Source organism: Charadrius vociferus, unplaced genomic scaffold, assembly GCF_000708025.1.
Source record: "Charadrius vociferus isolate BGI_N301 unplaced genomic scaffold, ASM70802v2 scaffold218, whole genome shotgun sequence".
NCBI classification, from domain to species: domain Eukaryota; kingdom Metazoa; phylum Chordata; class Aves; order Charadriiformes; family Charadriidae; genus Charadrius; species Charadrius vociferus.
In genome coordinates, this window is record NW_009650084.1 from 5,317,535 (window position 1) to 5,389,623 (window position 72,089).

Here is a 72,089-nt window from a genome sequence, read left to right on the forward strand (position 1 = left end):
TCTATTTCTTTAGCCCTGGGTGCATTTTTGTTAATGGAGAAAAGTAGCATTCTCACTTTTGTCTGTGTGTCTTAAATTTAAACCATATTGTGTGAAAATTTTATCAACATTGTCACATCTGGTGAGCTTAAAACAGCAGAAGTGCCATCTATTCAAAGCATTAAATGTCCAGTCTTTCAAGAATAGTATGTAGTACAGGATATATGCAATTTTTCTGGGTTTGTTTATCTCATGTGCAGTTAGACAGATGGACTTTCTGTTCAGTGATTCATTTGGTTTTGATAAGCATTGGCAGTTTGATAAGCACAAAATTTGGGATTTCTTAGGAAGTGTATAGGACTTAAAAGCATTTAAACAATAATGTGTATATTATATACTAATATACATTTTTTTCTGACAAATATTGAAATCTATATTCTGCATTGCAGATATTCCCAACAAAACAGAAAGAATGAAAATAAACTAAGGTGACCACAATAAGCATACTACTGGGAAAGATGAATCTCTAGTATTTTACATTTTTAGTGTGCAAACAGAGATGTGACCAGGGTGCAGGTGAAACCCAGCACTATTTTTGTTTGGTTTTGCTAGCCTTTAGAGAGAGAGATATAAATATATTAATTCTATAAACCTTAATAAATTGTAAGAAATATCAGTAACTACCAACTGTACTTGGCATTGTTCTAGATAATACTAAATGTTCTGGTTAGTACAAAGTTTGATACTAAACTTCCTAAATAAGGGCAATAGCTACAGTTTTGGTTCGAAACTTTGGTTTTGTATGACAAGTAGAACTAAATACAACAACAGTTGTGTGTTGCAGCTCGACATTCAAATTCTCATTTATACATTTCCTCTGGGATTTCTTAATCATTCCTTAGTCATAGAATCATCACATCATAGAATGGTTTGGGTTGGAAAGGACCCTCAATCATTTTTAAAGAAACTTTCCAACTTAAACCATTCTGTGTTAGTGCAAAAGTGTAAATGAGCTGTAACCTAGTTTAGCAAATTTAATATCAAATTTTGCACTAACATGGAACATTTTGCACAAACATTTGGGATAGAAATGACCCTTTCAGTTCAAACCATTCTATTATTTGATGATTTTATGATCATCTACTCCAGACACACCTGACATGTGCAGGGACATCTTTCACTAGATCAAGTTCCTCAAAGCTCCATCCAACCTGACCTTGAACACTTCCAGTGATGGGGCATTCACAACTTCTCTGGGTAACCTGTTCCAGTGTCTCACCACACTCATCATAAAAAATTTTCTTCCTTGTGTATAATCTAAATTCACCCTCTTTCAGTTTAAAACCATTGCTCCTTATCCTGTCACTACAGGCCCTGGTAAAAAGTGTCACTCTACCTGTCTTATAATCATAGAATGGTTTAGTTTGGAAGGGAAGTTTTTGAAGATCATCGAGTTCCAAACCCCCTGCCATAGGCATGGAAACTCCCACCCTAGACCAGGTTGCTTGAAGTCCCATCCAGCCTGGCCTTGAACACCTCCAGGGATGGGGCCTCAACAAGTTCTCTGGGGAACCTTTTCCAGCCTCTTACCACCCTCAGAGTGAAAACCTTCTTCCTAATATCTAATCTAAATCTACCTTCTTCCAGCTTGAAACCATTCCCCCTCACCCTATCACTACAGGCCCTAGTAAAAAGTCCTTTCCCAGCTCTCCTGTAGGCCCCCTTTAGGTATTGAAAGGCCATAACAAGTTCTCCCCGGAGCCTTCTCTTCTCCAGGGTAAACCACCCCAGCTCTCTCAGCCTTTCTTCATAGGAGAGGTGCTCCACCCCTGTGATCATTTTCATGGACATCCTCTGGACCTCCTCTACCAAGTCAATGCCTGTCTTGTACTGAGGGCCCCAGAGCTGGACACAGGATTCCAGGTGGTGTCTCACAAGAGTGGAGTAGAGGGGCAGAATCACCTCCCTTGACCTTCTGGCCATCTTTCCTTTTTCTGCAGCCCATGATTGGTTCAGCTTTCTGGGTTGCAAGAACACATTGTCAGCTCATGTCTAATTTTTCATCCACCAGTATCCCCAAGTCCTTTTCGGCAGAGCAGCTCTCAATCCATTCATCCCCTGGTCTGTACTGATACTGGGGATTGCCCAACAGAGGTACAGGACCTCGCACTTGGCCTTGTTCAACTTCATGATGTTCACACAGGCCCACTCCTCAAGCTTGTCAAGGTCCCTCTGGATGGCACCTCTTCTGGCTAGCAATTCCGCTGCACCACTCAGCTTGGTGTCATCTGGAAACTTGCTGAGGGTGCACTCGATCCCACTGTCTATATGGTTGACGAAGATATGAAATAGGACTGGCACCAATACAGACCACTGAGGGACACCACTTGTTACTGGTTTCCACTTGGACATTGAGCCATTGTATGTAACTATTTGGACACAGCCATCCAGACAATAGCTTATCCATCGAATAGTACATCCATCAGAATTATATCTCTCCAATTTAGTGGCAAGAATGGTGTGAGGGACCAGAATTCCTCTTTTTATGTAGTTCAGATAACAGTAATATTACTGTTGTTTTCTCATGGTCTATTTCTTATTTGCCAAAAAAAAAGTGACAATATTTCCTGAGACCTATAGAACTTCCTTCATCATAATTTTATGCCGAGTAAAAAAGGTTAGGTTATTTACCTGAACTCCTTTTTTATTCAGTTGGATGATCCATCCCATATGATACACGATTCTCTATCAGGAGTACACTGGTATTTTCAAAACAGCTGATGATTTTTCCAAAGGTCTCATATTCCGTTTTCTCCCTTATAGAACCAAAACATTATAAAGTGTGGCCAGCAGGTCAAGGGAGATGATTCTGCCCCTCTACTCCACTCTCGTGAGACCCCACCGGCATCCAGCTCTGGAGTCCCCAACATAAGAAGGACATGGACCTGCTGGAGCGCGTCCAGAGGAGGGCCACAAGGATGATCTGAGGGCTGGAGCACCTCTCCTATGAGGAGAGGCTGAGAGAGTTGGGGCTGTTCAGCTTGGACAAGAGAAGGCTCCAGAGAGATCTTATAGTGGCCTTCCAGTCCCTAAAGGGGGCCTACAGGAGAGCTGGGGAAGGACTTTTTACTAGGTCATGTAGTGACAGGACGAGGGGGAATGGTTTTAAACTGGAAGAGGGCAGGTTTAGATTAAACATTAGGAAGAAGTTTTTCACTTTGAGGGTGGTGAGGCACTGGAACAGGTTGCCCAGAGAGGTTGTTGAGGCCCCATCCCTGGGGGTGTTCAAGGAAAGGCTGGACGTGGCCTTGAGCAACCTGGTCTAGTGGGAGGTGTCCCTGCCCATGGCAGGGGGGTTGGAACTCGATGATCTTCAAGGTCCTTTCCAACCTAAACCATTCTATGATTCTATGATTATACTAAAAATTATGAAACCCACATTATTTCTTACTAAAAAAAAATGCTGTTATTTTATTCTAACAGCTCTTGAGGTTCTTCTTTAAACAATGATATTTCCTTTGTCCTTTGCCTGCAGTCAAGTAAAATAAGCAAAATTATTATGATTCAACCCTATTTCACACTTTGGCATGTTCCAATTTTTCATCCTCAAATATATTCAAGATGATATAAAGTAAAGGAAACACTTTGTTTCTGTGTATTTTGCAATTGATTGTAATATGATACTATGCATAAGTAGGTAGTAACTCTATGGGGTTACAGATTGTTAGTTTTCTTTGATAGTGAAAGACTTCAGTAGGCTATAGATTCAGATATTTTTAATTCCTTAGGGACCGATTTGGCTATCCAAGGAAAATGTAAACATTTCTGCCAGTGTTGATGTCTGCTGAAGTGGAACCACCAGTCATATTTGTTTTATGATGTGAACCAATTTGAAAACCTTCCCTGTAATACAGAAGTCTAGCAAAACAGAGATGCTTTGTCCTGAAAAAAAAATCAGCCAAGTTTGAAGGATGGAGAGAAATATTCTTGTGAGAGGTGAAAGCTACAGAAATAGAAAAAGAGAATATTAAGTGTTTGATTATTTTGCAGAGGGTTTTAATCTGATTTATGTTTGTTACTGCTTCCAGTAATTGTAGATTTGTGTTTTAATGACTACAATTAATAACTGAGCTCATGTTTTTCCAAACATGCATGAACTAATTTTTGGTCAGTATCACACTAATTTACTATGTGACCTCTGTCTGCAGAAAGATTTATAATATTTCATTACACTCATGGAGAAAATGCTGATTAAGTCCTCCTAAAGGGAACAGGTTTCACTGACAAAGCACCACGTGACATAAACTATTGTAACAAAGGTTTAAAATGGCTGGTCCAAAATAAAGCACAAAATTGCAGGGTGGACACAAAGTCACTACCCCAATGGGCATGTAGAGGAAGAAAGAAAATAAAAGTATCCAGAAATTTCATTTTGGAATGATAACCTTATTTGGCCTTCAACCCCTTCTGAAAGCTCACACAGATCTGTTCTGAAATGCCTAAAAGGCACGCTTCATACATGAAAAATAAAAGGAAATGTCAAAGAACTATTTCAAGTGTTATTAGTATGATAGAAGAAAAAGAAAGCAAATTAATTGTGGATAATTCTACAGGAAAATGCACTGAACATGACTTGAATAAAAACACCACAAAAAAAAGTCAGTTGTATTATTAAGGATGTGAGTTAACAAATACATTGTGAACTATGAATAGATGAAAAAATGCAAATTATCTGAATAATGAAACAAAAAATATAGTTGGAGGCCAAGTAGGCAGAACCAGATACTAATGTTTCAGAAAGAAATTTTCAAGATAGTCCCCACAACATGGTATCATATAGCATTGTATACCAGAAAGACAGATTGTATGAGTTCATGGAGGTGGAAGGCATCAAAGAACCCTGAAAATATTATTATGAAAACATACTAAAGATAATGAAGGTTAGTATGAGTCGGAGGAGGAAAATGGACGACAGGATGACAAAGGGATTAAGCTTTCCTCCTTGCAAATATACCTATATGATTTCCAAGTAATAACAAGAATTCCCACGAAATCTAGGAAGCTGCAGTTTTTGTTACCTTTAATTAACAAATAACCTAAACTTTTCCTTGATTAGAAATTTACAAAACTATTAGATGAACCTTACATTCTCTTCTATTTGCGGAAGAAAACAAACAAGAAAAAAGGGAGAAATAGCATGGAGAAGAGAAAAAGTGAAGTATGGAAAAGGTTTTGTCAAAGTAAGGTTGTTTTAGAGGCACATTCCTTAATGTTCCTCACAGTCAGCCTGATTTACACGATCTTGACAGCTTGTTAACCTGGACCAACAGTCTGAAAAAGCTATAAGGCAGATGCATATTTGATCCTTACAGCATGGAGCATGTGACAGAGAATTCGGGCCAGTACATTCAGGTTCTGCTACAGGCATCTTAGTGAGACAGCATCACCTAGGCAGTCTGAACAGCAGCTGCGACTGTTGAGGGTGACTAAAGTGTTTAAGTGATAAAATGAAACAAAGATGAATGCGTCCAGGTTAAAGATTTCTTATGGCAAAAGCTTAATATCCTCTTTCACAGACTAAAGGACAGAGGAGACCTCAAGATCTGTAAGAGTATATCTCACCCTTCAAACAGATTGCATTTGCTCAAAGGTGTTCAAATTTTCCAACTGCCAATGAACCAACAGTTTTGAAAACTTCTCATAACCTAATTAACCTTCATAGCTGAAATCTGTTCTCCCACTCTGCCAGTTAGTTCAGTCAAGGATTAGAGTTTTTAGTTCATTAATTCTAATAAAATCTTTTTACAGATTTCAAGAAAGCTTTCGCTGTTGTACACTATGCCAATTGCAAACATTATGTCTCATGGATATCTCGACTTACCTGACTGGACTAGCTGAAAAAAAAAAAAAAAAAAGGCAGCTCTGATAATTAGGTTCAGAAAACCAGAGTGGATATACTGTCTTAATGTTACAGGAAGACTATATATTTCCAATGCTAGAAAACAAGGATATGTATTTTCCCATCGACTTCTTCCCTTGCCCCAAACCAGCTATTCAAGATAATTAGTGCACGGAGTAATTGTAGACTATAAATGTTTATAGCCAGGGAGATAAACTAGCAATTAGTGATAGCACAGGTGTGAAAGGAAGTTAAGTGAACTTACAGGGGAGCTATGCTGAAAATATACAGTCTGTGTTTGCCTTAAAATATGACAGTGTATTTAGAGAGGTCTAGAAGTAAAGTCAAATGTACATGCACAAAAAAAAAAACCAAAAAAAAAAAACTAACAAACAAATAAACAAGACAAGGCTGAAAGAGTAGGGAAGAAATTTACCAATAACACCATTTGTGCCCTTGAGTTGGATTTCAGGTTGTCTGAATGTGCCCTTCAGGAAATGAACTTACGTCTGACACAAAGCAGTATAAATAAAATTAGGGGTGAAGGCTGTCACAGAAACTTAGTCTTGGTTATGTTGATACTTCAGATGCACAAAGACATCAACCATTAATGAAAGTTAACTTATCGAGCCCCTTCATTCCTAAAAGAAGTGTGGCATAGTCTTATAGTGATAATTATTGTTCTCAAACAAGAACCAGGAGTGAATTTTGTTCTGTTCCCTCTTTCTGTCGATAAGACAGGAGCTGCCTAACAGTAAGAGTCTGTTTGGAGGCACAGAAACTGCCTTTTTAAAAAAAAAAAAAGCAAAAAGAGTATATTTTTATTACCCTGCAGGAATTAATGGGTTAGACCTGGATGGCAATCACAACTGGGCAGGGCTTCCTAGAGATCTAGTAGGTCTGGTTCCCTATTGTGTGGAAGGAACACAGAAGATCCCCCTAGTCCCACAGAATTTGCAAACTTTATATTTAACATTATCACAGAAAAAAGTCTGAAAATTAGACCCTTCATACATATCAAGAGTCTCACAGATACATGCCAGACAAATTGCTAAAAGAGCTGTCTATTTTGGTATTAAGCTTGACACAGAAAAGACTGTTTTTTAATTCATAAAGTTAATTCTTCAGTCTTAATTAATTTGTTTTAAAATGTCATGCAATTTACATAGTTTATGTAAAACGCAGAAGGAAACAAAAAAAGACTGCACAGAGCTGTACAATTTACTCTGGCACAAAGGTCACTGTGGCTCAGTCATTACTGGGAAGCCAAAAGTGGTTTTCTACCTACCTTTTTCCTCTAAAACAAAAGATTCAGAGAACCACTTGGGCGGTGGGGTGGGGGGGTGGAGGAAAGAGGGGAAAAAAAAATAAATTATTTTCATCTTTCTAAATAATTAAGATGCATTTATTCAAGGCACTATTCAGATGAACAGTTTTCCTATTAAAAAATTGTATACAGCGATTTCATTTAAAAAATAATATTCTTTTGGACATATATATTTGTAATTGCATCTATTTTTTGCATATATACCAAAATATTCTATTGAATCAATGTCTTCAGTGTTGAGTTGTGATCAATTATCAGATACTGAATTAAAAGTAATTTTCTATACTAGGTTAAAACTTTGATTCTTTTTTTATTACAAGAGAAAACTAAGAATGTTAACTGTTTTTTAATACTGTTTTGCAATTCTCATAAAGTATTTTCTGTAATTATTTATTAAACTGTTAAAAGAAAAAAATATATTAGACATACTTTTATGCCTTCAGGCTGCTCATATTCCAACTGAAATTAAGCATTTAGAAGACGTTTAATTTCTACAACTACTTTATGAGCAGCTTACATTGCAATATATGCTTCACCATGCTGGTCCTGGTAGAATTACAACTTTACTTCAAATGCCCCAGAGGTAGCCTGAGGCAAAACCTCTTGCTTTTCCTTCTACTGTTGTAATCCTTTTTCCTATATATGACCTACTGTGAGCTACTTAAATGTATCTGGCTCCAGGTATTCCAGTTGCTTGTTCACACATCTTTGAGCAATACTGCTGTATTGTCAAACCCAGCTAAATGAAGCTTTATATGGAGAAGATTCATTAGTCTTCTTTATTTTACTAGGTAAATGATTGACTGCATTAAGAGCCTAGAATGAAGCTTTATAGCTTGCAGTACTTGAAGAAAGGAAAAGTGGAACAGCTGTTATAAACAGCCGTGCCAGATTTAGTGCAATGAAATAAAAATCTAGACAGAGAGAGGGGTAAAAAATAAGGTCGCTTTCTCCTTTATTGCAACAGACATTATGTGGTAAAATAACCTCTTTAACTGAATGTGGAATTAGGGAAATTAGAAGCTAGAAATTCCAGAATTTCTAGCTTCTCTTTCTCAAGTAGTCCGCATAGCCAAAGAAACTGAGCAAGAAAGTATAGTAATGAAACAGGAGACCTTTTCCTAGAATATTAAGATGTGGAAAAGAATTAATTTGAAAATAATTAGAACAAAGATGACAGAACATATTAAAATTTAGTGTTATGCAGAAGAAGGGGGGAAAAAAAACCCTATCATTATTATTGTACTTGGAAAAAATCATCATGAATGCTCACATTTAAGATATGCGAAAAAATATGGTAATTTTAATTTAAATATTTGCTTTTTATTTTCTTTAACTCCCTCATCAGCCATGACTTAACACTGAAACAAAAGTATACTAACAGTCAATAAATAACAAAAGGTTTTCCATTTTATTGTATTTTTTCAACAAAATAAAATTCTCTGAGAGTGCCTAATATTTAATGTTTCGTTTTTTTGTTACATGCAGTTGTCGTGATCAGAAAATTCAAATGAAATTGGGTTAGAAAGCACCTTCAGTGCCTTCTGCATTGTTTCTCTGTCTGACATTTTATCAATTAAATAATTCTTAGTGTTTTCTGGAGCTTTTCTTTAAAAGCTACAGGAATGAACATTCAGCAATTTAAGTGATCTATTTTACTGCCACTAAAATCCTTCCACTTACTTTGCTTTTCCTAATACCTAATCTAAATGTCCCTCACTGTTATATATGCCTATTAGTTCTTGTCCTAACCTCATTGGCCCTGAAGAACACATTTCCTCTCTGTTTGCCACAAAGATTTACAAGTTTAAAGGTTAGAATTCTCCCTAAGTGGAGAGAATTAACCCAGCTTTTTCAGTCTTTCCTCATTGGCTAGATATTGAAATCTCAAATCTTTCTTGTTTCTCTGGATTTTATCATTGCAGGCATTACCATGCTTTGGATAAAACATGCCAGAATTAGAAACAAAGTGCTTTTGATGAAAAGGATGTGTGAGATTGTATGAGATTCTGTGAGATTGGCTCAACCCAGGATCTAAGGATTTTGCTAAAGCCGGAGTCCTTATTAGCAAATTTAGCACATCTTGAACTGTTCTGTAGCACTGAGGCCAGCTGATACAGAAGAGACTGTGATGGCAATATTGAACCTTTTTATGTGCAAAACAGTGTGGTCACATGCAAACTGACTTTTGGAAATGGTCCCTGGACTATGGTAAGTGTAGAAACATGTAGATAAATTCTTTAGAAAAGTGATAATTAGCACTGGCCACATCAGTGCCACAATAGCTCTAACAGTTTAACAGTTCAAATGATCATGTTCCAGTAACTGGAAACATTCCCTGCTTAATTTACCAGTATAAGCTTAGTCTGAAATTAAGAAATGATACCAAACATCCCTCATAAAAATGTATGAAAACATAACATTACCATATATACCAAGAAAACAAACCAGTAAAACCTTAACCTAAATGAAAGTGTGATGCTAATAATACGTCTATGCTAATTACTTCTTGAAATCCCTAAGAAACTGTATATATCCTTTTGGCTAGTGTTTAATTAATTATCTGTTTGTCAGTGAATAAGAGTCTGCTTGGGCCAAAAGTTTCCCTCTCTTGGCTCGCAGGGCTTTTTTGGTCTTCCTCTGAAGCATCTGTAGTTAGAAAGGAAACCTTGATTAGTGTGCTGTGACTGTACTGATACTAAAAAAATATCTCAAATGTCTTTTTCTCATATTCTCATGGCTAGACAGTCATTTTATTTATATCAGGGAACACATTTTTCCTTTTTTATATTCATAGGATCTGTTCTTCCTTTTGTTAAGATCAAGCAGAGACATCTTCAGCTCCTGAATTCCCTGAAGTGTCAGAGGCCAAAAGTATTGTTGCTTCCCAATCTAATCTTTAGCATTACCTGCTTTTTCATAGATTCTTGGCCTTCATGTACTAAAGATCCTAAGTACTATGGGGACAGAATTTTGTAACTCTCCATATGTGAAATAGGACAAGAATATGTGATCATGTAGTCTCTTCTGAAGTTCCATCTCATAGATGGGACTGATTTTAATTGTCATGGTTGCCCCTCCTATGTCTGTGTTTCTACATTAGCTGCTTCTTCCAGTGATTCGATAACAAGACTTTATTAAATATCTATTGGGATACCTTTGTCTCACAAGTAAGGATGGGTTTTTATGCCTTTCTTTTCCAATTTTCCAATTACAACATCTAGAGACATGACTTATACAGATCTTACCTCTTGTGCTATCTACACTAACACAGTGCAGAAGCAACATGAAAACAAAACAAAACAGTGGTACAGGGATCCTCCAGGGCTGAGACATGTTGTCTGATTACATAGGACCAATGAGTTTTCTGGGTCTAATCTCTTAAGTATCAAGAATGTGCCTATTCTCATGATGTAGGAAAATATTCACCAAACATCTTCCATACTTGCTTTTGCTTGTCTCCAAGTTAAAATTCTTAAACCTAAAGAAATAACCTTTTTCCCAGGAACATCATGCATTTAAATAGAACATGATGAAACGTTTTTAATAAAAATAGCTTTCTCATGGGACTACTGCTATAAACTCTCACTCTGGTTGTAGAATAATGCTGTCAAAATAAACACGAGTTGCTTTTAAATTCCCCTGTTACGGTTTGTAATATGTAAGTAACTAGATTTTAAAATTTCCACCAGGGCATCTGTTCCTAAACCGCTATGTCTCAGTTTTTTCTATTTTTTTTTACAGACAAGACATTTGCGGCAATAGGGTATTGACAAAATAGAGGGGAATAGGAAGTGTTAAACTAGAGCTTCCTAAAACGAGACAGCTGATGTTTTCAGCAGTTTCTTTTACAAGCAATTTTTAATAAGTAAGTGGCAATGTCAGAGAGTCTGTTTCTGGTCTATTTTAATAACTACAGTCACCTGTCACTTATCTCAATTGAATGCTATCTGGTTCCAATAGGTCAGCTAATTATCCTGATCATTAACCTTTAAGAGTACAGAGGCTATGGTAATCAATGCCACCCTTGGTGTGTGCCACATCATCTAATGAGTCTGTGTCAGAATATGAACTCTTTGACCTCCCAGTGGTGCAGTTTTTCATCATTAACTTTCTTTGTCATTTGGTTTCTTAAAAGAAGATGAGAAAAAGTGGCACCTGGCATGAATCAGCCTATTAAACAGAATGCATAACATAAAACTGATTGCTGAAGATGGAAGCAATAATTTCCAAAAAGCTGTATGAATCATGGTACAATTTGAAAGCATATGAAAGTTTTAATAGTCAAAAAGGTGGCAGAAAGTAGTGATCACTTAAATATGAGAAAAAATCTGCTCTATCTAAATAGTCTGTAATACCTTTTTCATAGAATCATAGAATGCTTTAGGTTGGAAGCGATCTTAAAGATCATCGAGTTCCAACCCCTCTGCCATGGGCAGGGACATCTTCCACTAGACCAGGTTGCTCAAAGCCGCATCCAACATGGCCTTGAACACTTCCAGGGATGGGGCATCCACAACTTCCCTGGGCAACCTGTTCCAGTGCCTCACCACCCTCATTGTGAATTTTTTTTCCTGATATCTATTCTAAACCTACCCTCTTCCAGTTTGAAAATGTTACCCGTCGTCTTATCACTATATGTGCTTGTAAAAGGTCTCTCTCCAGCTTTCTTGTAGGCCCCCTTCAGATACTGAGGGCCACTATAAGATCTCCCCAGAGTATTCTCTTCTCCAGGCTGAACAAACCCAACTCTCTCAGCCTGTCTTCATAGGAGAGGTGCTCCAGCCCTCTGACCATCTTCGTGGCCCTCCTCTGGACCTGCTCCAGCAGGTCCATGTCCTTCTTACATGGAGGTCTCCAGAGCTGGATGCAGTATTCCAGATGGGGTCTCACCAGAGCAGAGTAGAGGGGAACAATCACCTCCCTTTACCTGCTGGCCACACTTCTGATGCAGCCTAGGATGTGGTGGGCTTTCTGGGCTGTGAGCACACATTCCTGGCTCATGTTGAGTTTCTCATCAACCAAAATCCCCAAGTCCTCCTCAAGGCTGCTCTCAATCCATTCTCTGCTCAGCCTGTATTTGTGTTTGGGATTGCCCCACACAGATGTAGGACCTTGCACTTGGCCTTGTTGAACTTTATGAGGTTCTCATTGGCTCAGCTCTCCAGCCTGTTCATGTTCCTCTGGATTGCATCCCTTCCCTCAGGCATGTCTACTGCACCACACAGCTTGGTGTCATCAGCAAACTTGCAAACTTGCAAACTCAATTCCACTGTCCATGTCACCAACAAAGATGTTAAATAGTACCAGTCCCAGTATCAGCCCCTGAGGAACATCATGTGTCACTGCACACCACTTGGACATGGAGCTGTTGACTGCAACTCTGAGTGTGACCATCCAGCCAGTTCCTTATTTACTGACTGGTTCATTGGTCAAATCCATGTCTCTCCAATTTAGAGACCAGGATGTTGTGCGCAACGGTGTCAAATGCTTTGCTCAAGTCCAGGTAGGTGACACCTGTTGCTCTCCCCTTATCCACCGACACTGTAACTCCATTGTAGAAGGTCACCAAATTTGTCAGGCATGATTTGCCTTTAGCGAAGCCACGTTGATTGTCACCAATCACCTCCTTATTTTCCACATGCCTTATCAGAGTTTCCAGGAGGATCTACTCCATGAACTTGCTGTGCACAGAGGTGAGATGGACCAGCCTGTAGTTCCTCAGATCTTCTTTTTTTCCCTTTTTAAAAATGGGGGTTATGTTTCCGCTTTTCCAGTCAGTGGGAACTTCACTGGGCTGCCATGACTTCTCAGTTATGATGGATAGTGGCTTCGCAACTTAATCCGCCAGTTCCCTCAGGACCCGCAGATGAATCTCATTTGTGATCACATGAAGGACACTGTCATAAACAGACTGCTGAGTGGGGATTTAAGAAAAAACACCTTTGATGAATTCACTACAGCAAATTTTTAAATACTGTTTTTGAGTTTCGTGTAAGCCATAAGAGGGTAATATTCTCCCACCCTGAGGAATATGTAAGAATGAGTGTTTAGACTGATGAAAGGCGTAAAACATATGAAGGAGAGCATATGAATCTCACCTAGTAAATAGCTAGAATTAAGCATGTAGTCTCATGTCATAATCTAATAATCAAAGGAGAGAAAGAGATCTCCAGGACACCATTCACCCTCTGTATTTTACATTCAGGCGACTCACTCTCTGGAAATATCTATTTCTTTCAAGGGTCTTTTGATTTTACTCAACTGTCTTACTGTCAATGCCTACTTTTCAGAGGGCTAAAGCCAGGAAGATGAATCCCAGTTACACATGAAGTGATAGTCACTACCACCAAACTGAAACCTTAGCAGGTAATATTTTTCATCAGTTTTTGTAGTGTCAGAGTCCTAAAACTTTTTCCTTTGACATAATGGACTGATACTTGTCATGTAGTAGGACATTGTGACCCTGAAAAACTTGAATCTGGGATCAAAGATGTCCTGGTTCCGGCAGGTATGGGGTTAATTTCCCCAAGAAGCCGGCAGGGGGCAGGTATTCCATCCCATGTGACCCATGCCTGGGCTATAAGAGGAGCTAGCCAGGGCAAGGAGAGCAGTTGCCACTTGAGTGTGGGCTGTGGTGGTGCATGTCTGGTCGGTGCGTGTCTGGTCGGTGTGTGTCTGGTCGGTGTGCTTTGCGGCGGTACTGTAATTGTGTCTTCATATCCCTTTATTGGTGTTATTGTTTTGTTTTCATCTTCCCTTTTGCTGTTCGGTTAAATTGCATTATTTTAACCCACGAGTCTTGCCCTGTCGATTTCTTTTTTCACTGCTGTGGGAGTTGCGCAAGCGGCTGCATGGTTCTTTGTTGCTGGCTGAGGCCAAACCACGACAAAAGAATAAACATTGCACTTTCCAGGGAAAGGCATAGGCTACTGTGCTGTCTTTCCTGCTTCCTGCCCAATTATTTGTCAGCGTTGACATGGAGTCCAAGAGAGTATTGGAAGGCCTATCTGCATTCGGAGGCTGTGCTATGATTGTGACACCATCTTCAAAACTGATGTAATTCTACGTATGCAGAAATATCTCTTATCAGAGGATTCGCCTATGATGAAGACTGGAAGATCAAGAATGCTTCTTTCCCTCACATGAGGAATGAGCGTAGCAAAACCTTTTATTTAGAAAACCTACAGTGAAGGTAAAAGAGTTGACATTAATCTGAATCTCGGTATGCCAAAGTGTACTTGGAGGCAGGGATTATAATGCATTGGTGGTATTGTTACTGAACAGTTGTATCAGTGCTGAAAGAAGTATGATTGACTACAGCAGCTCACCTTGATCTCTGCCTAGACCCTTGACTCCTCTCACTCCCTGTTCCTGTACCACAAAATTACACATTTCAGCAACATTCCAACAACAGCTTTAATTTAAATAAGGAAGCTACCAGCTAGTGAGAGGATATTTCTAAAATTCAAAATCGTTTATAGACAAATGGAGGCTAAGGATTTTCTTGATGCCTTCTGTTTGGTCTTATTCTGATCACATGACTCATGGCCTTTAATCTTGATTCATTAGTTGTGATTTGTCACTCCTGATTGCAGGGATGCAATGCAGAAGGCTAAGACTCACTTGGAATGTAACCTGACAAAGAATGTCTAGAATAGCTTCTTCAAGTACACCTGCAGTAAAAGGAAGACTAGGGAAAACGTAGGCCCACTGCTGAATAAGGTAGGTACCCTGCTGATGGAGGAAGCAGAGAAGGCAGAGTTATTGAATACCTTCTTTGCTTCAGTCTGTACTGCTAAGGCCAGTCCTCAGGAATCCCAGACCCAAGAGGTAAGAGAGAGATTCTGGAGAAACCAAGATTCTCCCGTGGTTGAGGAGGATTGTGTTAAAGATCATTTAGGCAAACTTGACACCTACAAATCCATGGGACCTGATGGGATGCACCCGCAAGTGCTGAGGGAGCTGACAGTTGTTGTGACACCACTCTCCATCATCTTTGAAAGGTTATGGAGAACAGGACAGGTGTCTGAGGACTGCAGGAAAGGTAATGTCATGCCAGTCTTCAAAAAGGGCGAGCAGGAGGACCCCAGAAACTACGGGCCAGTCAGCCTCACCTCCAACCCTGGAAAGATGATGGAACAGCTCATCCTGGATGTCACCTCTAAGCATGTAGAGGAAAAGAAGGTTATCAGAAGTGATCAACATGGATTCACCAAGGGGAAATCATGCTTGACCAATCTGATCTCCTTCTATGATGGCATGACTGGATGGGTGGATGAGGGGAGAGCAGTGGACATTGTCTACCTTGACTTCAGCAAGGGTTTTGACATCCCATAACATCCTCATAGGTAAGCTTAGGAAGTGTGGGTTAGATGAGTAGACAGTGAGGTGGATTGAGAACTAGGTGAATGGCAGAGCTCAGAGGGTTGTGATAGGTGGAGCAGAGTCCAGTTGGAGGCCTGTACCTAGCAGTGTTCCCCAGGGGTCAGTACTGGCTCCAGTCTTGTTCAACATATTCATCAATGACCTGGATGAGGGGACAGAGTGTCAGAACAGCAAGTTCACTGATCACACAAAGCTGGGAGGTCAACACACCAGAAGGCTGTGTTGCCATACAGTGAGACCTAGACAAGCTACAGTGTTGGGCAGAGAAGAACCTAATGAAATTCAACAAGGGCAAGTGTAGGGTCCTGCACACAGGGAGGAATAACCCCGTGCACCACTACCGGTTAGGGGTTGACCTGCTGGAGAGCAGCTCTGTGGAAAGGGACCTGGGAGTCCTGGTGGACAATGAGTTGCCGATGAGGAAGCAATGTGCCCTTGTGACCAAGAAGGCCAACGGTCTCCTGAGGTGCATCAAAAGAAGCATGGTCAGCAGGTCGAGGGAGGTCATCCTCCCCATCTACTCTGCCCTGGTGAGGCCACATCTGGAATACTGTGTCCAATTCTGGGATCCCCAGTTCAAGAAGGATAGGGAACTTCTGGAGAGAGTCCAGCAGAGGGCTACAAAGATGATCAAGGGAATGGAGCACCTCTCTGCTGAGGAAAGGCTGAGAGACCTGTGTCTGTTTAGCCTGGAGAAGAGAAGACTGAGGGGGGAGCTCATCAATGCTTATAAATATCTAAAGAGTGGGTGCAAGAGGATGGGGCCAGACTCTTTTCAGTGGTGCCTGGTGAGAGGACAAGGGACAACAGGGACAAACTGGAACACAGGAAATTCCGTCTCAACCTGAGGAAAAACTTCTTTATAATGAGGGTGACAGAGCATTGGAACAGGCTGCCCAGAGAGGTTATGGAGTGTCCTTCTCTGGAGATATTCAAAACCCATCTGGATGCATTCCTGTCCAACCTGCTTTGAACCTGCTTTGGCACGGGGGCTGGACTAGATGATCTCTGAAGGTCTCTCCTAACCCCTATTGTTCTGAGATTCTGTGTTTTCTGATGTGTGAGCAGATCTATGACTGTGAGGACTTGAAACCAGTCTGTCTTCTGATGATAGGAAGCTCAATAATTATAAAGATATTTTAAAAAAATCATTGCTGTATATGTAAAACACCTGCAAACAGAGAGACCAGGTAAAAATATGTCAATTTCTATTAAAAAAAAAAAATATATACAAACTTCTAGTTACTGTTTTGCAAAGCTAATTATTTACAACTGAAAAAAATTGTGTGAAATTAGTTAAATTAGCAAAATGTTATTAGCTACTAGAAGTGTAAATCAGCAAAAGATGGCCAACAAACTTGAAAAGCCTCTGATGGAAACCTATGCATAAAGCTTTATTTAAAATGTATCATATATGAACAGACTGAGCAAACAAAACCAAGCTGTGAAATATGTTTTTTTAGAGAAGAAAAAAAAAAAGCAACAAACAAACAAAAAATATGGACTTTGGCAAAACTCCAAATGCACCTATTATGGAATTTTATCTAAATATATTTCAGGAGATTAACATGGTAAAAGGTAGTGTAAAGCTTATGAAAAGATGTGTAAAAAATATTACCAGATACCTGTCTGTGAAAATCAGGATCTCTCTTCGAAATTTGACATAAATTTGTGTAATTCCTGTTATGTGAATGCAGATCTTTCACAGAGGTACACTGAAAACTTCATTAGTATGGGAAAGAAAAGGAGATAAAATTAAAAGAATAAAATGAAGCTTTGTAAGAGAAAATCTGGACTGTAAGATAACAACCCATCTGTTATACAAGATAAGACAAACATCCCCACAATCTATTCAATGATCTAATGATAGAATGGGTAAGAAAAAAAAAAAAATCCCGATCAGTGTAAACAAAATACTTTAAAGTATCCTTTTACAATCCTTAGATGCGTACTAACAAAACAGAAGGGTTTTTTTTTATTTTTCAGTTATTAGCCCATGTCTGTCAGAGTTGAAACATTTTGATGAATCCAGTGATATATTTTTAGCAGTGACTTCAGCTAAAAAGACATTTAAACTTTTTTAGACACAAAGCTGAATGTTAGTGTTGGAGTTACCTTTTCTTTCAAAACTTTTTTTTTTTTTCTGTAATATACCCATTTTTTTTTTATAGATCCTTGGCTCTCTTCCTTCAGATGAATGCTGAAATGACATGCATCTTCCAAGAAGGCCTGTCAGAGGCTGTAAGGTTTGTATCCTGAGTCTCTGCCTCTGGTAACTATATTAAAAGTGAGGTGAAAACAAGCATAAAAAAAAAACCCTACAAACAAATGTTCACCTTCCTGCAGCTTATTGGGAAATTCTGGTGGAATGTGACTTTTCCCAGGAGGCAAAACGTGGAATTGTCAATAACCATAGGGGTGCAATAATCCTTCTCCACACATGTCACAAAAAATATTAGCTTCTTTCAAAGTGAATTTCCTTCTGGAAATTTTTTCTTGTGAAAATCTGTGCTTTTACTTTCTTATGCTAATAGGCACAAAGATAAGGACAATATTAAAAAAAAAAAAAGGCCCATTTTCTATTCACCTTTATTTATTAATTATTATGCCATTTGATTAACTAATAAAAGGAGTCATAATTTTGACTTCAGACAGGTAACACATTAGTGTCTCAAGTCTCTTGCTTTCTACTTATTGATTAGACATTCATGGCACCATGTTTCATTCTCTCAAAAACATTTCTTAAGCTTCAGCGTTCCTTCCAGCTTCACTCTAATTAATATTTGTCATAGTTACATGGCACCTACAATCTAGTTCACAGTCCAGAAAACGTATCTGTCTTACTCCTTACATGGGCCATATATTTAGACTTCCTCATCAGCTTCTTGAAGCAAACCAAACCAATATATGCAGTTTTGCAGAAATGGGTGAGGCTTTCATGCTTATTTACCTGCTTGAAAGTCTAGGGATTTGCATTAATTACCCCCCAGCTTTGATAAAACAGCCTTTTCCTGAATCTATGCATCCATAATGCTGTGCATCTCAATGTTATGGTCTTTGAAGTTTCCATGCTTCCAAAGACTTTCATCTGTCACAAATGGAAATGAGCCTGTACTGATGGGACCAGGTTGCAGTGGCATAACTCCATCAGTGGAGAATTCACTCGTTGATATTTGAAATATTAGCAACAATTATCTGTCATATAGATTTAATCACAACATACTGTATCTAATAAACTACAGATGAAGCATGAATAGCTAAAAGGGATATCAAAAGTCTAAAAGCAATATTTTTTTTATGATTTCTATGGTTGTCTGGAGAAAAAGTACAGATATTCATTCAAAAAAAAGACAGTTATTTTTTCCGCCAGAGCAAAACATGGGGTTTTGCAGGTGTTTTAGGTATTACTACATCTTATAACAAAGTGTTTGAGGGTATCATTCGTATGTGACTGTTAGACAATAAGGTACTTAAAAAATATAACAAAGCTCATGAATAATACAAAACAGGAATGCCACAATTTAAAAAGCCTTGTGAAGCTAGGATCCTGCTGCCTGACTCAATCTAGCTGGTGCTCAATAAGTTCTAAAGGCTCTCTTAAGAAACTCAGATATGAAATCTCTGAATATGTTATGGATCATATTCATAGAATCATCAAAGACTCAGTTACAATCTCTGAATCTCAGATATGAATCTCTGAATTGATATGAATCTCATATATGAATCTCCAAATCTCTAAATCAGTGCATTAAACCAACCTATGGTTCAAATCATCCTTCATACCAAAGAAAGGGAGGGTGACTTTTATGACATGTTATTAAAAAGAACATTGGTGGGGACTTTTAGAGCACTGTCACGTGTTGATGCAAACAGTGAAAACAAGTAGTACGCATGTGAATAAACCTGATATACGGAAGAAGAACATACGCCATTTTTGTGCATGTGTCGCAGATTCATTAGTTTTTAAAGAACCAATGAGATTGTGGATAAAGGTGCTTTCAAAAATCTTTCAGGAGGATCTTACATCAATTGCTGCTAAAAAGATAAAATTCTAATGGGCTGTCATGATTCAATCCCAGCCATCCACTTAGCCCCACACAGCCGCTCGCTCACCCTCTGACCCTCACAGTGGGATGGGGGAGAGAATTTGAAACGCAAATTGAGACAACTCATGGGTTGAGATAAAGACAGTTTAACAGGCAAAGTAAAAGCTGCAGGTGCAAGCAAAGCAAAACAAGGAATTCATTCACTGCTTCCCATGGGCAGGTAGATCTTCGCCATCTCCAGGGAAGCAGGGCTCCATCATGCGTAATGGTTACTTGGGAAGACAAATGTCACCGCTCTAAATATCCCACTCTTCCTCCTTATTCCCCATAGCTTTTATTGCTAAGCATGACATCACATGCTATGGGATATCGTTTTGGTCAGTTGGGGTCAGCTTGTGCACCCTGAGCCTGCATGCTGGCAGGGCAGTGTGAGAAGAACTTGACACTGTGTAAGCAGTGAAGAAAATGAAGTGGTATGAAGAAAATTAACTCTGTCCCAGTCAAAGCCAGTACATGAGCTAAGAGAACTGGTCTTTTTCTGCCTTGGTAAGCAAGGAATAAAGAAAAAGAAAACCCAAACAAGTAGATAAGAGATTAATTTTCAGTGTAGTTTACCAGTGCTGGAACTCCACCAGAATATCTGCTGACATTTATGATTAGTATATTCATAGCAGATAGAAGAAAATGGTGAACAGTGAGGGATAAAGTTTGCACATGATGTACAACTTCATACAAATTTGTGATTACTAATTTGAAATCTGGATGGTGAAGGAAAGGGATATTTCATAATGCTGAATGATAAAACAGAAAAGGAAATTCAGTGTTAATAAATACTTTGGTATGGAGTGGATAAACAAAACGGATGAAAGACAACATGGAACAGGGCACAGATTTAGTTTGGAAACCTCTGGAAAAGAGACTGATAGTGAGGGCGATGAGAGTTCTGTGAAAAAACAGTATGGAAAAAAGAATACAAAATTATTATGTATCTGCCATAATGAAAGCAACAGCAAAAATGTATGGCTGAAATTATCAAGCAAGAAATTTGGAGCAAACAAAATTGGTTAACTTTTGTATAATGTATAATTACACTGTGGAGCTCATGAGTGCCAAGTGTTGCAGACAACAGAACTGTAAATACGTTTTTGAAAGGACTAGGCAAATTCAGAGAAAAGAAGTCCCTGTTACTTATTTAAAAATGGTGGTAGGTATAATCTCTATTTCAAGAAGTATTTAAAAATGATTGTCATAGCTGGAAGAGTCCGTCAGTCAAAAAACTTGTGATTACATCAGTCATAGAGTAAGTCTGTGATCAATAACTGTATTTGCCTTGTGTCTTAATATCTTTTTTTTTTAGTTTCTCCTTCAGATTGAAATCAAGAAAGAATTAATTAGGTGAAATCAACCTTTGTCATGAGTCAGTAGAGCAGTTCTTATGTTTTTAGGGAAGGAAAGCATGGAACAAAAATGGTGAGGTACAGCAATTCCTGTTGACAGTAGAAAAAATTTATGATTTCATAACTGTATCATAAATTAATGGGTTTACACTGAAAAAAAAAAAAAAGCAAAATAATGGACCTAATTTGTAGTTGAAATAGAGGCAGAACATGTAAATAGGACTCAAAGGGGGACTTGGAAGCTACTGACCATGAATGTGTTACTGCATTGGATTTTTTCAGAGCCAACAATGTGGAAGAAAGTAAAGAATATGAGAATCACCATTTATACCCACATAGTTATGGAAGCCCCTCTTAGCATTATAAATTAGTAATTGCCCATCTAGTGAATCATATTCAGGTTTGTGATATTGTCTACCAGGGAATTATTTCAGGTTTATATTTGGTTATATAAGAACATAAAGCTAGATCAAATTTGGTATTAGCTTTAGAGGCTAGACCCAAATCAAGACCAGGAAATAAGAAATGACACAGTACTATCTGAGCAAGAGAAAGGAACCAGTATAAGTGGTACATCAGCACAAGTGTAAGAGGGAAATAATTTTACTTGCGGTGTCCAATCTTAAATTAATAAAAATCCACTGTTAGTAAAATGAAAAGATGATACTGAAGAGTTTGTATGTAGCAGTATGAAAGTGTAAAGGCTTTTTAAATCAAATAACTTTTTCTGCTTTTTTTCCCTCAGTTACTTTCTCAAGAATTCAGGTAACACATGATTCTATATATATGATGATTGTAACTAAGTATGAGTCAAAATATATGCAGAAATCTACCAGTCTTTCAGAATGTTTTAGTACCCTGTAGAAGATCAAAAGCTTGACAACGAAGATGCTGTCAGACATGTTGTCATTGCTTTAGATGGTTGTTTCAACTATGCCTAGCAAAAAGGTATCACTGTGTTGCCTAAAGAGAAACCCAGAGGATAAATCATGTCTCAAAAAATCCTGGGTCCAGGGAAAAATTAAACTGGACTTTGGTTTATACTGGGCAAAATGCAAATCACTCAGAATGCCAACACAGCACTAAACTGAGAATGGCATAAGGAAACCAGAAGCGGTTTGTTTTACTTTTAGCTTTTGTGTTAGCATGTGGAAAAATTCATGCCTGACCGTTAAACATGGCCCTGCATTTCGATCACAAAATCAATTATTCCCTTCAGTCTTATTCAACATTAACTTTGAAATTTCACTGAGTTGAATTTTTAATGCTATAGCCATCTAACCTGTTTTGCTCTCTATGTGAATGAAATCCAGATAATTGATACTATGGAGGCGGGCAGTGAGGAAATATTGATATTCAGGGACAGTGCTTAACTAATAACTGTTCTCATGATAATCCCAGGAAAATGTCTACAAAGAGAATTGCATTCTGTTGAAAGAGTGCAGTTGGAATATTCAGGACTAGAATTACAAGTGGGACAGAGGTTACTATCTATATTTTTAGCCTAAAGCCTAGATATTCTAGATCTTTGTGGACTTAAATTTCTTCTAGTAAAGCCTCAAAAGTCTTAATGCTTCTGGCCTGGTAAGTTAACACAGCTGAGTTGGGTCAAACCCTGAGATGGATTCAGAAGTAAACATTGCCTACCAGTAGTTTGGTGTGATCTAAGCTATGTCATAGTTCACATATATCAGTCTATGGGATCTGATGAGATGCATCCCAGAGTCCTGAGGGAATTGGCTGATGTAGGTGCCAAAGCACTCTCCATGATATTTGAAAAGTCATGGCAGTCAGCTGAAGTTCCCAGTGACTGGGAAAAGGGAAACTTTGCACCCATTTTTAAAAAGGGTAGAAAGGAGGAACCTGTGAACTACCAATGTGTCAGCCTCACCTTTGTGCCTTGGAAGATCATGGAACAGATCCTCCTAGAAGCTGTTCAAAGGCACATGGAGGACAGGGAGGTGATTCAAGGCAGCCAACATGGCTTCATCAAGGGCAAGTTCTGTGTGAGCAACCTAGTGGCCTTCTATGATGGAGTGACTACATCTGTAGACAAGGGAAGAGCTACGGGTGTCATCTATCTGGACTTCTGTAAGGTCTTTGACAAAGTCCACCACAACATCCTTCTCTCTAAATTGGGGAGATATGGATTTGATGGGTGGACTGTTTGCTAGATGAGGAACTGACTGGATGGTTGCATTCAGAGGGTAGTGGTCAACAGCTCAATGTCCAGATGGAAACTGGTGACAAGTGGTGTCCCTCAGGGGTCCAAACTGGGACCAGTGCTGTTTAATATCTTCATCAATGATACAGACAGTAGGATCAAGTGAACCCTCAGCAAGCTTGCAGATGGCATTAAGCTCAGTGGTGCGGTTGACATGCCTGAGGGCCAGATTTCCATCCAGAGGGACCTGGACAAGCTTGAGAATTGGGCCCATGTGAACATCATGAGTTTCAAGAGGGCCAAGTGCTAGCTCCTGCACTTGGGTTGGGGCAACCCCTGGCACCAGTAAGGGCTGGGGGATGAAGGGATTGAGAGCAGCCCTGAGGAGAAGGACCTGGGGGTACTGATCGATGAAAAACTGGACATGAGCTGAAAATGTGCGCTTACAGCCCAGAAGGCCAACCAGGTTGTGGGCTGCATCAAAAGCTGAACATCCAGCAGGTCAAGGGAGTTGATTCTGCCCCTCTACTCTGCTCTCACGAGGCCCCACCCACAGTACTGTGTCCAGCTCTGAGACCCTCATCACAGGAGAGATATGGACTGTTGGAGTGGGTGTAGAGGAGGACCACAAAAATGATCAGAAGGCTGGAACGCCTCTGCTATGATGACAGGCTGAGAGAATAGGGGTTATTCCTATTTTCCTATGAGGAAAGGCAGAGAGAGCTTGGAGTCTTTAGCCTGGAGAAAAGAAGGCTGAGAGGAGACCTTATTAGTGCTTACAAGTATCTAAAGGGTGGGTTGAAGGAGGATGGAGCCAGACTCTTCTCAGTGGTTCCCAGTGACAGGATGAGGGGCAACGGGCACAAGGTGGAACATAGGAAGTTCCATTTAAACATAAGAAAAAAACGTTACGGGTAGGGTGACAGAGCACTGAACAGGCTGCCCAGGGAGGTTGTGGAGTCCCCTTCTCTGGAGATTTTCAAGACCCGCCTGGATGCAGTCCTGAGTAATGTGCTCTGGGCAATCCTGCTTTAGCAGGGGAGTTGGACTAGATGATCTCTAGAGGTCCCTTCCAAGTCTGAAAATTCCATGATTCCATGATTCAGCCTGGAGAAGAGAAGGCTCCAGGAAGACATTATAGCACCCTTTCAGTAATTAAAGGGGGCTAATAAGAAAGATGGAGAAAACTTTTAGGAGGGTTTGTTGCAACAGGACAAGGGCTAATGGTTTTAAACTAAAAGAGGGAAGATTTAGACTAGATATAAAGAAGAAATTTTTTACAATAAGCTGGATGAAACACTGGAACAGGCTGCCCAGTGAGGTGGCAGATGCGCCTTCCCTGGAAACATTCAAGGCCAGGTTGGACAGGGGTCTGAGCAACCTGATGTAGTTTAAGATGTCCCTGCTCATTGCAGGGGGGTTGGAGTAGACAACCTTTAAAGGTCCCTTCCAACACAAACTATTCTATGATTCTATGATTTTATGATCTTTTTAAGCAGTCGTCCCAAGGGCCTGAAGTCTCTCTTGATTGCCCTCAGTCTTCTTGTTGCAACTTCCTTGCTGCCTACCTGAAAAATCAGTAATGAATATTAATCTGAGGGTCATACCAGGGTAGGAAACTTTCCCTTCGCATCTTTAACCCTGACCCCAGGGAGCCAGCAGACTTCCCGAAGAAGTGGGTGCAGTCTGCATATCGGGCCTTCTGTTCCCCTCAAGAGAGAGACTCCTATGACAATGACTCTTTTTTTTTTTTCTTTACAGAGGAATTTTTGATACAGGGCATAGGCCTACTTAACCTCAGTGACACCTCCAAGTTAGATGAACCATCGTCCTTGTGATTGTTTGGCTCAACTTGCAGAAACTCCTACCTATTATGTAAGGCCACCTGGGAAGCTGGGGTAGTCATAGAGGAGATGCGCCTGCTGCACCGGGCAGAATTTGTTGCCATTGTCCCCTATCCCTTGAGTTACTGTGTTCAGCCAAGTGGAGAGAGGATAGGGAATCCTCCATATCATGTGTTCTGTCTGCCTGTTGGGCCTGTGCCAGGAAAGGTATTAGGTGCTTCTTGGTACTCTTGTATTGCAGGAGATATGCAATCACAGAGCAACAGACTGGAAACGTCCTTTAAAGGCCATCTAGTCCAAAACCCTGCTGAAAACAAAGTCAGCCTAAAACAGATATGTTAGAATGTTGTCACATTGGTTTGGAGAGCATCCAGTGATATGGATTGTGAGACTCCACAACCACTCTGAAGAAATCGATTCCATCTTTGACATTATGGGGGGAAAAAAACCCACAACAAAGTCTTATTATCTAATCAGAATTTCCCTTCTTACAATTTATGTCAGTTACTAGTTATCCTAGCACTGGGCACTTCTGAAAACAATTTATCTCTGCTTTTTTCATATAATCTATTAGGTAGTTTTATACCTTGTCAAAATCTCACTTTAGTCTGCTCTTCTTAAGCTTGAACACATCAAGTTCGCTCATTCTGTCTTCATGTAAAAGATATCTCAATCCGCAGACAATCTGGCCTCTAATGGACTTGCCCCAGTATGTTAATATCATTCTTGCACTGGGGTGCAAAAAAATGGACGTGGTACTCCAGGTGCAGTCTTGCAAGTGCATGGGTGGGTGTGAGTCACCACTTCCTTCCAGTGCTGGCTGCCCTCCTGGTTATACACTATGTAGTTGGCTGATTTTTCTGCCAAGACATGCTTACTGCGTCACGTTCAACTTGTCCACCAGGACACTCTGCTCTTTTTTTGCAGAGCTGCTTTTTTTTTTTTTTTTTCCAACTAGCACCCAAATACAGTATAGTTGCACGTGTCCCTAGCAGAAAACTCCATTTGCTTTTGTTGGATTTTATGAGGTTATTTCAGACCATTTCCCAGCCTGTCAAGTTCTCAGTGAAGAGAAGTTCCCAACAGCTTGGCATGGCTTGGTGCATTAAGCCCCATTGTACAGGACATTAAGATGTTTAACTATATTAGCCCTAGTATGGACCCCTGAGGAATACAACTAACAACCAAGTGTTACCATATCACAAAATCAGGACAGACAATTATTTTCTCACCTTCAAGTCCATTTATGTAGTCCATACCTCACCAATTTGGCTGTAAGGATTCTATGCAAGATCACCTCAAGAACGCTGTGAAAGTCAACGCGTGCAACATCCACTTCTCTCCCCTTCAGAGGGCAGCCAAGAATCTTATCGTAAAAAAAAAAACAAAAACAAACAAATAAAAAACAAACCCAGAAACAACAAAAAACAAATTGGTCTGACATGATTTGTTCTTGGTAATTCCGTGATCTTTATTCCCAACCAATCTTGTTCTTCATGTACCTGGACATAGCTCTCCAAATAGTCCTTCTGGCTGTTCTCAAAGGTGGGCGTGGTGCTGCCTTTTTTCAGTCACTGGGAAGCTCCTCTGATTACCATGACCTGTCAAAGTTGCATACAGTAGACACACAATGATAACAGCCAACTACCTCAACACCTTCAAAGACATCTTATCTGGTCCCTTGGACTTGTGTATATTCAATTTGCTTAAGCTGTGTAGGTATATATGACTACAAAGATATAAAAGAGCCCCTTTAAGTATTCATTGATATACATATTTAATAATATTCACATACTGTCTCTTACAACACTGTGATAATTAGTAAACATGAATTATTTGGATTCCTTTTGGACAGAACATAAGGCTGGCTCAGAGAAGCCAGTTTTGCTAAAGACAGGGCTGAACTGGAAAGAGAGATAGAGAAAAACAGTTAGTGGGGAAGAATAACTTTATGATCAATTCTAGATTTTCCTAAAGGAAACACCGAGAGCAAACTCATGCTTATTCCTCTGTTTGTCCACATGTCTACAGATGTGAGCTAACATAGGTCAAAGTCAGTATATTTCTGTCTCGGGAAGCAACATTTTTCTTGTTGCTACCTCCATATGGTGTTCAGAATGAATGCAGTAGTTATTACTCATCTGACACCTCTTTGAATGTTATTAGGTTTTGTACTGGCAGATATTAGCAGTCAAGCACTCTACTTTCAAGAACCACAGCTTCCTAAAAACATATCAATTTAATATTTTCTCAAAACAAAGTTCCAAGAGGTTAGATTAAATAAAATGAGACACTCGTAAAATAACATAAGAAACATAAAACTAAAATAAAAATTAATATTTTAATACATTTAAAATACGCTATTTATAATATGCAAAATATTCTACATGCAGGAATCATTTGTGTTTATTTTTCTTTTTAATCCATGACTAATTACTGGAAAGTTGAAGATGGGAGAGAGGTAAGTAAAACTATAAGTGTAAAAAAAAAAAAAAAAAGGCTGTGTTTATATCTAGTTTCTTGTTATTTGGATGAACTTAATGATGTCTGAAAGACCAGTGTAATAGGAATTTTGGAGAGAGTATTTTGGAATTAATTTTTTGCTAGAATAATGAATGCTTGCAATATGGCTGAAACTGGCAGTAGAGATGTAAATGTAGTCAAACAAAGGCAAGTTATTGCCTCTTCTGTGTACAAGTACTAAGAATAAGATGTACCAGGCAACACCCCCTATGTCAAGTTGCCAGCTCACTGAACAGAGCAGAACAAAGACATCAGGATTCAAAACAAGCTGCTTTCAAAGCAGCTATTTGTTGGTAAATTTCTTGCTTTTTGCTCTCGTTATGTGTCAGCATCACTTTGATATAAACATCAGAGCATAGCCTCAAGGCCAAGTTCTTCCCTCTTGGACTGAACCTTAGGGGGTTGCCAGCCTGTAGACTAACACATACAGTAACTTCCCTCCTATATGGAAAACTACTAATATGGAAAATACAGACATCTGAAACTTGAAATGCACTACAGCACAAGAGTGACAAGTATCCCATGGAGCCTGCTGTGCCCAATGAGACTTTCAATGCTTCTGAAAGAAAACGACAATGTCAAGTGGAAATTCAGGAATCTTCTTGTGACAGGATCAAGCACCTGTGGTGTATCCCCACGTCTTTCTCCCTAAACTAATGCCTGCATTCAACAGAAGTAGCGCTATCAATTAGATGATAGCATAAAAAATGTTTTCTTTTCTACATCTTGAAATTAAGTTTGGTGAATATAAAGTATTACACATATTCATCTAGAAAAAACTACAGTATTCGTTTCCTTGTTGATAGCAATGTTGATAGCAAAGATAAGGAAGCTGCAGATAAGTGAATATTTGCAAGTGAAACTTCTTTTTTTATTTGTTGAAATTATTAATTTTTGTATGTTTCAGACTTTAAGATGCTATTAAATCTTTTGAATAAATTGTTTCTTTCATAATGGCTTTTTTTTTTTTTTTCCCAACTGGCAGGCTGACCTTTGATTGATTATTTTTTTCTAGTAATTTTAGATGATTAAAGACCTGGATGTAGATTTTGGAGAAGTGAGCTAATTTTTTTCCGGTTTTTCCTCTACTTCTTCAATGTGAATCCATGATAAGATCATTTGTCACATTTGTTTTTCTTTTTTGCTAAAGAACCTATGCATCTGACTTTTTACAATTCAAAGGTTCAAAAAGTAGAAAATGTTTTGTCTTCTGCTTAAAAATATAAGGAGTTTGTTACTATTGATCATATATTTAGGGACTTACAACTATTTCATTAATTGACTCAGCATTGATACTTAGTACTTAACAAGGATTGTGTAGGTTGGGTGTTCAGAGAGCTAAAGAACACAGCAGCCCCCTACAAAAATAGAAAGCGATATTTGATTTTCTTCAGTTCAAGCTATTAATTTAGCTTATTAATGCAGTGGGTGAGGGAAGTAAAGGGGAACGACTAGCTTTTCTTTATCACTGATTGCTAATTGTCCATGAGATAGGATCTGAGCTCTCGGAAACCAGAATTAATAGACTGATTTAAAGAATCAGGAAGATTCAAGGGCTGCATAGGAAACACAAAGCATAACAGTGAGTAGCACCTCAGAGCACCATCAGTCTAAACAGGCATTGTGCTAAAATTCCAGCATGTGCTTAAATTCTGTGGTGACTTGAGACCTCAAAGAGTTACAGCAAATGGTATAACAGAGTTGAAATAAAATGAGAAAATGAAACCAAAATCAGTAGCAGTTATTACGTTAAGAAAAACAGCATGTATTTATTTGTTGTTCATAGCTTCCTTGGCACCGTATAGAATAAATGTGTTGTGTGTATACCATTCTACATTGCAGATTTTCAAGGGCACTTCTGAATTCAGTCACGTCGTTGTAGCTTGGAAAGTAAACTGGAAGCATTTCCTATTCAACAAATTAATTCCCAAAACAAATTGTTTCCCCACCATTACAAGGAGTCCCAAGGAGCTTGTTATAAATGTTCTGTAAGCAACAATGGCAAGCAAATAAAAACATCATATATTTAACTCATTCTATTCTGCCCATTGTATATGTCAAACAATAGACTGAGATAGAAACAAACCTCTGATTTATTAACACCATAACAAAGCAGATACTTCTTTTTTTTTTTTTTTTGTCTGAAAACACCGAATCAACAATTGTACCAGTCTGTATGGCGTTTGGCTTTGTTATTTGGAAAGATCATTATTCATACCATTAAAAAAATTAGTATCACTTTTACAAGCAGAAAGCACAATTTCAGCTATTTGCAAAAAATTGGAAAGAAATATCTTTTAGGTAATCATATCACAGAGGCATACCGGCATTCTCATCAACATTGTTGTGTTTGAGTGTCAGCAATCACATGGGTAATACTTAGATCAATTCCAAAACAAGAGGTACAGTAGCTTTCAGCTCTGCCTTGCAGTTTTCATCACCATTATGTGACTCAGGCATAACAGTTTTGGGAAGCAAACATAGTTTTAATGTAGTGAAATTGACAAAAGATCTGTGGGGGGAAATTAAATTTTACTTCCAAACTACAAATGATAAATGAAAAAAAAAATCGTCTTCCCAGACTTGCTGTGGGTATAAAACACAGCAGAGTTTGTAAGATTTTATGAACTTCTGGCCTTCCCTTTTGGGACTGAGCAATTTAAGACAAACTCTTGAAAGCTTAAAAGGCAGTTAGCAAGAGTTTGTAACAGATTGTCTTCAGCTAAGATGGTTCACCCCAGATGGAACCCGTGGGGTCATTATGTAATATTGAAAGAGAGAATAGAGACCAAGTCAGTCATGTCTTGCACTTCAGAAAAACTCCCAGTTAGGTTTTCCTGGGAAGCAAGCAAACAAAACAAAAAAGGAAGCAAGAAAGCAACCAAGAAAGCAAGCAACAATGCAAGCAAAAAGAAAGGAAGGAAGAAAGGAAGAAAGGAAGAAAGAAAGGAAGAAAGGAAGAAAGAAAGAAAGAAAAAGAAAGAAGGAAAAAGAAAGAAAGAAAGAAGGAAAGAGAGAGAGCAGCAAAATAAATGATGAAACAACACAGGTGTGGTTACTTTGGGAGCCCTAGAAAGCAAGCTATAAAATATATACATATATTGCAAAATTTAAACATATATGTTACATGATTCAAAGCAAGAAACAGAGACATTTTTAACTTTTGAACTATAAAAATAAACCAAAAGCTACTATTAAAATATGTATAGGATTTATATATTATTCTTTTTCTTTCAGATATGACCCTTTTCCCTTGTGAAATTAAAGCATGATGAAGAAGAAACTAATATATCATCTTACGGATTTTGTTACTGCATTCTAAGTTAAGATTATTTGTAGACATTTTGTGTATCCCACATTGGAATTAGAGAAATTGATTCTGTTCTCACAATCATAAATGAGGATAGCATTTGGCCTCCCACCTCATCTGTCACACTGACACTTAAATAGTAGCACTTTATGCCAAGCAGACCTGAAGTGAATTTTCCTACAGGCAGAGGTTATAAAAATAAGCGGAAAAGACAGATCTGTACAAAGAACTAAGGAACCTCATGATCAGAAAGGATGAACAACAGTCACTTGAACAGATGTTATTTTACAGACAATAAATGTCAGTGCTATTAGACACCAGAAAGACAGAAGAAAGCAAGGCAAGGCAAAGGGAGGCAAGACAAGGCAGGCAAGGCAAGACAAGGCAGGCAAGGCAAGGTGAGGCAATGCAAAACAGAACTAAGGAAGAGGCAATCTTAAAATAACTTTAAGAGATTTAAGTACCAGGATATAAAATATTTCATGGTATCCATATTTTATAATTACAGGGTTATAACTTGGGGGTCTCTCATCTGCCTTCATATATAGGGTTCTTATTCAAATTCTCCCTTTTGTAGTTTATTAAACTCGCATTTTTACCAAGGCATTGTCAGCTATGAGTTACTTAAGTAAAACTCTAGTTGCAGTCTTGTACAAAGACACAATAATGAAACCATTTATTCTTGCCTTTCAACTTTTTATTTATTTACTTATTTACTTACTTATTTGCTTATTTTCCTCCTGGAGTGAAAGAAATGGCGTGAAAGTTATTACAAAATAAAGCTCTTCCTTTCAGTCTGCCATTTCAATTGTCTCTCTCTGATAAATGTCACCATTAGACACAGAATAAAACAAGCAATATTGCTTTTTTTTGTTTTTGTATTTGTCCTTATCATACCTATGCTTCATTTTGCTTATTATTTCTACTGATCTTCAGCAGATCACATGTTTTTGCTTGACACAAACTGGTACTACAGGGAAATAGGGAATAGGATGATGCAAATCAAAGTACTGTGAAGCAGTAGTGCTCTTGATTCCCTGCAGTGTTCAAGGTCAGCAACAGATGTGGCCTGAAGCTCTGCTCCTTGAATCTTGACCTTCACTGAGTGATTCTCTAACGACTTGGGAGGGATATCATAATTAGATAAAATTCGCACCTATCTTTAACAAAGGGCACCAGATTAAACTCTCTGCATGTTTGATGAGAAGTGAAGTGATTGTTTTCCCCACTTCAAATGCTTCAGCATGCCTTTTCATTAATGTTTTATCACTTACGGACTGAATTCTGATGCTTTTGAGAGGTTTTAAGAAAAAGGGAAAAAAAAACCCAAAACCCACCCTCCTCACAAAACTGTAAATCTTCTTTTGATGGGAATTCTTTCAAAGAATTATTTTGCTTAAGTACACTCGGTGCACCCATTTGAAAAAGGTGGCAGTTTAGCTGAGGAAAGTAAATAAAAATCAGCTTTAAATCATACAGTATTTTAAGTAAACTCCAGTCACAAATTACTTCAAGTTTTCAATACAATAGGTCATGTAATGTAATCAAAGTTAAAGTGAATTAAACGTTTGTACTCTTTAAATTGTTCTGTAAACCCATTGAGTTACAGATGAGCTTTTGAAGAAGAGATGATAAAATATTTATTCTGCTACAGCTGAAATGACAAACATCCTGCTGCTCATTTTATTTTAGTAAAAAGCTTTACAAAGGCAATTTAGCTCCAGAACACATTGCTGCAGGCACTCATCAGGCAGATCTCTTGCACAGCATATTATCAGTAGAGCAAGAGGTGAGATGTTAAGTAAGAGGCAGAAAAATGCCAGTGGCCTTATCAAATTGGAGAAAAGAGTGCAATTGTTTTGAGGGTGAAATTTTGTAGCAGCTCCTAATCATGGTGGACTCTTGATAGTGAAAATCCGTCGCTATCAGTCACTTTCAATTTATGTGCCTCCTCCTTTGTATACCCTCTATTCCTGTCAACTTGTTTTTTAGTGTCTAATTAATGCATCTCTGGGGCAAATTTGGCAAGATTCCTTTTGGAATCTCTTCATCATCACTGTGGTATTGTGTCCTTTTTTCATTTGCATCTTGAAAACACTGGGATGTGTTACAAATGCCCAAACCCTTACAAACTAAGATATTTCAGGTTTAACCTTCTGTCCTTTGGGTTATTAAAAACAATAATAAGCATTAAAATTTAATAGAAGATGGCTTCAGGATGGTTATCTGTAAAATACACAATGAGAAACAAACACTCTGACGCTCACATTTCATTGTTATTACAACTATTCTTTTCCTGTAAACTCTGTAGGAGACCAAATTCCAAGAGACAGCCTTGGGCCTGTTGCTTTACTGCTCTGTCCCACGGGGAACCTAGATTGCTGTGTGTCACAATTTCTAGCTCTTATGTCCCAACTGCTGCCTGAGTACATCAAAAATGAAAGCAACCCACCCAAAGTTAGGTGCAAAAGCTGTTTCCAGCTCTCCAAAGGATGATGTTTAAGTGGTGTGCATTCATTGCTTCTTGTACTTTCTGGTCATAGCTGGAATTGACACACTTTAACGGTTTGAATCTCTTCTGTCTCTTGTGCCAGGTTTTATCATGTTTGAACAAATGCCTGTCAGTGTACTCTGCTTTCCAGTCTTCACAGTTCTTTTAACTCTTTTGCTTTATTATGGTGTATTGACATTAACAGAGATGTTATATTTGTCTGCCAGTCAGCTTTCGCTACTACTTTTGGCAAAATTTGGTTTTCTTATTAACCACTGATCTATGTTACTTCTCCCAGTCAACCTTGATCTACATGTTCTCTCATCTGGTTGTCCTGTTTAGCTCCAGTCTTTTCCTTTGCTTTCAATACCCAACTACATAATTTAGCAATATGAATCCCAAGACTGTCCAAAGCCATATTTTGTTCCTCACACTAAGGTTCATAAAGGCTTTGAACTAATTTCGCTCTTCTGAAACTGAGAACAAAAGGTCCCAGTTCTTTAAGAGGACTGGGTCCAGTATCTCCAAGTCGTTTAATAGGCATATTCTGCAAAAACCATGACGCAGTACAGTCACAGGAATGTGGAAATTTTGAGCTCTGGGAAAAATTGTTCCAAATTTAAACCCCTCGTGTCTGACATCTTGATTCCTATACTCAGACATGAACACTTTGTGAAGCCTGGAGAGAGTTACCTCAGTTGCAAACTTTCCAACTCAAAAATTAGAATTCAAAGGTATATACATTAAAGACTGTTAGACATCAGTGATAGAGTAGTAGGAACTACACCCAATCCAAAATAAAATCAGATAATAAAACCCAATGTATATTTGCTGTTCAAACTTCTGTCTATTTTTACCATTTTTTTCTGTCTTCAATAATAATTAAAGAAACAAAAATAATCGTCCAAGGTTTCCTACAATAATCTCGTAATTTCATGTTAACTTGTGCACTTCTTTCCCAAGGCATACCATACTAAAAATACTCTGTTGTACTTAAAAACACTTTACACAACAAAAAGGGGGAGGGGTGAGGTAAAAATAAATTTTATCAAAAATGAGTTGCAGAAATATCAATCAGTTTTACTTTACAGCACTGATATCCACTCTTTTATAGTCCAACACAGTAGATAAGTTTGTTCAAGTTCAAATTTGTATTAATTTGCTCTGTGTGTCATACACAGATATATTAATGTCACTGATCAATGAGAAAGCAGCTAAAGGTTGTGAAACATAATGCCTTTACTCTGCAATATTGAACTAGGGCTGCCTGGAGAAAAGAGATGAATGATTTCTACATCAGGCTTAAATAAAGAAATGTGGAGCTCCTTCAGGTTGTCTGTGGTAGCAGCTTTATCACCTTCACAAAGTCATCATAAACATGTGCTCTCATTCTCTGACCTTTAATGGCTAAAATGAGAATGCAAGTACAGTAAGCATTCTTGACCTAGGATTTCACCTAGCTTGAAAAATACTGTGTACTAAGGGTAGTCTTGTGCCATAGAATAGGATACAGCTATTTTGTAATTGTCAATTTGTAAAGAATTGCATTGGCAATAATTGTAAAATCCCTATTTTCCAGGAACACTACTGTAAATTTGCTACAGCACTTTCTCTTTACAATTGTGTTGATGTGGTAAGCTTAAATTTAAATCCTGCAGGCAGACTATACTTTATGATACTGGAAATTATTTGATTAAACTTCCAAACTTATAGCAGACTCTATTTTTCATTATTTGATTCTTGAACTTAGATGGCACCATTGCCCACCAGTAAATCCAAAATACTGAGAATATATTTTTATATATGTGCTAGCAAGGAACACCAAAAGAACACCAGCAAAAGACATCAGAGAAATTGGTTAGTTAATTAATGTCTGCACTTTCTTTTCCAAATGTAGAGCATTAAAATAAACCCAAAACAAAGAAACAAACAAAAAAAAACAAAGATCAAAAAAAACTCCAGTGCCTATGGTTTTATTAATAATCAGCAGTATTTTATAAGAAAAAAATAATTTTACCTTTTTTCATTTATAGTCCAGGTCAAGTATTGAAGCAATGAGCAAACGTGCCTTTTAATTAGTGTCATCTCTTACCTGTTTAAAAATAAACAAAGAGTGTCTTACAAATCCAAATGTTATTATCACAACGTCAAACTTACAGTGTTATTTTCAGATTAGTTGAATATAAAAATTCTCAAATACATGAGAAATATTACCTAGTAAGGGTACCTATATTAATGTTCCTAAAATTACTTTTTTTTTTTTTCCAAAAATGCTAAGAGCTGTGTTTTCCTCTGCTTAGACTGAAGTGAACTATGTAATAGTGTTATTGAGGCATTAATGTTGTAAATGGGTGGCATTGCATAATTGTGATTCCCATATCCCAGTGCATAATTTATATTGTCTTTTGAAAATTGATAAGGGAAAAGTCCTTAGGGAATCACTTTAATGTAACAGTTAACCTTCCCTTCGCTATAAATTGACCTCTGTCTCTATGAAATCTTCTATTCTGTCTCAAAATATTTGTGAGATACTTCATTTACATATTCCAAGAAAAAGATACAACAAAGACTGCTAGGAAAAAAAACGCAGAAAACACAGTAAAACACCTTTGATTTTTCATCTTTATCTGGGTATTTCTCTGTCTCAAAAAAAGCATTGAATTTAATAGAGTCATTTGGGACTCATTAATTCTCAGTGCAGTGGTTTGTAACATTGCTAATCAGACACTAAAGGCAAAAATCATGATGGACTTTTAGATTTCAGATTTCACAGAACTGCATAAATTACTTAATGAAATTAATTCATACAAGAGCAGTATGCCAACGATTTTATATACACGTTTCTGTTGTCCTTCTCAGTCAAATGCCTTAGCTGTACTTATGATAGGATCTTTATTTAGACCAGGTGCAAGCCATGCAAGGCCATGGAGGTGAATAATTGAATGGTGAATAGGAAGAAAATAAAATCACCAGCAATTTTACGAAGTTTCTAAGATTACTTAAGTAAATTGGATAGATATGCAGTGAATGACTGCCAGTTCATGAACACAAGCTTTAGAATTCACTTGCATAAGCATCTCATAAGGAACATTGAGTTCTGCAGTGCAGAAGGCTGTTCTCCATCCTGTTTTCTTTGTATAGGTTTTTTTGGTTTACTTACCAATAGTGATGAGGCATTTGTTAGCCACTACTGAAAGTAGGGCTGATGTCCCACATTGAGGTATATCATGAATTGTATTAAAAGTAAATTCCAAAATCAGCAAAATTTTAGCTGACGACAGTATACATAAGTACAGATTTCTTTCTCTCTTCAAAGTATTGGGGGGATTTTTAACTTCCGGTAAATGGATAATATTAGTTAGCGTTAGTATAGGCAGCCATTTGCTCATTCATTTTGGTTGTCCTTTAGATGTGATCCTTTTATGCCTTTTTTCGAAGTGCTTTTTTTGTACACAATCCTCTTTGTTCAAAGCTTTGTATAAGAAATAAGAATATAATTTAAATAATAACTTAAGGGAAATCAAGTCCATAAGTCTTCAAAAATTAAACTGCACAAGGCTGAAATTCAGCAAGGTATTTTAGAATGCTTATGAGCTATTCATAAATGTCACAAAACCACTGAAAAATCCTCAGAAGTTTTCTACTTTGGTTCAGACTCTGAATTTTATGAGATACTAACCCAGAGAAGTTTAAGAGCAGGCAGACACTTTTCTCTGTCTTTTTAGACAATCAAAAATGTACAGTTGTGATTCACAATCCACAGCCCACAGATGCCAAATCTAGTACTGAATCCACACATCAATCTTCCCAGCAGGCTGACAGAGACAGACCTCCAACACCACATAGCACTCTGTGACGTGCTTGACTCTGATGAGTAGCTACTATAGGTAGTATGAAACATTGGAAACTGAGAAGTCATCCACTAAGTTTCTCCTAACAGCAGTATTAATGCTGAGAAATAAGAAGCCATTCCATTGTCTAGGCTTTGGTGTTTGTTTCCAGTTTAAGTAGAATGTAAGTGATATAGGCAGGAATGTGCTTTGTTTTCCTAGGGAATTCTGAAGATGTGTAAATTACCACTCTAACCGGATGATCCACTTGAACAAATGCCATGTCCATTTTGTTTCTCTGTCCATATATCCTCAGAATTTTTTCATTTTTATCATTGATTTTGGAGTCTCGTGATTCTCCCGGAGAGAATTTATAACTTCTTTCCTCACAAAAAAAACCCAAACTTTTTAGAGTTCAGCTCCAGTATTAATAGGTTATCCAAAACAATGAGATTGTCTATACTTTTAAAACATAATTTCCACTTTGCTCCTTTGTGCTGAGAAATACATGTTACCACCTTGTAGGCAAACAATTTAATTTGGCTTGCTACAGATCTTTTCAGCGTATGCAGTCTTTAAGAAAAAACATTTATTTTTCAGTATTTTTTTGATTGTCCTATAGCTGTACTTTGACATAGGATGTGACATATGACATATACTCATCAGTAAATGTCTTCTTGAGTTCACAATATGGGTTAGAATTGCACACAGAGTTTATAAAAAGCAAGATTTCATGTGCTATGCATAGAATTTTTCCAAACTATTCCAGCCAAATAGCCAGGAAGGAACATAGAAAACAACTTACACTAACAGTTTTATTGTTATTGCTCTGTGGGCTTTGCTGTTGCTATTGTTATTTATTTGTTAGTTTGTTAACATCTGTAGAGCAGCAGAAGTGATACACTTGACTTATAACTGAGCAGCAACACTGTAGAAATACCACAAGAGTGGTTGATTAAATACATTCTCTTTGTTAGATTGATTTCCCAAAAGAGTGTACACAAACTTGAGTGCAATACCCCCTGTCCGTGTATATATATAGTGTTTAGAGACAAATTTTCCACCTTATCCTGTTATCATTAGATATTGAACACAGAAAAATATGTGATACGTTGATCAATAAGGTGTGGCAGTAGTTCACATATAAAATGTCTAAGATGTAGTACACTGTCTGCCAAAGCATCATGTGTATAACTGATTCATCAGCTTTTTCCTTTTCTTTTTCTCTCCCAAGAAAAGCTAAGCCTGCAGATAAGCAAAAGACAGATGTTTGAGCTGACTTTCACCCTATGAAATCTAATGGTCCAGGTTAATAGCTTGGTCTATGTTTGTGAAAGAAAATTGAAGCCACTCTTTCACTTGGTTTTGATACAGACTGCAAAAAGAAAGGTATTATAAACAATGAACAATCCAGTCCCCCAATGCATTGCAATTCCAACTCAGAATTTCAACGTGACCTTAAATAAAGCCCACTATTCACTGGTTGCAGAAAACTGTAATGATGCTGGTAAGAAGACATCAAAGACAGTTAAGCCTGCTTTGGTAATAATGAAAGGGAAGTATTGATACAACTTTTCAAAAGCCACATTCTTCAACGGTCCTGGCTAAGAACTGACAGCAGCTGGAATTTAATCTGTTTCTCCTTTAGTGAAACAATACTTACAGGATGGGAAGTGTCAAGTGGAAGGGGAGAGCTCTCATTTTCTGAGAACTGCAAAGCTGGCTCTGGCAATTCTTGCAATCCCTGTTCCGACTTTGTGTAGCATCAATCATTTTATCTTATTGGAGGTGACATTGTTTCCCAGACACTGGAAGTTTGAGCTCTTCTGCCTCCTAAAAATAGGTCTACCCTTACAATTTGTCGTTCTTTTAGTTGACTCTTCACTAAGTGAATCTGTCTAGTTAAATACAGAGGCCAAACCTCATTTTAAGTAAAACGTGTGCACGTGTGTGTGTACACATACATATAAAGGTCCATCTGACCTAGCAGGGAAACAAGCAAGCAGTCAAAAAGCCACTACCAACAAACCTCTGTAAAGCACATTATGTAAGAACTGCTGTAGCTCTGACTTGGAATGATAAGCTTTGCTCACGATCAGGGTATTTTGCCATTGAAATGGCAAGTTCAGCTCAAACTTGCACAACATGGTTTAACCCCACTTTTCACTTTACTTCAAATAAAACTGTGGCCATGGAAAACATTTACTTCCCTCTGTACTGAATCTAGATGCATCTCCCTTGGTGTTTGACATGGATGTTTATTCTGCACTGGTTTGAAATATGTTAAGAGAGAGTTGGCACACAGCTATTTATGTTTCCATTAGTGTTAATGAGAGCACTTTGTGTAAATCTCCATACACCCACATTCAATATATTTCTGTACGTGTCTTCTGCAGAAAAGGAAAAAGACCCTAAATATTTTACACAATTTTAGCCTGCCCAAAGGGAACTGTAGTTTTCACAAAAGCCTTTTCCATATTAAAGGAAAAAAAAAAACCACCAAACCAAAACAAGAGACTCAGCTGAATAATGCTATAAAAAAAAAAATTGTTACATTGTTTTGTTTAGATTTATAACTACAAAGGGAAGTGTTCTACCCTTGAGCTCTAGATACCTTTTTATGTAGCTTAAAAAGCAAATTTTTGTTTGTTCTTTGTTTATTGATTTTATAAGACAACAACCCTAAAGCAAAAGAAAGAAAATGATTGCACACATATATTCGCCAGCATGTTCCCTTAACAACAGTCACTCATCTCTGTTTAACATGAGCTGTTGTTCTGTAACTATGGATAATTTGGGACTGTTTCCTTTTAATTTTCCAGTTGACCATATTGTTTCTTTTTCCACATCTTCCTAGATTTGTGGGGTTTTTTTTTGTTTTGAGACAGAGATTGCCTGACTGTCTATCTATTAACCTAGTGTGTCTTATGAGACACATTTTTTTTCCCCTGATTATCTTTATGGTTAAAAGAGTATTCCTTCACTCTTCCCTCCTTCCCCTTTCTTATAACATCTTGTGATAACTTGACAAAAATTTACTCCTTTCACTAAGGAGAGTCCCGTTGCCCACAGGATCAGAGAAATAAAAGAGTGTGGGGTGGGGAGAGGGAATGACAAATCCTTGGTTTGGGCATAAATGGCAGGAGTTTAGGGAGCAGGATGCTTCAGGTGTGACCTGTGTGGAAGAGGCCAGGAAATTCCCTGTCCTGATCCCAGATGGTCCCAACCCAGTCTAACACAGGTGTGAGCAGGCCATTGATCGCCAAAACTTCAGCCCAACATGAAGCGCCCCCATGCACCAGCTCAGACATTTTTAAGAAAGAGCAGCAGCCATGAGGCGTGGGGCACACATGAGGAGATATAAGAGAAGAAATGGGAAAAGGAAGAGGAGAAACATGGAAGGGGACATTGCTGTGGACACAAATGAAGACACACTCATGGAAGGAGGCACTCCAGGCCACAGGAGGAACAATGATCACCTACAGCAGGGCAGGGACATGCCTGAGGACTGCACCCATGCTGAGCTGGAGAATGAAGTTGAGCCTGGGGAGTAGGGAGGAAAACTGTCTCCCTATGTTTTTGTTGAACGGCTTATATCTTCTTTTCTCTATACCTGAATCACTAATTAAATATTTATGGAAGTGATTTAAATTAGGTAAAATTCCATGATTCAAGACTGTTTTGCCTGCAACAACCCCACAGGAGCATTATAAACAGAAATTTTATGGTGTCATAGCAAAAGCTAGAACAAAGCAGAAGAAAAGTGACATGAAAGAGAACTGCATTACTCTGAATTCTTCACCTATCTGTCTACATTTCCATCATTGTAAATAAGTCAGAAAAATGCTGTTCAGAATGGCCTTTCAGTTGTTGTTGCTGCTTCTGGGGAGAGCTTCAGCCCCATTTGCCAAAAGGGGCAGTCCATGTATGCAAAGCTACGTTAGTTCAGGTTTTGCAGTCTTCACTTTTGATAACATCCCCCACTGTGTTGCTGCTGTACTCAGATATAAGAGTCTGTTTTGTCAAGAGAAGGACTGTTTTTATATATGTTTAATAAAGTCTGGAAGTAAGAAATCTCATTTGTGCATTTTAAGATTCACAAAAGAAGGCCTTTCTGCTGACACTGAGAAATCTTCTTGCTCCCTACGCCCTTTTCCAGGCAATGTTTTTCAAATATGGGGACACCCCCTACCTCTGCTCCATTTCCAGTTCCCCATTCAACTTTTAACTTGTGAAACGTAACCATTTAAATGCCTTCATAAATACAAACCATTATAAAATATTTTAAATTATTTTCTATATGTGTATGTATTGTATTTATTCTCATATAAATCATATAGACAAAAATACATCTAAAATATCCAAGCATTAAATATGTTAATTCATTTATGCTCTGAAAATGGTAAAACCCAAAACTACATAAATATGTAAGTGTTTCTTCAGACCCTCACATCAATCCTTTGGTCTCTCTCTGAATATTTGGAGTCTTCCAAGTACTTTTTTAAAAATTCCTTTAGAAAAATGAAGACATTTCTAAACACAAAATTTCATTCAGTGTAGCTTGCTTGGGTGTAATGTTCCCCATACAGATACTATGAAGGAAGGACATCATAAATCAAGGTCTCATTATATGTGACAAGTCATCAAGTATTAGCAAATTCACATATGTGCTGTTAATGCTAAGCTTTCAGTCCCATACTAAGTGAATAGCTGTTACCTGAAAATTACAAATTCAGGAGGACATAGTAAGTGCAGACAGAAAATTGGTTATATTGATACATAGAAAACGGATTCATGGTTTGAAAATAGGTATGGGTTCAGATTATCTTGCTTGAACCAAAATTGCAAAAGCAAGAAAGGAAAAAAAGTCAGGATGTCTGATACCCTACTGCATGACTTATGCTTCTGTAGATAAGTATCTCCATCTTGTTATGTCAAACTCCTGTTTTTTTCTGTTTACAAGATAACCATAGCAGGAACATTTTAATATGATACCTTGGTAAAGCGTATGCTGAGAAGATTTTCTTAATCTGGACAGAGTTAGAACTGTGGTTGGAAACAAACCACAAATTAAGTGATCTCATCATGGAGACCACTGAACAGACCAGTCAACTTCCCTGTTCACTCCCGCTGTGTATCCATAAGGTGCTATTACTTGCTTCCCAAAACCTTCTTTCAACATTTTTCATTTCTTCCCACTGTTCTCATGAGGTTCTTTGTTCTCAGTTACTTTTCCCCTCCCACATGAATCCTCTTAGACTGTCCTCACAGTAGCTACTATGTATCTTTGCCTTTCTGATTTATTTTTAAGTATAAAATGCCTTGAGCAGTATCAAGGGGAGAAAAAAAAAAATGGGGGTAGTCTGATTTATGAAGGTTACATTATGGAAAATTTTTCTGTGTAAATGGTATGACTCATTCTCAGAAGATTTACTGCATTGCATTCTGCAACATTTCACAACAAGGATAGTCTTCTGCTCTCTGAGAAATAAAACAGCTTCTTCATCTTAGGCACCTTTCATTACTGGTTAATGTAATTTCATTAAGAATCAGTGAAAATCATGAAAAAGTAACTTCACACATTTTTTAGATTTCTAGACAGAGGAAAAGATCACCTGAGGATGAGGAATTACCATATGAGAGAATTCTATCAGCATTACACGATGCACATCTGATTATTTTGTGTGTATTGTCATAAATATGGCCACGTAAAGACCCATATCAATAGAATAACACTATACTGAAAAACACCCTGGATGGGAAAACTGAATGTTTTCTGTGCCTGTGGGTGGCTTCATACAGCCTGTGAAAGTCTTGCTATCTGCAAGTCAAAATCATTCATTATGTCACTTTAGTGCCTTTTTTTCTTAACTATTTTTTCAACATTAGCACTGGCAAAGGGTAGATATACAAGAGGAGAGAGGAGAAAAAACTTATTGAATTTCAGGCACTCAAAGATTATTTGAATTATGTTCACGAAAACATTTTAATTCACTTCCTGTGACTGCAGAAAATAACTAGTAAAACAATTATAGTTAAAAATGTCAATTCTTTACAAATGGCAATTCAGAACAGAGGATTTCATATAAATTTTGAGAGCATCTGATAGCCCTGACAACTGTAGGATGTTTTTATAAAAACCTGGCCAACATTTCACAGTGTAGATAATTCCTAGTATAATAGGATAAAAATGACTAATTGTATTGATTTAGAAATTTCTTATCACAGAAACTAATAAAAATGACTGAAAACAAGTGAGTTGTTATCATTCTAATAAACTGTTACCGATAAACTTATTTCAACAGCACATTACCATTGCTAGAAATAAACATCCTACATATTTTGACTTATTTTTTTTTTACATAGAAAAGTACTAATCTACCACTCATAGAGAATAATATAATTCCTTTACAATGATAAAGAAAAGAATTTATTTGAATGGGGGAATGCATTTTATCTGTTTTTTCTATACAATAAATTCTTCCCTTTCTTCTTGTCTTTCACACCTTCTTTATATTTTCTACAAAAAAAAAAAAAAAAAAATTAATGTTAAGATGTCTGTCTATGGCAGAATATTCCATTTATCATTTAATTTCAATTGCCAAATTCAAATTGAGAAAGGTATCCTATTTAAACTCATAAGTATTTAAATCTAATATAAATTTCACTAGTAAAGCATTTTTATGAGCAAAAATACCTGACTGTATGTTGTATATATGCTTTCCATTGAAGTATTAAGACACTTTTTGTACATGAGTGTTTAAAAGAGATTTTTAAAATTTAATGCATTTTGAGCCTGCGTGGCATTCACATAACTAAAGCACTAACTGATATTTTATTCATTACACAACTTAGCAGGAAGTATTGAAAATGTTCGTGGCTGGTGAGTGCTTTACAGCAGGCAAGCTGGTATTACCTGGAGTCTTTCTGATCTGTTCTGCTTCTTAGATCAAATGTTCAGGTTTACTGGGATAAAATGGAAGCACTGGTCATTCAGTCAGATTTTAGCAGCCAAATTCATGTTTCGTTTTCTTTTTTTTTTTTTTTTTTTTCTTCCAGAGACTACCTTATAGTTAGACTTATGTAAAGGTGCAACAATCTTGTTCATCCTGCTCTCGAACCTGGTCCTGACAATCTGTTTCCTGACGTTATGGATAACCTTGTTAAGTTATTGGAAGTTACAGTTCTCTACCACATTACTTTAGAAGGCTTAAGAGGCTTAGAATATTTCCTTTCCGTGCCTTGCTCTAAGAGTTTCTCATGATATACAAGTTGAAATTTTTGTTCAGTTTTTACATATTACAGAAAAAAAAAAAAACCCAAACCTCTAAAAGAAGACAGACAAGCAGACTATCCTCCATACCTCAAGTTTCTCAGCAAATCCATGTCTCATTTAATGAATAATCAAAATGAAATCAAATCACTTTTTTACGTTTCTAAGCAAATTATATCCTGAATGCGTACAGAGTGGGATGAAACTTTTTAGTAAGGTCAAATCAATAGTCTTGCAGATAACTTTCACCTATATTTAATGATCATAAAAAATATGTGCCAGCTGGGCCATGTTCTGGTAGGTAGGTAGGGGTAGAATAGGACAGAACTCATTTAAATCAACATACTTTATGATCATGCTAAAGTCAACAATGTGTCATGGGACATAAGCAAGAGAAAAGCATTACTCTGGATATTTGCCTCATATCAAACTCCACCATAGCTGCAGGAACAGGAAAAAAGCTGCCTGACTTTTTGATGAATTCTTCCTTAAGACTCAACTAGGAGGTAAGACTGGCACAGGCTAACCTTAAATTTGGCCCATTGTAATCCCTGTATGTAGATCCTTAAATGGTATGCATGATTGCACCAGCTCACTGTCACCAAACACACTATTCCCAGATCTGGAGCTTTAGCTTAATCCTAACATTGTCTATCCTATGCCTTAGCCTCCCCATGTTGGTTCAGGAGGTGAGGAGATAGACGGGACACTAAAGGGAAGCTCTGGATGTGGTATATTCCTGGAACAAAGGAGGTAAAAGAGAGATGTGAGAAATGTTTGTGTGTAAAAATATATCTGTACAGGCATATACAGAGGTTAGCTAAAATTCAGAACTTTCGAAAGGAAAGGCACCTTAGTCATGGATACCAATAGTATAAAGAGCATAGCTGTTCTTTCAAACTTACAAGAATACCTGAACTCATTTTGACTTTTGCTGTAAAACAAAACTTACACTGAAGGTTTAGCAAAAGGTGCACCTCTCTTCCAGCTTAATCTCTCATGTCTTTAATTTTCTCCTTATCAAATAAAATTATAGTCTTTTGAGTTTTTATTTTCAAAATAGTGTAAAATACGGACTGGTATCACAAGCATGTCACCCGTAGTTATATGTCATTCAGTCAGAATAAATTGTATACATACCTAGATATTTTCTACCCAAAGTTATTATTGAAAGGACAGAAACAAAGAAGTCTTTCAGAAGTGGCATAAAGCAAATAATCACACTTATCCAAAGCTTTTATCCAATATCATTAAGCTCCAATTACTTCTGTTTTGAATAAGTAGATAGGCCAAAATTTCCCAGATGTTGAAAGATGGAGAAGTGCTATTCAGGGTGTGTATAATGTATGTCTGTCTTCTGATATGTATAAACTTATTGCATGTTTTTCCAAATTCCTTTGTGCTATTATAAATAATTTTGTTATTTCTAGCTAAAGGAAGAAGTAAAGGCCAATAATAATAAAGTGCTGAGCATGTGAAATTAAAAACTAGTAGGTAGTGCAGGTCCTCAGCCTGTTATAGTATTCGTTCTTAACAGTTTGTCAAACATCCTAAACCACTTTTATCAGATTTGTCAATTGATAGTGTTCTTAATTTCTCTCAGATGTGCTGATAGATTGCACATCAGTTCTCAGTTGTTCCTGATTTGTGACAGCCACCTGTTTGGGTGTTGGTTTTGTTACATTTTTGTCCCTTTTAGTGAAATGGAAACTGGCAAAAGCAATTTCCATGGGGATGAGCGAAAAGTTAATAATCAATCTATAACTGTTTTGATGCTCATATATCGATGCCTTACAGCATAGATATATGCTTTTCATGTAATACTTATCAAGTTGAAGAATGATATTTAATTTTTTAATACACATTTCTGTAAGTGTTTTGATTTTTATTTTGACACATTTTAGGAACCAGAATTAAACATAAATAATTGGTCATCGATCATCATGCAGGTACTATAAATGGTGCAGGTTTTTTACAGTCCAGTTCTGCACAGGAAAGGTACTTGCATTTTATACAAAATCAAAAATTTTAAATGCACATATCCAGTTTTTAAAAGCAGTTATGACTAGCTACCAGGTTCTAGGATGCAGAAATGTTTGTGTTCATGTTGCTTCAGACTGAAGACTTCTACAACTGACAGCCAATATCTGCCCTGCAGAAATTACTTTGAGATTCCTTTCCTATTTCAAAAAAGCTTTCCATCACCCATGATGTTGAGACCTTTTTGTGGGGATTTATTTCCCATCAAAAATCATAAAAAAAATTCAGAATAGTTTTCTAACTGCACAATTAAGCCAGCTGGAACTTTAACTGAACTTTTAAATGTGGACTGCTTGTATTTACTGTTACCATCTTTAGCTAGAAAATTCTGCACATTTTCAAAATGTTTAACTACATGACCATATTTTCTTAGCAATAAGGTATTTTGCAAATTATTCTTAAAAAGTTTTCATGTTCTTATTGAGAAACATAAACAGATATTTGTTACACTGCAGTGACACATTGCCTGTCATCCAATATCAAGGAAGTTACTAAAAGCTTCTACCTGAGGCTGAGCATGGATTTACAGCAATATTTGCTCCATCTTCTCCAGATATATAAATTTGTGCATGATTTTTGGCTTTGAAAGTATACTAGGTATAATATATATGCACACACCTTATCGCCAAACTTGAGTTACTCTGAAGTGAAATGTATCAGTGTCTGCCTCTCATCATTTGGTTAATTTCAAGTAGTCAGTTTGGAGCTGGATTTTCTACTGCTGCCATTACTTCCACTACCTAAATCTTAAAAGCAACACAGTAATTTGCATGATTTTTCTACTAGATCAGATGCCAGACTGCTTCAGATAATGTCAGTAGCTAACTTCTCTATCCTTAGTACTGAAAAATAGCTGAGAAAAGGCTCAAAAAAAATCTTCTAGTTTTTCTAAGGGATTTCTAAAGCTTCCACCTACCTGACAGATGATATGGGTTAGACACATGCAGTAAATGGAGTAGAATCCTGACAGAAGAGATGCATCAGCTTTTCCATAACGATAGCATCACTTGTGTGGCACATGACAACATTGAAAAGAAACACATACCTATGAATAGACCAAAAAAGTGTTGCTTGGAAAAACCAGCTCTGGTTAGATATGACTTCAAATTGGACATTTCTTCTTTACCTCACCAGCTAAGTAGTAGATTTCTATCTTCTTTGCATAAAACTATTGAGATGGGATGATCCTATGAAATGTTTTTCTAACATAAGTGTTAGAAAATCAGGCATTCCTCTTCATATAAAACAGGCATTCTCAAATTAATATCCAGCAGACATGGCACTTCAGTTTTTCACTGTTTTCATAAAACTGTGAGCGTGACTAAATAGTCAGTCTTTGACAGCAAAGTGTTTTCATATGTACCCAAGCCATTTGAACTTGATACAATATCATAGATCACTAGAAGTCAAAAGTTCTTTCTGCACTTTTGAACATCTAGAAACCCAATCTAGTTTTGCTAGCTGCCTTGACTGGCATTTTAGCAAAGAATCTTAAGAATTCTTATAAGGTCTTATGACAGCTTGTCAATATTTTATTAAGTATATATATTCATATTATAAAAACACTCTGCAGTTTGGAGGTTTCAAAAAATTATGAGGGATGGGGAAAGTGTGACATTATAGAGTTAAAACTTTCCATAAGGATACACATAGAAGAGTGTCCATACTTCTCAAAAGAATGATTCAAAGTGAACTTGCAGCTGTAGTTCTGAGTCATAGTTGTGAACTCCATAACATCCTTAGGAATAATCCTAGAAGATTCAGTCACAAGATAACAAAATATGAGTAACCGAAAGAAAAAAACAAAACAAAACAAAACACTAATAGAGAGAAATAGGTTCAAAGGAACAATTTTCACTTATATTAATCATATTCTGTATTTATTTTCTCTTTGCTCCTTTTTTTTACATGTTTTTGCTTTAGTTTTTCCTCCAAACCAATCTTTTCCCTTCTGTCAGCAAGTGTTCACTCTCATCTCTTCCTTTAAACATTATCCCCATCCTTTTTGAGGGCTCCCTTGCTTTTTCTGCTTTTTTTGACTTCCCTTTTCTGTTTCCTTTTCTTTCTTTCTCTGCTAAATCTTTAGCCAACCACCTTACAAGCCATCCAACTGTGCATATCCCTCACTTTGAATTCATTGTAGCTGGAATACTTCCCAGAACCAGTGGGTGTATAGATGTGTTTATAGAAAGGAAAGGAGTGAATGAGCTCAGTATGTTTTAGAAGAAATGCCAGTTCTTTCTCAATATTTCAGTGTCCTGTATCACAGACAATAAGAATCAGCTTTCTTTAACAAATGGGAAGCCATAGGGTTACTGAGATCTCCAATGTGAAAATAAAGTGTGTAACTGATCTTTTTTTCACTTTTAGCTAATAATTACTTTGCACACCACAGAAATTTGTGATTGACTTACTGTGAGTGTGAGATTGCTCATAACTTCTTGCTTGTCTGTCTGTTGCCTGAAACATACTCATTTATCTCACATCCATCATTTTATGTTTTAAAATAGTGAACTCACCAACACAAATCAAAATCTGTTTGTGGGTGTTTACAAAGAAAAGAAAAAATCTGTGGATTTTGCCTATCACTGAATTGTGTAATAGCAAACTATTTCCTTAAGAGTTTGTTTTGCTCAAATCTGAACTTCTGTTCTCCCACACGTTTGGTCTGCCCCTGCAAGTAACAATTACACTGGGGAAGGGAGACTGTCTGCTTTCTGTGACATTATCTAGGGGATAAGGCCAGCCATCAAATATGCTCATTTATCCAAATAATGGAGACATTTGCAATTCTCCTTGTAAATGATGATAAAGTAGATGCTGACAGAGCAGCATGGGAAGCGATCTCTTATCGCTTATGGGATATTTCAAAGGTAGTATCAAGTCTGATCAGCAATTCCAATTCCTGTTAGTGAATTCCATTTTTAAGTAATAATTTTTATTTCTTAAAATCGACTCTTTCTTTTATGCCAGTAGCTTCTAAGTGATTCATACTAAGATAAAAACAGTTAATGATGGTTTTGCATTTACTGGGAAAATTGTAAAAGAGGAAATGTTACCTGCAACCTAGCTGTTAAGTTGTGTGTGTTTTTGCATGCATATCTGCTTGATTTTCCTTTGCTACTCTTTCTGTGTTAATGCGTGTAACTGGTTTTGTCTACCTTTTTCAATGTGAAAATTATTGCAATGTAACATCATTGTAAGAGATACCTACACATTTCAAACATTTGTAGCAAGCCTTTTTTCCTAAGCACCACGTTATTGCAAAGTGATAGTAGCTATAATATGAATTACTTAAGATAAGCAGTCTAGACTCATGAAATCAAGCAACACAATCACAGAAATAATGTTTGCTTTAAGGAAATGAAGTTATTGTAAAACAATCTTGGCTGTTGCAACAGTAAAACCTTCCGTTTATTACTCTTGAAAAACTAGACTGGGGGCAAGCCTGTTCAAAGTTATGCATATTCAACCCTGCAAAATCACCATCTAAGTAAACAAACATCGTAACAAAAAAAAAAAAAAAGTTAATCTGACAAATATTAACCCAACAGTGAAATACACCCCCTTTGTAATTTCCCAGTGTATACATATATGCAATTTACACATTCAGTCACTTAGTCGTGATACTTTCTTAATTATTAATCATTATTTTTACAAACACACACAATATTTAGAGGAAAATGTTATGACTCTCTATAACAAGAGCTGAAGAAAAGATTGGGTTTCTTTGCTTGGCTGCTTGTTTTTAAGATGCGTTCAAGTTCAGGTTCAGCTGTAGATAAAGCCTCTCTAGATTAGATCAACAAACATTCAGTAACTGGCTGAGTTCATCCCCACCCTTTTTAACTGGTTCACACTGACAGAAAGAAATACATTTGAGGCGCTGGTAGCAGCTCATGTTGTGTCAAGAACATTTCTATAACTAGCACTTATATGAGAAATTTAGATTCATTCATTTGTACCATTTAATATGAGAAAGTGGTGATAACTGAGAGCAAGTATCAGAAGTCACATATTTTGAAACTGCTCTAATCTTAACGCTGAAGCTGAAATCAGGGCATGAGTATTTAAGGGATTGGGATGTACGTTAAGTGTATGTTACAACAATATTGCAACAATAGTATTTTTACTAGATAAGACCAGTAGAAATTGCATACTGAATAAGAAGAAATAAGAGAAAAAGGAAATCACACAACTGATAAAATCAGAAAAGAAGGAAATTGAACACTCTTGGCTCATGTTAACAAAAGAATTAATGTCATGTTTGTTCAGTGCTTATAATTCTTTGACAAAAAGATAACTAATAAAAATGATCAATATTAAGACTTACATGAACGTATTTTATGCAATAGGACTAGAAATGAATGCTTATGGCAACAGTTTTATATTATGTTTTCCTGACAGTATTACAATTTTCTAAAATTCTTCAGTTTCACAAACATTGCATAATTCCAGACTACCTCCTTCATACTGAATCTTTGTGGTGAGAAAACCTGAAAATGCCAATTCAACACTCTCTAGAGTTGCTGGCATGGACAAGATAACTGGAGCCAATTGGTACAGCTCATACCTTGATATTTTTGAATCTTTCAGTGCTTCAGTATAGTTTTTATCTCTCTTCAACAGCAACCCTTGCAAATGAATATATAAATAGTCCATTTCTCTTTGGCTGGGTGTCAGAAAGTGATGAGTACTATTTTGAACAAGTTTTTTTTTGAGCTGAGAAGATTTGAAATCAGTTTGTTCTCTATATCAGTGAGAATCAGAATAATTTTGTTCTGTACTATGTCATGGTTGACCATTTTCCATTTGACATTTCACGTTGACATCCTCTCTTCAGTTTGTTAATTTCTGAGAATAGCAGCTAAACTTAATAGCTTGTGGGTTTACTTCCTAAATTATTTCTCACAATATGCTACACTTTCCACTGAAATTCTGTCGACCCTGATGCTGATTTTGAGTTTTCCAGATGACACTTCAGCCTGCTATAAGATCTGTGTAGAAGATCTCTGATACTAAAACATTTTGAAATTGCCAATTTGTCAGGCTTCAGAGCAGCTGTTGGTTCCTGTCAGCTGTCAGAACCTATATCAATTTATATTCACTCACCTGAAAATCTTGCCATGGTCTTGGCAAGCATCTTATAGTTCTAAAATCTGTTCCAGTAGGCTGCAAAATTTAACACAATCTACTAGATCAATCTATCATAGTTTCCTCCTGTCTATTTCTGTGTACTTCTCTCAGATATCTAATGTTTTTAGTACAAAGCAAGCAACTGTCCATCGTTTCACCACATTATTGGCTACCACCTTCAAAGTCATCAAGAAGAACTGAACCGAATTCAGAGGAACATCTACCTCTTTCAATTTTTTTCATTATGCCATTTTCTTTTCTACATTATAGATCTTTGTGAATTTTCCCTTTCTCTCTGTGGTAAATCAGATGATCTTTTGGTGGTCTTTAGCCTCAGTAGCAAATCCTACTATTTTCATGATGACTTTTCCATTGCTTGTTTTATACAGTACAGATGAATGTGATTCATTCATTACTGAATTTGGCGGATTGGAGGACAGGGGGCAATGGCAACATGTTCCTGCCCGACGCAGCAGGTGCCGCAGGCATCCCTGCCCAACAACTCTCACACCTTCCCAAGTACCACTGCACAACAGATACACTGTCCTGCAGGAGGAACGGAACAACAGTGAGGATGGTAATCCTCCCAGGTTGGAGGACTCGCTGAGGCCTAGTCAGACCACAACCCAAATCAAAACTTCCTCAGTGAAAAAGAACAGACGGGTCATTGTTATGGGGGACTCAATTCTGAGGGGGACGGAGGGCCCCATATGTAGACCGGACCCGCTATATAGGGAGGTTTGCTGCCTCCCTGGGGCCCGGGTTCGTGACGTTAAGAGAAAGCTTCCGTCCCTGGTACGGCAATCGGATTATTATCCCCTTTTAGTGTTTCAGATAGGTAGTGACGATGTAGTAAGAAGAACGCCAAGAGCAATGAAGAAGGATTTCAGGGCCCTAGGACGACTAGTTAAGGGATCAGGAGCCCAAGTCTTGTTTTCTTCTGTCCCTCCTGTTGCAGGGAATGATGAGGAGGTTAACTGGAAGAGCCAGCAGGTCAATGACTGGCTCCGAACTTGGTGCCACAGACAGGGTTTTGGGTTCTTCGATCATGGCCTGATTTACAGATCACCAGGCCTGCTGGCAGCAGATGGGAAAAGCCTGTCACGCAGGGGGAAAATGGTTCTTGGAACGGAGTTAGCAGGGCTCATTGGGAGAGCTTCTGGAGAGCAGCTCTGTGGAGAGGGACCTGGGAGTCCTGGTGGACAACAGGATGACCATGAGCCAGCAATGTGCCCTGGCGGCCAAGAAGGCGAATGGCATCCTGGGGTGCATCAAGAAGAGTGTGGCCAGCAGGTCGAGGGAGGTCATCCTCCCCCTCTACTCTGCCCTGGTGAGGCCGCATCTGGAGTACTGTGTCCAGTTCTGGGCTCCCCAGTTCAAGAAAGACAGGGAACTGCTGGAGAGGGTCCAGCAAAGGGCAACAAAGATGATTAGGGGACTGGAGCACCTTTCTTATGAGGAAAGGCTGAGGGACTTGGGTCTCTTTAGTCTAGAGAAAAGAAGATTGAGGGGGGATCTTATTAATACATACAAATACTTAATGGGAGGATGCCAGGGGGCTGGGAGTAGTCTTTTTTCAGTGGCGCCCAGTGATAGGATGAGGGGTAATGGGCATAAACTTGAACATAGGAAGTTCCATCTTAACATGAGAAGGAACTTCTTTACTTTGAGGGTAGTGGAGCACTGGAACAGGCTGCCCAGAGAGGTGGTGGAGTCTCCCACTCTGGAGACATTCAAAACCCGCCTGGACGCTGTCCTGTGTAACGTGCTGTAGGTGTCCCTGCTCTGGCAGGAGGGTTGGACTAGATGATCTCCAGAGGTCCCTTCCAACCCTAACAATTCTGTGAATTCTGTGAATATCATCTTTTAAAACTCAACAAATGTTTCAAACACTTAGACATATGTTATTCCCATTGCAATAGTTTTCAGAATAATTTACCATAAGCAATAAACTAGGTATTTATTTTGAGTATCAATGTATCATTCTGGTCACAGATTTTAACCTCAGAAAATAAGTCTGTTCCTTCAGACTTCATTCTGTATCACACTGTGTATGTTCGCTGCAGTTTTAGCAATGCAGAGACAGACTCAGATGCAGATTCAGACACCTAGGTTTATGTATTTGTAATGTTGTCATTTCTATATCAGACAGGGCTTGATCTAGTTGCCCACACATTTCTAGAACTAACTCAGCTGTCCTACTCTACCCTGGCCTTCAACAGTTACTCCAAAAAGCGTCCTGTAAAAATCACAAATAGCACTATGCTTCTTTGCTTACAATGTTGAAAGCTGTAGTTATTGTCTGAGGTTTTGTGCCATCTATATAGCAGTCTTGATTACAGGATATATTTTCTGAAATTCTGTCTGTACTGTTAAAGTGAGTGTCCTCCCACTGCATGTTACAAAGTCCTATTTGAGGATCTGGAACTCTGATTACCTATAATTTGGTTGAACTCCCCTAGAAAGGGGGAAATAAATTTTTGCTCATGTAGATGAGGGTTTTCTTTGTCATTCATAAAATGTTTCTTCTCTCTTTGAAAGCATGTGAGCTTTGAGTGAGTAATTCCTCTATGTAGCTACCTGTCTAGGTGAAATGACCACCTTTACTTCTTACTGTAACATCTTCACTTGACAAGATAACTCATCTTTGTGGACGCAAGTTTGAAATATCTTCTTATCGAGTGTGATTATTTTTTCAGTTTTGTAACTCAGCAATGATCTGTAAGAAGAAACAGGACTCATGAAGATTTAAAATGTAAAAATTATTTCACTATGCAACACATGATTGTTAAAACACACCGATCTATTGACACAGTCTTGACTAGATACTAATCTTTTGAAAAACATTTGTCAGCCTAGCCTTTTTTACTCTTGATCTGAATCACTGAGTCTCTATTAAAAGTACATAATGGGTCCTCTTTGGGATCTAGAAAGTCCTGCTCATTCTCAGCTTGGTTGTTGTAGTCAGTAATACTTCTACATATATAAATTACATATAACCATAGTAACTTCATTGTAAAAATGTAGGCATCAATAACTTTCTACATAGTTTATGATTTCCTGCACTTGTTCAACCAGTCAGATCAAGAAACTAAGAAACAACAACACAAAAATGGTCGTAGATTTAACTAATTGGCTTAGATATATCAACTCTTTACAGTAAGAAATTGACTACCAACAATAGTTGTATTTGAAATTATGTCTGGTGTCAGTGTGGCTTCACAGATGCCCGGCTGCAACAAATTCATGACACACAAATCAATGTGTCCAACATGCCACACCTTCAATCACTCTCCCTGCAGATTAAACTAGTAACAAATTACTGTGCTCTTCTTATTTGCTTAGTCATCAGCATTTACCCTCAGCAAGTTTGCCGATGATACCAAGCTGTTTGGCGACGTAGATGCACTGGAGGGGAGGGATGCCATCCAGAGGGACCTGGACAGGCTGGAGAGGTGGGCCCAAACCAACCTCATGCAGTTCAACAAGGCCAAGTGCAAGGTCCTACATCAGGGTCAGGGTAATCCCAAGCACAAATACAGGTTCAGTGGGGAATGGCTGGAAAGCAGCACTGAGGAGAAGGACCTGGGCGTGCTGATTGACCAGAAGCTCAGCATGAGCCAGCAATGTGCAGTCGCAGCCCAGAAGGCCAACCGTATCCTGGGCTGCATCAAAAGAAGTGTGGCCAGCAGGTCAAGGGAGGTGATTCTGCCCGTCTACTCCACTCTCATGAGACCCCACCTGGAGTATTGCGTCCAGCTCTGGAATCCCCAACATAAGAAGGACATGGACCTGCTGGAGCATGTCCAGAGGACAGCCACAAGGATGATCCAAGGGCTGGAGCACCTCTCCTATGAGGAGAGGCTGAGAGAGCTGGGGCTGTTCAGCCTGGAGAAGAGACGACTCTGGGGAGATCTTATTGTGGCCTTCCAGTACTTAAAGAGGGCCTACAGGAGAGCTGGGGAAGGACTTTTTACTAGGACATGCAGTGACAGGATGAGGGGGAATGGCTTTAAACTGGAAAAAGGGCAGGTTTAGATTAAACATTAGGAAGAAGTTTTCCACTTTAAGGGGGGTAAGGCACTGGAACAAGTTGCCCAGAGAAGTTGTTGAGGCCCCATCCCTAGAGGTGTTCAAGGCCAGGCTGGACGTGGCCTTGGGCAACCTGGTCTAGTGGGAGGTGTCCCTGCCCATGGTAGGGGGGTTGGAACTCAATGATCTTCAAGGTCCTTTCCAACCTAAACCATTCTATGATTCCATGATCAACCATGCTGATAGATAAGTAATGTGAAAGGTCATTACAAATTAACACAAATTATCTTCATTCTGAACCAACAAAGTAAAAATATCTGCAATGCTTTTAAATAGCAAGTATCTGTTGTGACAGGAAGCAAATATTCCAAGATATAATAGTTACTTCTGTTTGAATGCTAGTCGCAACTTCTTCTTAAGGACAGGAAGGACAAGCTATGAGAGATAGAGCTGCAAATTAACTTCCCTGTCAAGTAGGTCTATATGAAGTCTCAACACCGAGACCATTGCAAGAGGTATCCAGGTAGTCTCCATCATGAGTGATTATTTTTAATTTAATGTGCAGTAGTTCTTCTTATCTGTATATATGTTGATCACCCATTAATATTTTACTAGTCAAAACACATCCTGAGCAGAGTACAAGGTGCTACAGAAAAATACCTGAAATAATAAAACAATAAACCAAAGACAGTCAGTGATAAATGTAGGCTAAAAAATCTCTTTAAAATGATTTTTTTTTTACTGTACCCTGAAAGTTTTTAGGTAAACTGGTATTTGAAATCAGTAAGTGGATTTTTTTTTTTTTTTTTTAATTCAGGTTCAACACATTCTTTAAAATAGTACCTGAACTTCAATGAAAGGAAGAATCAGAAGGACAATAATAATAACAATAGTAATAAGAATAATGAAAAGAAGAAGAGGAAGGGTTAGAGGAGAGTGGTTGGGATATGTGTGAGAGCACTTAGTGTGGCAGATTAGAATTAGGAAGGTGGTACAAGAATTTGAATAACATTCGGTGGAGGTTACAAATCAGCAGGAGAATAAGCTGGGCAGTTACAGTACTAGAGAATTGGCCAAAGTCTCAGTAATGAACCTAGTTGCAGACTGTTTTCTATGCTTCTCACTGCTCACTTAAACTCATTTCATAGGTTATCTTTGTTTGTTTTTAACAATGAAGCATTACCAGTCCTAAGCATTACTAAATCATTACTTCAGCATCATAAGTTTGTTTGTGGTTTTTTTGTAAATGCTGTATTTGAGGTATTTGTCTTTTTTATGTTAATCCATTAAGAGTCATATTTTCAAGCATTCTAGCAACAATGTGGAGTAGAAATGTATTTATTTTTGATGAAAACGGAGTCTGGTGTAGTCACATGACTCTAGGAACTGGACTTATTAGAAGAACATCATGTATCATGAAACAAAAAGATTGTGAGAGTTGGCATAGAACATTTATTTATTTTATTTCAAAAAAAATTAATAAAAATGACTGTTAATCAAAATAAATGACAAGTCTGTCTGCATGGCCTGATTGGTCCCACAGGACATCCACACAGAGCCATTTGAACTTCAGTTAAAGGAATCCTCAGGGAAAACGCTGCTTTAGAGGCTTTAACTTCAGAATAATGGATCTTGCTTTGGACCTCAGTATCAGTATAAACTACATGAAGTTTCTTCAGGCTTCTTAACCCTTTGTTATAATTTCTGATATTATGAAATATAGTGAATTTCCATTCTGAGTGCATTTCGTGAAATTCATGTTCTATGTTCAGTTCTACAGCTCTTACTAAATTAATGTTCTGAAGCTGCCAGGATCAGAAAGGAAAAAGAAATTGGTAAAATTAAAAATTTACTTGAGGATATACCTGATTCAACAGTTTAACTGTTGCAATTGAGAATATTTTACTTTTACCAAAAACTGTATGTTTTGTATTAATTAAAAGACACGACATAAGTCTGTTGTAACAGGACATCAGCAAACCTTTTGCTGCTTAACTGACAGCTAGCAAGAATTCCTGTTCCATTACTGAAAAAATAGAGAATAAAAAAACCTCAGGACTTGCTACCAATATGCTCTACAGAAAGAAAAAGAAGAAATAAGATTTATGAAGACTATATAATAGGGCAATTACATTCTATTCCAGTGCCAAAATATTTGAAATTAAAGGTATTATTCTTTTTAGTTTTATTAGAGTCTTTAGTGTGTGTTTTTAATGCTGAAACAGAAGCAGACAGTAGCAACTCTCAATAATTAGAATGTACTGGACAGACTCAAATTTGCCTCCCAGACTCATGCCTTAGAGAGAATTAGGAAATGTGTATAGATTTTTGAAGGTGTCCCAGTGCTGTTCAACCTCATTTGGAATGACCCGCAGATGAAAAAGGGGCTTAAGAGCAGATTAAACTATGGTCATATGTCTGGTCCAAGGAGTCATAACCCATTGATGCAGCCCGTCCAGATGCCTCTGTAGTCTTTCTAGCCTCAAGCAGATCAACACTCCCACCCAACTTGGTGTCATTTGCAAACTTACTGAGGGTGCACTCAACCCCCTCATCCAGATCATTGATAAAGATATTAAACAGAACTGACCCCAACACTGAGCCGTGGGGAAAAGCACTTGTGACTGGTCGAAAGTTAGATTTCACTCTCTTCACCACAACTCTTTGGGCTCGGCGATGCAGCCAGTTGTTTACCCAGGGAAGCATACACCCATCCAAGCCATGATCAGCCAGTTTCTCCAGGAGAATGCTGTGGGAAATGGTGTCTAAGGCTTTACTAAAGTCCAGGTAAAAACCATCCACAGCCTTTCCCTCATCCACTAAGCATGTTGCCTTGTCATAGAAGGAGATTAGGTTAGTCAAGCAGGACCTACCTTTCATAAACCTGTGCTGACTGGGCCTGATTACCTGGTTGTCCTGTTCATGCCACATGATAGTGCTCAAGATGACTTGCTCCATAGCCTTCCCTGGCACCAAGGTCAGACTGACAGGCCTGTAGTTCCCTGGATCTTCCTTCCAACCCTTCTTGTAGATGGGTCTCACATTTGCTAACCTCCAGTCAAAGGGGACCTCCCTGGTTAGCCAGGACTGCTGATCAATGATGGAAAGTGGCTTGGTGAGCATTTCTGCCAACTCCCTCAGTACCCTCGGATGGTTCACATCTGGCCCCATAGACTTGTGTATGTCTAAGAGGAATAGCAGCTCACTAACCGTTTCCCCTTGGATTATGGGAGCTCCGTCCTGCTCCCCTTCCCTGTCTTCTGTCTCAGGGCCTGGGTACCCTGTGAACAACTGGTCTAACTATTAAAGTCTGAGACAAAGAAGGCATTAAGGACCTCAACACTTTCCTCATCCTTTGTTACTATGTTTCCCCCCGCATCCAATAAAGGAAGAAGATTCTCCTTAGCCCTCCTTTCATTGCAAATATATTTATAGAAACTTTTTTTGGTTTTCTTTAATGGCAGTGGCCAGATTAAGTTCTAGTTTGGCTTTGGGCCTTCTAATTTTCTCCCTACATACCCTCACAACATCCTTCTAGTCCTCCTGAGTTGCCTGCCCCTTCTTCCAAAGATCATAAACTCTCATTTTTCCCCTGAGCCCCAGTCAGAGCTCTCTTTTCAGCCACATTGGTTTTCTTCCCCACCAGCTAGTCTTTTGGCACATAGGGATAGCCTGCTCTTGCGCCATTAGGATTTCCTCCAGCTTGAGAGTGGTGCTCCTCACTGTTGTCTAAACCCTTAGCTTTCTGCTTATCTCCTAACCCTCTACTGCATACATCTAGAAAGCATGCTTTTAAAACTATGCACACACAGGCATTATTTCCTGTGTCCTATATACTATATCAACATCAACATCCTAGTTCTTAAGTTTTCTCAGGTTGCCTGAGTACAGGCAACAGGAAAGAGAGACTTGAAAATGTACAGCAACTAAACATGACATGTTTTAAAGAGCAAAAATAGCATTCTGAATGATGCACTATAATTTCTGGAGCACAGATGTCAAATAGTTTCCTTGTGAATTTCCTTCCTGTGCAGACAGCCAGTGCTGGCTTTATAAAAGATGTAAAACCTCTCCAAGTCTTCAGAATACAATTAAACAAATTTAGGTGCTGCCCTGACCTTGGTTTTGGAAAGAGTTCCACCATGGAGACGAAAGTACTGTGTTATGCTTACAGCCCCATACTACACCAGGACACCAGAATGACATTGCAATAACCTGGATGTGAGCTGACAAATCACCAGATGACTGACTGCAAATGTTTTCTTCTTGGTAAAATCATGTGGAGGGGAAAAAAAAAGAAATAAAAGTTATCTATCTCTGTTGCAACATAGACATTCAGTAAAAGAAACCCAACAAACACTGGACCACAAACCCCTACATTTATTTAAGAATGAAGACATGATTAAAACAAATGTCAGACAAAACTGCACAAGCAGGAAGGATTTTTTTTTCCACTTATTTTTAATTCTGATTTATCATTATTTATGATGTTTCTTCAAACCCTTTTGCTGTCATTCACCCCTGCTACTCCTTCAAGCAAAAATCCTAACATGCATCTTAACAGATGTCTTAACATCTAGCTTTCACACCCACATGCAGTTTTCCAGGAACCTCAAGCCATATACCAAATGTAATTAACTTATTTTATTTTCAAATACACAGTTTTCCCTTCTTATTCTTATTCTTCATCCACAAGAAATAATTACTAACCTCATTAGATATAAATCTTAGTCTTTATTAAATCTAACTTATTAAATTATTGAAACTTTATTACATTTCTTGATATCTATCCCACTGCAACTTCCCTGTTTTATTTCCTACTTTGTATTATTTCACAATTATCTGGTGTCACATCTACAGATGTATGCAGACCAAACATCATATCTAACCCTTTAACTTTGAAATGCTTATATTCCCATTAATGACTTGGAATTTCAAGGGGAAAAAAAGTTACATGGTGAAGCTTTCCTATTTAACTCTCGTATCTTTTAAACAGCATTAATGTGACCATTAATGAGGGGAGCTGTGAGGTGGAGTCTATGTTTTTGCATTTTATTTATGACACACAACTTCGTCTATTTGTCCCTCTTTTACCTTCCACTGGAAGAATAACAGGTAAATTTTAACTGTTTGGGTTTTTTTAATTCCCTTGGAATTTTGTGAAGGAAAAAGAAACTGGGGAGACATAGTACCAACACTCATGGCTCAAACATGAATGAAACAGGATTTTTCAACATAAATGGAGAGTTTACAAACTTTTTTCAGGAGCTGCTGAGATTTTTGGAGGATTTGGTTCTGCATATTTTTTTTGTATTCCAAGCAATGTTCTTAGTCCTTCAGAATTTTTTTTTTCCCATTTGGTTTCCATACATAGTATGCAGTATTTTTCTAGATTTCAGATCCACACATTTAAATTAAGCTTCCTTCTTGATCCAGCAGGGAAATAAATTCCATGGCAACAGACACTGATGTTTTAAACACATAGTGGGTCACACAAAATATAGTGTTCTGGGAGAAAACAAAGCTACTTATTCAAGGACAGACATCTTCCCCAAAGAGAATTGATAACAATACTGGTCAATAGAAGTATTTTATTGGCTTTCAGTTTTTATGCAGAGTTAAATCTCTGTTATAGATCCCTCTAAAGCCCTGTATAATTCAGTACTTAAAATATTTTATAACAAGTTACCTATACATTTTAAAATGAAATATGGTTAGAGCAGAATATCAAGGATCCACAATGATTCAAGTATATATATTTTCTAAAGTAACAGCTAAAACCGGGAGGAGAAAGCAGAATTCAGAAGCAACACTAAATCATATATTTCAACCCTGTAGTAGACTTGAACAATTTAGTTGTCTCAGGTTTAGGTGAACAACATCTTCTAACCAATGTAAATTCAAATTCTATTGATTTCTAAGTCTTATTCCTCTCTTTATAGACCTCATCAAAACATCATCGCTGGACATTAATAAATCCATAAATAAATGAATAAACTTTTATAAGGACATCTGTGCTTTGATGGTTGTGGATTTGAGTGCCACCTTTGAGCCAAAATTCATGAAATATTATTTTAGAAACAAGAACTCAGAGTTAGGAGTTGCCTCAAACAGATTATTTAAAAGCAGGAGTCAGCATGGTGAAAATGCTCTCCACTGGTGATCCACTTGTTTCTTGCTTCAAAGGGGGACAAGATGTGCCCTTTATAACAAAATCTACCTCCAGCTTTAGCTGGAACCAGCAAAAACGTAATGGGGCAAATGCCAGCCAGCATCTCCTTCTTTGACCCAATAGTCATTCACTGTTTCCATGCTTAGATATTAAATCATTAAACATGTATTTTAATTTCCAATGTATCAGAACACTGATTGTAGCTGAAGAAGCACTGAAAAACAAGATAATGTTTGTCTGAGTTGTTGAATTTGTGTTGGAAGTGTTCTGAATACAAGCCAACAGCTTTAACAAAGTCAAGGTTCTTAAAAATAGTTAAATTTAAACAGATTTGTTTGCATCATGGGGAAAAAATCATTACTGTGATTATTTAAACCAAAACTTTGATTTGAAAGTAGACTTCAAAAAAGCGGTACATATATTATGAAACAGTTTAAATAGTATAAACAGTGCATTTTTAAATCTCATCAACAAAATATAAGATCAAAATGGCTTGTGGACGGTTTTATGTGCAGGTTGTTACAGATTTATGGAACCAGAATAGGTCACAACATGTATCGAATTTTATTTTCCCATCTATAGCACTGAGGTACTGATACATATTTTTGTAAAAAAAATATAAGATATGCTGATGGAAATTATGATATAAGTGTATACTACAGTTCAGTTGATGGGGTTTATAAATTATTTAGTCATGCAAACATAATACTGAAATAAGTCATTACACAGAAAAAAATCTCAGGCCAATTATAGACAAATCCGAAGTATGGTCTGGTAGCATAGCCCTTGGAGCAGAAGGCACTTAAAATCTGAAGTCTTATGTGGCCCAGTTACAGAGGAAAAGATGAACCTCTCAGCCCTTATATGCAGACTTAAGAGCACATATTAGAAGTCATTACTGAAAATTTACATAAGTGCAATGAAAAGGCTGGACAATATAGATGTATGAGATCAAAATGAGTGAGCATTTCACTTTCTACTTAGCATCTATCAATGTGGCTGCATTCCTGTAACACTCAAAGGTTGTTATCTAAAAAGTAGACCACATTGCACATTATTTCTTTAAACTTACTAAGAAATAATAGATTGATAAGTAGCATTATGTCCTCACATTAAATCCTAATATAAAAGTTACTATTTAGTGACTTAACTCTAGTTGTGAGGATTTATTTTGTTTTGTCTTTGGAAGAGGCACAAGGACAATTTCTATATTTAATATTTAATACTGAATTGGTTAAGTCTGGCTATCAGGAAAAAAAAAAACGGGGGAAGGTGAAGTGTGAAAAATTGCCATCTTTCACAGCTTTAAAATGTTGGCTCTGTTGTCTGGCATAATTAAGTCAACAGTCTGCTGGTCTGCTTCCAGGCACTTTGACAACTGTTCTCTCACTGCCACCAGTAAATTAATAGGACTGTGCTTTTCCCAAGGGGCACTGTATGCAGAATGAGAATTTTCTTGCCCCTTGGTCTGCTGCTGGTGAAGTGGCGATGGGCGGTAATGCTCAGTGGGTAGGAGTTGTCAGGTCATTTGCTCTATTATAGTTGGACCATTCACACTATTCTAGTTAGATGTGATAACACTTACACTCTTTATCATCAGGGGTTTATTGTATCCCGACTGTTAGTATTGTCTGAAAGGTAATAGACAACAGCTGTGAAGTGAATTTTTTGCCACAAAACAAGAAGAGAAGACAGTCTTTTTAGGCATTTTCAAGTTGTTGGGAGTGTTAGAACTGCTTGATATTCATCAGGGATTTATACAGGCTCATAAGATTTAATAAAATTCTTTATTTTAGTTTTGGCTCACACAGCTTTTCATCCCTGGAGCTTTTTTTTTTTTTTTTTTTTCCCTTTTTGTCATCTTTGGGATTAAGTTAAGCTGAATACTACTAGCTTTCACCTGCTTTTTTTGAACTCAAAGTCACACTGATGTTTGTGATCAGTTCACTGGAAAACTATAAGAAAATTTAAATTTAGTTTTCTTAGAAAAGTGACAGTAGCCACAGGAGTCCATAGGTTCTGTCCTTACCGTGCCCTAGGAAAATAACCTTCTGTAAGTAACGTGACTGGGGTCAGAATTAGTCCTTTGTTGTCCAAGGTTTTATTATACTGAAGTAAACAAATCCTTAGCAGAGATGGATCAAGTAGAAGATGAAGAATGCCTACCTAGAAAGAAACCTGTCAGAAAAATTGCAGGGAGTCCATACTGTACTGGAAGTAATACTACTGAATTGTATAAAAGCCTTTGCCCAGTTACTCGTGGCAGAACACAAGACATTGAAAAAATTTGTAGTTGGAGCATGAAAAATGCTGCAAATTGATTTGGAAGATTCACAAATTCCTTGATCCATGCAGGAGTGTCATTTTCATTTAAGAAACTAATCATTAGGTGAAAGCATTGCCTATTTTTGTCATTAGTTTTTATTTTAAAAGATGTGTACTTGAAGAACTAACAGTGGTCTAATTGGGAGCTAATTGCTTTTTATACACTGGCAATCAGGTCAGTGCCATGGTTGTGACAGAAATAGCAAAAGGCAGGGCAAAGAAATAAAAGGAAAAGAGATACTAATTTTTTTTCCTAAATCTTACTGTTAGTTAGCAGTGAATGTTAGCAATGTCAGCTGTTCTTTATTGTTGGCACAGGACTCCATTCAACTCTTGGAATTACACTAATAACAGTACAAATCACTAGTAAAAGAATGGTACTGCTCCTACACCTTCTGACAAAGAAGTCACAAGAAAAAGGAACACAATGATGTCACTTAAGAAAAAGAGTTTTAAATTATGCACTATTTCTGTTACTCTTTTTTTTTTTTACTTATTTGCTTTTTTTTAATCCCCAATATTAAAATTATCCCCCAAAAATATTTAATCAGGGAAGCAAAATACTGTATATTTACCAAAGCATAATTTTACATACCCACCTAAACAACAACAAAAATAAAACCACAAAACAAAAGAATTGGTCAAATTCTCACACTGGCATGGACTTTTATTTTGTGATTTTCCCTTGTTATATGCAAGTATGATGTTGAGCCATAACAGTCAACATAACTAAATCTAATTTTTCCATTCACATTTATTACATTTTGAGCTCCATTTATCAGAATACCAAGTTAAGAAAATAATACAAATCCTGCTGTCCATTTTCTTATGGTGAATGGAAATGAACTCTAAATAATTAATCCATTTATGTTGGTTTTCCTAAACAGCATACATTAGCAACTCTTGCTTTTACAGTTTGCAGTGTTTACTAATTTGTAGAAAAATTTTGAATATATTTCAGTAAGTTTTTAAATTTCAATTACATTTTCTCTGTTACTGTGAAATAGAGAGAAAAATGCAAGCATAAATATAGAGATACATAACCTTCTATGAACACTCCCACATACCTGCATTCATTGTTATCATCTGTTTCTCTGGGCATTGTCCACTAACTGCTCTACCTTAAAATATTGTTTTAAATCTAGAAAATATGATCATATGAGTAAAGAATCTGGCAAAAATTTACAATTCCAGTTGAAAATGCTCTCTAGATTATGTAACACTTTATCTTTTCTTCTGAATACAAGTATGCTGACATACCAATCTTCTATTTGTGCCTCTCTGTTGAATTTGACCAAAATAGTTATTTTTTGTGAGCTGTGTTCAAAGGTGTATTAATGCTGGCCAAAAGCCACTTTTTTTATTCCTCAAAAACACACTGTAAAACCAAAGACCAATAATAATAACAACACTGCTTATGAAATGGCAAGTTTAGAATTATTCAGTTCATTGTGTCTTGGTTTTGGTTTCTGAGAAGACAAAGACCAATTCCAGTGAGGTTCAGAAAGCCTAAGGTGCACATCTACTGAACTCCTATCAGATTCTCTTTGATCACTTTGTGGTTTTTTATTCCAGTTTTATGCACTTAAAGACAGAAAAAGAAAGGTCATTCTGCTTCCTAGAATACTCTCAGAAATCTCAGCTGATCCCTGGTAGTCCTGTGTGGTACCAACTTTGAAACATCCTCCTTTTCCTGTCTAATCAGAAATACAGCTTCTGACATACTGGAGAAGTTCTGATGCAGATGCAGGGAAAAACACAGGGAAGTTTCACAACTTTTGCTGTAAATAATTGTGACTTTGGACCAAGAATGGACTAAAAAAGTCCAAAAGGTCTAACTATGGCCAAATGAAAAAAAAAAAAAAGAAAAAAAAAAAAGGCCAGTTAGACCCATGTAGACACTACAAATTATTGCTACAATAGAAAGGAATGATAAACAACCAGAGTGAGTCTATAGAGTAAAATACTTGGTACTGAGGACCCAACATCCATGTTGTACTCGCTAATTCAGGTTTTTTTCTCTGGAGCTGTTTTAGTCCAGCCAGTCCCACAGAACGCATGCTGATTTGTGCACTTCCTGAATGCATTTTTCATCTGAGTTTTATTATAAAAGAATCTAGTTTATGAACTGCAAGACCTCTTCATGATGTAAAGAAAACACAGTAAGTAGAGATGATCAGGTGGTTTGCTACCTAAGCATACACCTGATCTAAACCAAACCATGAGTGTATACATACTGTAACGTCGAACTCCACTGACTCATATCCTTGCTGGTTGAACCAGAAAGTCAGATCCAAAGCTGCAAGGGTAAAACAATAAGGTTTGTTCAGCAGTGCCGAAGGATGAGTTGAGGAGAATCTGTGAGCTGTAAAGAGGAATAAATGGGCTTGATGAGCAGTCAAATGGGTTCCCAAGATGAGAGCAGCTGACCCCTTTTATACATTGCAGTACTTAAGTACTTGTGGAAGTACTTAATCCTGTAAAAAACCCATGGTTAATTTAAATTCAAAGACAAAAATGTCCTGGTGATTACCCTAGTAATCTGTAGGTATGTGAGGAGTGAGAGAGAAGGTGAAGATGACCTCCACTCTTCATTTAAGCTCTCCCGTTCTTCATAGATCCCATCTTCCAGAATCGCTCTGCAAGGTCACGGTTACACATTTCCAGAAGAGTGTATATTTCAAATTTTTGGGTATACCTGAGATGTGATCAGATTCAACCCCCAAGTGCCCTTCCAAACATACACATAAAACTGTAGCTAGATGAAAGATGGAGGATCAACACTTTGTTGAAAACTAAAACTTTGCTAGAGTGAATCGGAGTACATTATTGAGCTAGCCTTATTAATTCTACAGAAAGATCTAAAAGATTTTTATTATTTCATAATTTTAGGCAGCTGATTATGACCTTATTCTGGCTTTCATAAGAGCCTTCATGATTTTTTTCTAGTGGAAAACAAACATGCTGTGTTCTGTCCCTTTGGACAGAGACACAGACAAATAGGGAAGTTCCCAAGTCCTGTAATCACCAACAGTCCTACATATTCAATAAAAAGTAACTAGCACATCTTGGGTTCTGACTGTCAGCTAATTGTAATGAGCTACTTGCGAGTGATTTGTGGCCAGAAATTAGTTGCTGGCCTCCCTCAGTAGATCATAAGGAAAACAATCTCAAATATTCCAAGCCACTCATAAACAATTTGTGAAGCAACAAAAAGCTGATGTTTCTTAACTGTGTTCTTTGATGAAATTTATTGCCCTAGTTTGACTTACAGGCTTCTATATCCTGCTCTACAAAATCCATGGCAGTTCTTAGACTGGAAACTTGTATTTATACACGCACACACACACACACACACACACATCCAATATAGTATATTTTTGCCATTTCAAGCCCTTTTAGCATGTTTGTAGATAATATAGCCACCAGTTTTCAATATAACCATTTTAATTACCATTTTACTACATGTTTTTAAATACCTCTCCCCTAACCACCAACATAACTTTTTAAAAAAGGCTTATGACTACGTTTAATGGGTCATTTTTAGCCTTTTTTTGTTTGTTTGTTTGTTCTTTTTTTAGAAAAAAAAAACCCCTATGCTTGTGTTCTCATTACCATGGGGAAGGTCAGAAGTCAGACCCTAAACTGAACCCCAGTAAAGTCAGTTACTGCCTTCTTTAGCTGAAAGGTTGTGTTCAGTTCTGAAAAGACTGGAAATGTTTAAAATATATTACAAGGTCTGATTCCAAATGAAAAACAATCTGTGATACAACAGAGTGAGGTAAAGACAACAACTATCTATTTTCTGATGACAAACTTCTATCATTTTCAGATATATCTGGATTTAAATACAGATTTAAATACAAATTTAAACTTAAATATGTAGATTCAGTCTTCGTTTAACTTGATGGATCTATCAGCGTTTTTGTTACAAACCCAACTATTAATGGGTTTGTTATGTGATTGTTTTAATTGGTAATTGTTCCAGTCCACATGGAATATGTTTATATATTATGGAACAATTTATGTATTCTAAAAAATCCTACGGAGGAGGGACTATTGTGGAGTTTCTACTAAAATGAACTTGTTTGATTTGGGAAGTTTGAAACTGAGTTACATCATTCTTCTACATAATAACACCTAGGACTGAAATTTTAGAACTAGGGAGGAAGAAGAAACAGACATTATTTGCAAAGGGTCAAATCTGGGGCACTAAAAAATCTTTTGGATTTTCAAGTGCAGAATACTGATGTTTGGAGAGTAGTACGGGTCTTCAAATACTGTGTGGAAGATTAGGAACCCATTATATAAAAAATGAAAAGTAATGGCTGTTGTTCCAAAACATTAATAAGCTCTATATGTCAATGCACTTGATTTGATTGTCATTAGATGGAAAATAGCTTTGAGGAAGACATTGCACCAACTGGATTAGGGGTGAGGGGGTTAACAGTAACAGTTTACTACAAGGACAGTAAGCGAACATTCTCTTTTCAAACAACCAAAGCAACAGTAAATTATCGTGCTTGAGATTCCGGAGGTGGATGAAATGTGAGTGATTAATTCATCCACTTCTCGTGGTACAACATCATATAATCTGGAGTAAGAGGGGGATAAATTCATGCCCATGCTTTACATGTTCCTTTTTCTTCTTCTGCAGCTTATTTGAGATGTTTTATAACTTGCTTAAATGGAGTAAACTAATATCATGTGGTTTAAATTAATAGTAGTTAAGGATTTCACTAGGAGGTTAATGTATAATTATTATCCTGCTTCTGAAATACTGATTGAAATTTCTCTCTGTCCAAAAATATTAGCTGTGTGACAGTCTTTTCTTAGTATCCTTATCAATTTCAAAGGTTATGCTGCATCTTTAAAAAATCTGGGCCATAGTCTTTGCAAACATTTTAATAGTTCTTAAAAGCAAACTAACTGAAATAAGAGAGCTTCTTGCAAAGAAGTGAGAAGTCACCTTTGGGAATTCCTTCTGTCCAGTCAGCACTCACTCTGTTTTTAATCTCTGCTTTAACCTTTTGAATTATTAATATTGTGCTTATTAGCTTGCTTATTTTCTTTTTTGTATGAACATCCTTTTAATATAAATCCGTTATTGCTGCTGATTTTCATGAAACTTTTCTTTTTCAGATATTCAGTACGTTCTATGAAAACAGTATGACTAACATTTCAGACAAAAGTCTGAATCTTTTGGAGATTCATGCTAATAATATGAAAATAAAAATCAAGATAATTAGTCCGCAGCAGTACTTCCTAATAGAGGATTAAATGTTATGTTGTCATCGCCTTCTTTTCATTCTCAGAAAAGTTCAGGGCCAGGAATGCATTGGCTTTCACTGAGCTCAGTTATGAGTGAGTCTAGTCTTATTTACTTTAAGCTCTTCAGGATTGAGCAGGACCCTGTTTTCACTCTGTCACTTCTGAAGCAAGATTTGTAAGGTTGAACTAGATCATGATCACATCTCAAAAGACTACCTTGAGATCAGGAGTCATAGACCAAGGGTGGAAATAGCAAATAATTGTTGTTTTCTTTTGCCAAAGTTCTATGGCAAGCTGACTGATGTGCAGGTCATTTGAGTGTACAGGGTGTCACAGGACCCAAGATACAGCTACAACTGAATATTGAGCACAGCAGTTCTATAGCATTGTCCTCAGAAAATGCAGCATGGTTGATATTGTAGCTGCAGCGAATTACACCTGAACTGCTCAAAGACAAAGTTTAGTATTTTCCTCTCTTTGACCTTAGTCTGGATTTCAAAGCTGAGGTGATTTTCCATGTTGGCAAGAAGATAGATATGGTGGCATCATTGAAATTTATCTCCTGACTTAACTCTCCAAAGAGGTCAAGGAATTGAATGACAGTCTCTGCCAGGGTCCAGTGGCATTCTGTGAGAAAAATTGGTATTTAAGTCCCAAAGCAGAATCTTGTCAGAGGCTTTTAATTCTCCTGCAGGCACTGTAACATTAACAAACAGGTCACAGCAGCTTGGGTAATAGCTGGTTCATGGGGATGTGCCATTCTATTTATGAGCTTTTCATTTTGGCCAACACAAAGAAACATTTTCTGAATGGAGAAGTATTTGCTACAGACACAATTATTTTAGCAGAACGTTAATGATGAAAAATCACGGGAGCTTGGAGCCACACTCCTTAAACATACTGACATTATGTAATGCTAATAACATTATTTTCCAGGGTAATGTTATTATGTCAGAGCATATCTAATATGTGCAATTGGAAACCTGCTATTTATTTATCATTTGCATTAAACCCTAAAGAAAAACTAAAAACATCTACAAGATTAATTCAGGTTCACCACAGAAGAAACAAACTACACGTGCATTCTTTACCAAAATAAAGGAAGAAATTTTCTGAGCTGTTTGAACATAAACATGAAGAAGTTATGAAAATGAGCGATGGAAAAAGTTACACCCATTCAGAAAAGGCTTTTACATTATTTCCAAAACATACTAACTATTTAAAAATTTCATAATAGAAAACAACCAGGTCTGTGATGTGCTGTCTCTTAGCTGCTGGGATATGTGACAAGCTCTCTATTTAGCAATGGACTCTTTTCATTTGTCTTCTCTGTGAGTCTTCCAGGGACAGCCGTCTGTAAGAGAATTATGTTGTTATTCTTGGTACCACTAGCATCCACTTCCACTACACAGATACAGAAATTGCTGGGCCTCAGCAGAGGACACTGACAGAAGCTGGATGGCTACATAGCTCTTACGGGCTCAGACCACAGCAACTTTCTCCTCTCAGTGTCAGTAACCATCAGGCTTGACCTTGTATGCACCTTTTGAGAAGAACCACCCCAAACTTAATTTGACCATGCATGAAGAAATTATATCAGAATTTTCATCACGTTGTTAAAGCATGTCCAAAAAGACTTTCCAGTCTGGCAAACTCAGTTTTGAAATGGAAGCACTGGACTAAGAGAAGAGTTATTTTTCTCACTGGATTGTCAGTAAAATACACAGCACTAGAGTTCCTATAAAATCTTAAAGTGACATTAAAATTCTGCTTCCACTGTTCTGGTAGCACAGCCTTTTAAGACACAAAGGCCACAGCAGTTTCTATATTTGAATATACATTCCAGTGAACAAAGCAAAAGAAATAAATCTTTTATAATAAAAAGGGACATGGGGAATAGAGGAAAGTAATTTCCTTCATATTCTATTTACCACATAACACTTTTCTGAAATTAGACTTCGGCAACCGTATGCTTATATAGTGATAGTTTATGTATCATGATCTAATGACTTTTGTGCTATTCCTTAAGTTTGCATTTGAGTGGGCACTAAGAATAATATAGAACAGCTAGCCACGTCTAATAATCTTAAGGATGCACACATGCTTATTTATTTTGTGCCGCCTTGGTAATTTAGGAAGATACTAGCTACAAAGAAAAGAGTAATCTGAAAACAAGGTATTTGGAAAACAATTCAGAAAAGAACATTTTTTAAAATTTGCATAAGATTGCAAAGTTCACTGTCAGACAGACAGACACATTAGATTAACCATTACTTTTGAAAGGAAATAGCTTTCATCTGAATTTAAATGCTCAGAGTTGGTTTAATTACATGTACGTGATATAATTGAATTATGTTACACAGCCTCTTGTTATTCATTATTGTAATAAGCAAAAGGGTTTTAACTATGCAAATTAAATGTAGTTCAATACAATAAATTTAAAATACAACAAAAGAGTCAGTGTTGCTTTACTTTTCATAACAACTGCCTTTTCTTATCTTTGGAAAATAGAAATTATACAAACCACCCATTTTTATGATGCGTTGTGAAATTGCTTAGTAAAATTCTAAAACTTGTAAGCAAATCAAAAGGAGGAAGATGGTATAAAAATATATTTTTATTTAAAAAAAAAAAAGATTTTA